A 72,089-nucleotide genomic window follows, 5' to 3' on the forward strand; every position below is an offset into this window, starting at 1 on the left:
TTCAAACTAACCTCTACAGTTCACATCCAGTCAGGTGCTTTGATTCACGGTAGGTAATCTGACTGTGTGTTTGTGCAGAGCAAGCTCACACAGTTAGTGTTATGGTGAACATGTGTTTACTTATGTTCTTGTGATGTTGCCGAAGGATAGGTATTGATGCTGTGGAGAGCTCCCCGGCCCTATTCCCTCCAGTAGTGACTGTGAATCTTCTACACCCAGCTGAACGTGCTGATACAACTTCCATTTAATGTCTCATCTGCAAGCACCTTACCCTAACTGTGTCACAGTTGGAATCTTACTTCAAGTACCAGTCCTGGGACAGTTCAATGCTCCTTTGGTACTGACCCTCCGACAGTGCGGCACTCCCTCAGCATTGACCCTCCGAGAGTGCGGTGCTCCCTCAGTACTGACCCTCCGACAGTGCGGCGCTCCCTCAGTACTGACCCTCTGACAGTGTGGCACTCCCTCAGTACTGACCCTCCGACAGTGCGGCACTCCCTCAGTACTGACCCTCCGACAGTGCGGCACTCCCTCAGTACTGACCCTCCGACAGTGCGGCACTCCCTCAGTACTGACCCTCTGACAGTGCGGCACTCCCTCAGTACTGACCCTCCGACAGTGCGGCACTTCCTCAGTACTGACCCTCCGACAGTGCGGCACCCCCTCAGCACTGACCCTCCCGACAGTGCGGGACTCCCTCAGCACTGACCCTCTGACAGTGCGGCACCCCCTCAGCACTGACCCTCCGACAGTGCGGAGCTCCCTCAGTACTGACCCTCCGACAGTGCGGCACTCCCTCAGTACTGACCCTCTGACAGTGCGGCACTCCCTCAGTACTGACCCTCTGACCGTGCTGCACTCCCTCAGTACTGACCCTCTGACTGTGCGGCACCCCCTCAGCACTGACCCTCCGACAGTGCGGCACCCCCTCAGCACTGACCCTCCGACAGTGCAGCACTCCCTCAGTACTGACCCTCTGACAGTGTAGTGCTATCTCGTCTCCAAGTCTCTGAGCTGTGACCTGACTCCGAGATGAGAGGGATATAAGTGCACAGTCATGTCTGAGCAGTGCTGAGACTTGCAGTTGACCAGCTGAGCGAGAAAGAAAGGGGTGGTGTGTATTGCTCCAGAAACATGAGAACTGAATATCTCCAAGTGGTAAATGTAAGGGGTGTGTTGGACATGTTTCAGGCTGGGGAGGCGGGTGACATTTGATCGACTTTATATTCCAGAGAAAAGAGAGAGCAGTGGGGGGAGTGCCTGCTGGGGTTAATTGTCGGGCTCTGATGTGGAACAATCTGCGTGCACGTTGCCCATTCAAAAACTGCGTGCAGACCACAGCACGTGAGATCTGCTTGGTGTGGTGGAGTTTCAGTCACATCGCCACGGTGTTTGGTCTTGTCCCAGGATTCCCCAGTGTCAGGTTTCAAATGCCGTCAGGGTTTGTGATGCATACTGTGAACACCAGCACAGGAGAGACAAATGAAATAGGAGCTGGTTTACCTGGCCTCTCAATCCTGCTCTGCCCCCTACTTAACCCGCCCGCTCTCCCTAATCCTTAACCCCTTCACTGTTCCGCAATCCATCTTTGTCGTAAAAGAAAATCCGAGGTAGCCTCAACTGGACCTTCCACCGATTCCTGACCCTCTAGCTGAAAAAGTTCCTCCTCAGCCCACTCTGAAATCTCCTCCTCTTCATGACTATAGCTTCATGGCTACATCCCCTACTTCTGGTATCACCCGCGACTGGAATCTGCTTCTTCCTTAGCTTTTTCCCTTCCAAATTTTACGTGTTCCCATAAAAATTCCCCAGTGCCACTCCTCTGGATTCCAAATGAGTACAATCCCAGTCTACTCAGTCTTTCCTCATAAACCAACCCCCTCAACTCCCGAACCAACCTGGTGCACCTCCCCTGCACCCCCTCTCAAGTGCCAGTACATCCTTTCTCAAGTAAGGAGACCAAAGCTGCACACAGTACTCCATAGAACATAGAAAAACACAGCGCAGTACAGGCCCTTCGGCCCTCGATGTTGAGCCGACCGAAGCCTACACTAGCCCAATAACCTCCATATGCTTATCCAATGCCCGCTTGAATGACCAGACCAGTTCCACCACAGAACACACCAGATGGCCTCCTTCTTTAGAGACCGCAATTTCCCTTACCATGTGGTTAAAGATGCCCTCCAACGCATCTCGTCCACATCCCGCACCTCCGCCCTCAGACCCCACCCCTCCAACCGTAACAAGGACAGAACGCCCCTGATGCTCACCTTCCACCCTACCAACCTTCGCATCAACCAAATCATCCGCCGACATTTCCGCCACCTCCAAAAAGACCCCACCACCAGGGATATATTTCCCTCCCCACCCCTTTCTGCCTTCCGCAAAGACCGTTCCCTCTGTGACTACCTGGTCAGGTCCACACCCCCCTACGACCCACCCTCCCATTCTGACACCTTCCCCTGCCACCGCAGGAACTGTAAAACCTGTGCCCACACCTCCTCCCTCACCTCTATCCAAGGCCCTAAAGGAGCCTTCCACATCCATCAAAGTTTCACCTGCACATCCACTAATATCATTTATTGTATCCGTTGCTCCCGATGTGGTCTCCTCTACACTGGGGAGACTGGGCGCCTCCTAGTAGAGCGCTTTAGGGAACATCTCCGAGACACCCGCACCAATCAACCAAACCGCCCCGTGGCCCAACATTTTAACTCCCCCTCCCACTCTGCTGAGGACATGGAGGTCCTGGGCCTCCTTCACCGCCGCTCCCTCGCCACCAGACGCCTGGAGGAAGAACGCTTCATCTTCCGCCTCGGAACACTTCAACCCCAGGGCATCAATGTGGACTTCAACAGCTTCCTCATTTCCCCTTCCCCCACCTCATCCTAGTTTCACACTTCCAGCTCAGCACTGTCCCCATGACTTGTCTGCACTTGTCCGACCTGCCTATCTTCTTTTCCACCTATCCACTCCACCCTCTCCTCCTTGACCTATCACCTTCATCCCCTCCCCCACTCACCCATTGTACTCTATGCTACTCTCTCCCCACCCCCACCCTCCTCTAGCTTATCTCTCCACGCTTCAGGCTCACTGCCTTTATTCCTGATGAAGGGCTTTTGCCCGAAACATCGATTTCGCTGCTCGTTGGATGCTGCCTGAACTGCTGTGCTCTTCCAGCACCTCTAATCCAGAATAAAGAGGGAGAGTCCACCACTGATACTGGCAGGGTATTCCATGAACTCACAACCTGCTGAGTAAAGACAGGGGTGCCCTCACCAGCACGCTTTCCAGCTGCAACAGAACCTCCCTGCTTTTAAACTCAGTCCCTCTCACTATGAAGGACAATACTCCATTTGACGCCTTACTTACCTGCTGCACCTGCAAACCAACTTTTTCGGTCTTGAGCTGTCCCAGGGTCAGGTGTCGTGTCTCACCTTTCTCCCAAACCCACCCCGATTTGAAAAGGCTTCTATCTAAGGCAACATGTTAATCGGGGGGGGACTTTAATCTGGACTTCGATTGCAAAACACAGCGAGTGCATTCGGGACAGTTTCCTCGAACAACCAGGGGTGAGGCTGTTTTGGATCGAATGCTGCATAAAGAGGCAGATGGAGTAAACTACCTCAGAAAGGATCATCTGGAAAACCAGAAGGGAAAAGCCAAAATAGAAGCAGGCCCCTTCGAAACGAGGCTGGGGAAACAGAGCATGGCCAAGGTGTTGAATAAATACTTTACCTCAGTATCGTGATCAGTGTCGGGTATTCCTCTCGGAGGATGGGTGGTCTGGAAAAGGGAGCATTTTCAGTTTCTGCGACCTGAACCAAGTGGAGGGCTGGGGCCCTTCTTATTTACACTAGTTATTGATGACACGGAGGAAGAAAATGAATGCGCTATAGCCAGGTTTGTGGGTGACACATATAATCGGGAAGGCAAGTGCTGAGGAGGACCCAGTCACCAGAATCGGTTAATGAGTGGGTAAAAACACAAGCCAGCTGGAATATAATGTGGGAACTGACTGTATCTGTACTGATGTTAATCCAGCTCCCTCACACTGTCCCTCAGTAACCCCTCTCCCCCCCCCAGAGCCCTGTGTTACTGACTGTATCTGTACTGATGTTAATCCAGCTCCCTCACACTGTCCCTCAGTAACCCCTCTCCCCCCCCCCAGAGCCCTGTGTTACTGACTGTATCTGTACTGATGTTAATCCAGCTCCCTCACACTGTCCCTCAGTAACCCCTCTCCCCCCCCCCCAGAGCCCTGTGTTACTGACTGTATCTGTACTGATGTTAATCCAGCTCCCTCACACTGTCACTCAGTAACCCCTCTCCCCCCCAGGGCCCTGTGTTACTGACTGTATCCCTACTGATGTTAATCCAGCTCCCTCACACTGTCCCTCAGTAACCCCTCTTCCTCCCAGAGCCCTGTGTTACTGACTGTATCCCGACTGATGTTAATCCAGCTCCCTCACACTGTCCCTCAGTAACCCCTCTCCCCCCCCCAGGGCCCTGTGTTACTGACTGTATCCCTACTGATGTTAATCCCCCTCCCTCACACTGTCCCTCAGTAACCCCTCTCCCCCCCAGGGCCCTGTGTTACTGACTGTATCTGTACTGATGTTAATCCAGCTCCCTCACACTGTCCCTCAGTAACCCCTCTCCCTCCCCCCCAGGGCCCTGTGTTACTGACTGTATCTGTACTGATGTTAAACCAGCTCCCTCACACTTTCTCTCAGTACAATTGTGAAGGTTTCTCGTGAGGAGAGAGAAGGAATTCATGTTCCAGCCAAGTTTGCATGCTGTCTGTTTAATTGTGACAAGAAAGTAAGTATCACCTATCTACAAAATAAATGGGAGGTGCACACAGAGAGTACACTCCCGTCGCCATGAAATTTAAACTCAGGTCATCAAGTCCTAGAATACACGGACACATTGCATTCAAACATTCAACAGTAAAATAGTGCAAGTCCAGGTCGGAGCCATCAACAGCACAGTGGCAGTGGCCACTCAGCCCATCACCTCTGGTGCTGGCCCTTGCACAGGGGTAGTGGTCCTTAAACTTTCTGTGGTTTAAGAAGTCCCTTCTTGAAACAGATTAGAATCGACTTGCCCTCCCACCCCCTACAAATCCACATAAATCTTGATCATTTGAAAGTGCTGAATGCAAAGGGATGGTCTGAAACAGAGGAAGTATTCTGTTCCAGGTAACTTGACACTTCAGACTGGTTTTCCGTAACGGGAGTTCTCGGATGAACGCTTTGCCAATGGCAGTGAAGCCCCTTGACCTGGATTAAGATCCGTGGCTGCACAAACATTTGTCGCTGTGGGAATCCTGAAGCGAATTTACAAGGCGCTGCTGCAGAAACATTCCTGGCCCTTGTGCGCTGCAGTAGTGTCGGGTAACTCCAGTGCGTGGCTGTAGTGCATTATCAGGAGAGGGCCACTGAACACTGGGCAATGTCTCTGTGACATCCCCCTTCACTAAACAGCTCTGGGACTGAAGCTCACTGCTGTGTGATCACATACATTCAATTATGAAGGGAGCTTTACTCTGTATCTAACCCCCCGTGCTGTCCCTGTCCTGGGGAGTGTTTGATGGGGGACAGTGTAGAGGGAGCTTTACTCTGTATCTAACCCCCCGTGCTGTCCCTGTCCTGGGGAGGGTTTGATGGGGGACAGTGTAGAGGGAGCTTTACTCTGTATCTAACCCCCCGTGCTGTCCCTGTCCTGGGGAGTGTTTGATGGGGGACAGTGTAGAGGGAGCTTTACTCTGTATCTAACCCCCCGTGCTGTCCCTGTCCTAGGGAGTGTTTGATGGGGGGACAGTGTAGAGGGAGCTTTACTCTGTATCTAACCCCCCGTGCTGTCCCTGTCCTGGGGAGTGTTTGATGGGGGACAGTGTAGAGGGAGCTTTACTCTGTATCTAACCCAGTGCTGTCCCTGTCCTGGGGAGTGTTTGACGGGGGACGGTGTAGAGGGAGCTTTACTCTGTATCTAACCCCGTACTGTCCCTGTCCTGGGGAGTGTTTGATGGGGGACAGTGTAGAGGGAGCTTTACTCTGTATCTAACCCCCCGTGCTGTCTCTGTCCTGGGGAGTGTTTGACGGGGGACGGTGTAGAGGAAGCTTTACTCTGTATCTAACCCCGTGCTGTCCCTGTCCTGGGGAGTGTTTGATGGAGGACAGTGTAGAGGGAGCTTTACTCTGTATCTAACCCCGTGCTGTCCCTGTCCTGGGGAGTGTTTGACGGGGGACAGTGTACAGGGAGCTTTACTCTGTATCTAACCCCGTGCTGTCCCTGTCCTGGGGAGTGTTTGATGGGGGGACAGTGTAGAGGGAGCTTTACTCTGTATCTAACCCCGTGCTGTCCCTGTCCTGGGGAGGGTTTGATGGGGGACATTGCTGTCCCTGTCCTGGGGGGGGGGGGGGTGGGGGGGGGTGTTTGATGTAGGGGGAGGGGAGATGGGGTACAGAGCGTGTTGTAATCAGTGTGCGGATGAAGGGGTTAACCCATGTGTACAATGTGACAACGACGGCACGTCAGGGAGAGGGTTATCATGCAATCAGGGGAACGGGGTATCTAAGCGGTGAGCCCCCCCCAGGACGAGGGGCAGAGGTCCAAGCCCGAGATGTGGATTCAGGGTCCCCCTCATCACCCCGACCGGACAATGAGCCAGTCGCGACCAAACTAGTCACCTCCACCCGTGGTATTCCCTCCCTCCCCAATCCCCTACCGGTGAACAGGTGGCCTCTCGGAGACCTCGCCACTTGGTTCGGCCGCGTTCTCTTGCTGGGCCAAGGTGGCAGAGAAGATGCCCAGGAGGTTGTCCAGCCCCAGGAGGTAACCATCCTCGCGGTTCCCCTCCGCCCAGGGCCGGTTGTGCTGCAGGGTGTGGCCCTCAGGCAGGGTGGTCGTCTTGCCAAAGTCGATCATCCAGACGTTGACCCTCCCCTTCTCGTGGATGAACAGCAGGGAGCTCCCGATGAACTGCCAGAGGAAGGGAACAACAGGTCAGGGAGAGGCTCTGAAGACGGGAGCAGGAGAGGGCGGGCGAGTGGTTTAAAAGGAGACGGCCGCCCGGGGAAAGTGTCCGGAATTTCTGTCTCTTGCTGAACCGTCATAGAGATGGACAGCACGGAAACAGACCCTTCGGCCCAACTCCTCCATACTGACCATAGAGTCATAGAGATGGACAGCACGGAAACAGACCCTTCGGCCCAACTCCTCCGTACTGACCATAGAGTCAGAGATGGACAGCACGGAAACAGACCCTTCGGCCCAACTCCACCGTACTGACCATAGAGTCATAGAGATGTACAGCATGGAAACAGACCCTTTGGCCCAACTTATCCATGCCGACTTGATATCCCAACCCAATCTAGTCCCACCTACCAGCACCGGGCCCACATCCCTCCAAACCCTTCCTATTCATATACCCATCCAGATGCCTTTTAAATGTTGTCATTGTACTAGCCTCCACCACTTCCTCTGGCAGCTCATTCCACACACGCACCACCCTCTGGGTGAAAAAGTTGCCCCTTCGGTCTCTTTTACATCTTTCCCCTCTCACCCTAAACCTATGCCCCTCTAGTTCTGGACTCTCCCACCCCAGGGAAAAGTCTTTGTCTATTCACCCTATCCATGCCCCTCATAATTTTATAAACTTCTATAAGGTCACCCCTCAGCCTCCGACGCTCCAGGGAAAACAGCCCCAGCCTGTTCAGCCTCTCCCTGTAGCTCAAACCCTCCAACCCTGACAACATCCTTGTAAGTCTTTTCTGAACCCTTTCAAGTTTCACAACATCTTTCTGATAGGAAGGAGACCAGAATTGCACACAATATTCCAACAGTGGGCCTGACCAATGTCCTGTACAACCACAACATGACCTCCCAACTCCTGTACTCAATACTCTGACCAATAAGGGAAAGCATACCAAACACCTTCTTCACTATCCTATCTACCTGTGACTCCACTTTCAAGGAGCTATGAACCTGCACTCCAAGGTCTCTTTGTGCAGCAACACACCCTAGGACTTGACCATTAAGTGGATAAGTCCTCAAAATCCATGAAGGATCGATCTGCACATGGACACTCTAAAGATTCAGTCAGACCTTATCGGATCACCAACTTTCAGGAGGATTGTTTGTACTGGCTGAAGGCAACAAGTTAGGTTCATAACCACGGGGGAGCATCGTCCGATTTGGCAAGGGCTGGAGCGAAAATTTGGCTATTTCCTTCCCTCCATGATATCTGGTCTTTCTGCAGCATCGCAGCCAGTGATGGTGCAGTCAGTGTGGGAATACTGGCGTTTGATAAGGTTCCCCACGGTAAACTAATGGAGAAAGTGAAGTCACATGGTGTGCAGGGTGTTCTAGCGAGGTGGATAAAGAACTGGTTGAGCAACAGGAGACAGAGGGTGGTAGTTGAAGGGAGTTTCTCGAAATGGAGAAAGGTGACCAGTGGTGTTCCACAGGAGTCCGTGTTGGGGCTACTGTTTGTGCTGTACATAAACGATCTGGAAGAGGGCGTCGCTGGTCTGATCAGGAAGTTTGCAGATGACATGAAGTTGGTGGAGTAGCAGAAAAGCATAAGGGACTGTCAAAGAATACAGGAGAATATAGATAGACTGGAGAGTTGGGCGGAGATGTGGCAGATGGAGTTCAATCCAGGCAAATGTGAGGTGATGCATTTTGGGAAGTCTAATTCTAGAGCGAAGTATACTGTAAACAGAAGAGATTTGGGAAAAGTTAATGAGCAGAGAGATCTGGGAGTGCAGGTCCATTGTACCCTGAAGGTCGCTGCACAGGTGGATAGAGTGGTCAAGAAGGCATATGGTATGCTTGTCTTCACTGGACGGGGTATTAAGTATAAGAGCTGGCAGGTCATGTTAAAATTGTACAAGACTTTGGTTCGGCCGCATTTAGAATACTGTGTACAGTTCTGGGCACCACATTCCCAAAAGGATGTGGACGCTTTGGAGAGGGTGCAGAGAAGGTTTACGAGGATGGTGCCTGGTATGGAAGGGGCTAGCTATGAAGAGAGGTTGAGTAGGTTAAGATTGTTTTCATTAGAAAAAAGGAGATTGAGGGGGGGACACGATTGCGGTCTACAAAATCATGAAGGATATAGACCGGGTGGATAGAGATAAGCTTTTTCCCAGGGTGAGGGATTCAATAACGAGAGGTCATGGTTTCAGGGTGAGGGGTGAAAAGTTTAAGGGGGATACACACGGCAAGTACCTTCACACAGAGGGTGGTAGGCATTTGGAACGCATTGCCAGTAGAGGTGGGAGAGGCTGGCACGGGAGATTCATGAGTAGATAGATGCATGAGGTAGGTGGGGAACAGAGGGATACAGATCCTTGGGAATTGGGGGATGGGCTTAGACAGTGGATTTGGATTGGCACAAGCTTGGAGGGCCGAAGGGCCTGTCCCCTGGCTGTAGACACTGCAGCCGATTTGTACAGAGCAAACCTTCAGAAACGGTACTGAGAGTTTAGCTCAGTTGGTCAGACGGCTGACTTGCGATGCAGGGTGAGTGTGGGACCAGTTGCTAAAGACTCTCCTTCTCAACCTCTCCCCTCAAGGGAGACCCTCAGGTTAAACCCACCACGAGTCGTTCATCTCTCTCTCTCTCTCTCTCTGTCTGTCTCCAGTGACGGAGTAGCACAATGGTATGGTAAGACTGTGGTGACTTTACCTGTTCCCTGTCATGGATCAGGAGGGTGACACCCCTTTCCCGTTCCCTCCCATTGGACACAATCCCAATGGACCCAAACCCCTTCCCATTCACTCCCATTGTACACAATCCCAATGGACCCAAACCCCTTCCCACTCACTCCCATTGTACACAATCCCAATGGATCCAAACCACTTCCCATTCACTCCCATTGTACACAATCCCAGTGGACCCAAACCCCTTCCCGTTCACTCCCATTGTACACAATCCCAGTGGACCCAAACCCCTTCCCATTCACTCCCATTGTACACAATCCCAATGGACCCAAACCCCTTCCCACTCACTCCCATTGTACACAATCCCAATGGATCCAAACCACTTCCCATTCACTGCCATTGCACACAATCCCAATGGACCCAAACCTCTTCCCACTCCCTCCTGTTGGATTGAAGTGTATACAGTTTGCGATATTGTTTCGGGGAGCTTGCTATGTGTCAACGGCTCCTTGCATGTCACCCGGGACACTCGGATTGCTCAGTTTTATTCGCTAATCAAGGGGTAACTTTGGGAAAACAGCAGGGTGTGGGAAGCCAGGAAACAGGAGCTGACAAACACAGAGAGAGTTCACACATAGAATCCCACCCTAACTCCTCCTGGCGGGACTGAGCCCCGTGCCTTGGACTGACCTCACAGCAAACGTGGAACCTACCTCATGACATCTGAAAAACGGAGACTGTAGTAATGCCTCCTTGATGGCATTTAATCGATTTTCATAGGCTTTCTGGAAAACCAAGAGACATTGTTGAGAATGTGGTACACACCTTCCTAGGTGTGAGGGTATTGGCTTAATTTTCAGACAGGAAAATTGCCCACAGCTCTCACTTAACCTCACAGACAGCAGACTTATAAAGGATAGGACAGGACTGGAGAGTTTGATGGGGACAGTGTAGAGGGAGCTTTACTCTATATCTAACCCCATGCTGTCCCTGTCCTGGGGAGTGTTTGATGGGGCCAGTGTAGAGGGAGCTTTACTCTGTATCTAACCCCGTGCTGTCCCTATCCTGGGGAGTGTTTGATGGGGGACAGTGTAGAGAGAGCTTTACTCTGTATCTAACCCCGTCCTGTCCCTGTCCTGGGGAGTGTTTGATGGGGGGGGACAGTGTAGAGGGAGCTTTACTCTGTATCTAACCCCATGCTGTCCCTGTCCTGGGGAGTGTTTGATGGGGGACAGTGTAGAGGGAGCTTTACTCTGTACCTAATCCCGTGCTGTCCCTGTCCCGGGGAGTGTTTGATGGGGGACAGTGTAGAGGGAGCTTTACTCTGTACCTAATCCCGTGCTGTCCCTGTCCTGGGGAGTGTTTGATGGGGGACAGGGTAGAGGGAGATTTACTCTGTACCTAACCCCGTGCTGTCCCTGTCCTGGGGGGGTGTTTGATGGGGGGGGGGGGACAGTGTACCTGGTCATAACATTGATTCTGTCCTGTTTGTTGTGTTGTGAGAGTTGAAAATCTGGCACACAGCTTCTGTTAACCAGAGCTGGCATTCCATCAGCGGTTAGGGTTCCAGAATACCTCAAATTACAGCAGGGAACACAACAGGGACAAACCCAGAGGGGAATTACAATTCTGTGTTTTGTTGAGGCAAGGATTACCCGAGCTGTTTACAATACTTGAGGCAGGTCTCTGCAGGCTCATTGCCAACGTGTCAAACTCTTCACAACAGAACGCCACACCCACACATTATCGATGCAAAGTTCTGGCATGGAAATGAGTAAAGGAATCAAATTCCACATCAAATGTCCTTTTCATCAGTCTTGGATACAGAGTAAAGCTCCCTCTACACTGTCCCCCCATCAAACACTCCCCAGGACAGGGACAGCACGGGGTTAGATACAGAGTAACGCTCCCTCTACACTGTCCCCCCATCAAACACTCCCCAGGACAGGGACAGCACAGGGTTAGATACAGAGTACAGCTCCCTCCACACTACCCCACCACCGTCAGATGGTCATGCGCCAATTCTGAACTGGAAGGGTGTGGACAACCAAAGCAGTGAGTAGTGTTCCCTGAGGCTGCCTCCCATCCCCTCGCGTTGTGACCCCGTGGCTGCTGAGCCTCTTCTGCCCCAGTGAACAGAAATCCCGGCCTATCCAGCCTCTCAAACCCTCCATTCCCGGTAACATCCCGGTAAATCTCTTCTGAACCCTCTCCAGTTTAATAACATCCTTCCTGTAACAGGGCGGCCAGAACTGGACACAGTGATCCAGACGAGGCCTCACCAATTTCCTGTACAACCCCAACACGAACGTCCCAACTCCTACACTCAAAAGGTCTGAGCAATGGAGGCAAACGTGTTAAACACCTTCCAAACCAGTCTGTCTATATGTGAAGTAAACTTCAAAGATTTATAATGTGGAGTGGACTGTGTTGGACTATAACACCAGGTTGTAGTCCGACAGGTTTATTTGGAAGCACTAGCTTTCGGAGCGACGCCTCTTCGTCAGGTGGTTGTGAGCTATGTTCTACACCCCCACATCTCTCTGTTCTACAGCACTCCCCGAGGCCCGACTGCTAATTGTGAAAGTCTCACATTTACCCAAACTGCACTCCATCTGCCACTTCCTCAGTCCATTGGCCCAATCGATCAAGATAACCCGAGATAACCAACTTACCAGGATAAGGGGGCAACCATCGGTGAAACGGATCAGCGTGGCGATGATCTGCTCCTTGGTCCTGGTCTGCTTGAAGTCTTTGAGGACCACCCCGTTGTCCATCTGCAAAACAGGAGGCCGCTTGCGTCAGACCCCCGAGGTCAGGCAGACTGGAGTCCGATCGGCCTATCAGCTTCCGTGCCAGCACGTCCTGGGGTGGAGGGCGGGCCCAGGGCTGGTACTATCTGCCTGCACAGAGGATACAAGAGCCCCTCGCCTCGTTGGGGGGGGGGGGGGCAAGGAACATCTAGGTGTGACGGTTCCCCCCCCCCCAACCTGGGCCTGGCCCCAACAACCGAGTTCGCGTTTCTCGGGGTTAACGTGGGACTGAAGGGCCACTTGGCCCATCACGCCTCCTGCCCCTACTCTCCCCAGCCCCCTAAGATAACGTCAGAGCCCTCAGGCTCACCTCGCTGTCAATCAAACCCTGTGCCTTTTGCTTTTGGCAGTTAAGGGGCCGAATGGCTCAGAGCAGGGGCTTCCGCACAGCAGGCTCTCCTGAACAGCGTCAAATTAATTGAACGACCCAAAGGTTTCTGGGGAAGGTTCCAAGAGAGGAGGTTGCCCTTTCGTTTGTGCACTTAAAGGGTGTATGTTTATTCGCAATCCGTGTCCCCCTTCCTTCCTGCTCTCCTCCCGTCTGGTCTGTCAGGATCTCACTGTTCCGATAGCACCTCCGGGTGCTAAACCCCCCTGACCTTGCCCCTCTCACCCCAGCAATCTTTTCCTGAGATCTAACACGTTAGGTTATGTTCTTCCTTTCAAAGTAACTCAGCATATTGCGCACCAAGAGTGGGCCCACCCAGGTCCAGTGGGAAAACTACACCCCCCCACCCCTCCTTTTTTTAAAAATCATCGAGTAAGTGTGTGCTGCAGGAACTGATTAGATTAGACTAGCTTCCCTACAGTGCGGAAACAGGCCCTTCGGCCCAACAGGTCCACACCGACCCTCCGAAGAGTAAACCCGCCCAGTAGCCTCAGCCGAGCATCAGGAACGGGATTGACGTTTCCGGGGAGCCCTCTTCAGAAGAGTCGCACTCAGCTCGAAACGTTAAACCTGGCGTTTCTCTCTCTCTCTCGACGGGAGATAGCAGACCCTGCTGGGATCCCCCCCCCCCCACCCCAGCCCTTTTGGGTCTTAGTTCCAGCCTCCAGCTCACTCTGTCACCAGAGTTTCTTTATTCACGCTCCCCCTCCACCCCAAACAGGATCCATTTGCTGCCTATACTACCCGCTGCATCTGCAGACTAACTTCCTGAAGTCAATGGATGGCAAAAGCCGATGGGATCCATTCTGAGGGGGTGAGTATTCCTTGCTTTTTCTCACAGCTGTGTGAGGAGGGGCAGAGTTCGTGTGGATATTTATCAGAGATTCCCTACAGTGTGGAAACAGGCCCTTCGGCCCAACAAGTCCACACCGACCCTCCGAAGTCTAACCCACACAGAACCATTTCCCCACCCATACGTTTGCCCCGAACAATCCACCCTAACCTGCACATCCCTGGGCACTATGGGACAATTTAGCACGGCCCAATCCACCCTAACCTGCACATCTTTGAACTGAGGGAGGGAACTGGAGCACCCGGAGGAATCCCCACCCAGACACGGGGGGGGGGGGGGGGGGGGGGGGGGAAAGTGCAAACTCCACCCAGACAGTGACCCGAGGGTGGGATCGAACCCGGGTTGCTGGTGCCGTGAGGCAGCAGTGCTAACCCACTGAGCCACCGTGCTGCCTTCAGGCTGAGATAGTGTTATTTCCTCAACTGATCAAGAATCTAACAGGGAACATAAGAATTCAGAGGAGGAGGCCATCTGTCCCATCTAGTCCCACCTGCCAGCACCCGGCCCATATCCCTCCAAACCCTTCCTATTCATGTCCCCATCCAAATGCCTTTTAAATGTTGTCATTGTACCAGCCTCCACCACTTCCTCTGGCAGCTCATTCCATACACGTACCACCCTCTGTGTGAAAAAGTTGCCCCTTAGGTCTCTTTTATATCTTTCCCCTCTCACCCTAAACCTATGCCCCTCTATTTCTGGACTCCCCGACCCCAGGGAAAAGACTTTGTCTATTTACCCTATCCATGTCCCCTCACGATTTTGTAAACCTCTATAAGGTCACCCCTCAGCCTCTGACGCTCCAGGGAAAACAGCCCCAGCTTGTTCCGCCTCTCCCTCCAACCCTGGCAACATCGTTGTAAGTTGTTTTCTGAAGGGAAAGAATAAAAGGGAACCCGAGGGGCAACATTTTTACCCAGAGGATGGTACCCAGATGGAATGAGCTGCCAGAGGAAGTGGTTGAGGCGGGTACATTAACAACATTGAAAAGGCATTTGGACAAATCCATGGATAGGAAAGGGTTAGAAGGATAGGGGCCAAGTGCAGGGAAATGGGATTAGAGTGGACGGCCATTTTGGTCAGCATGGACCAGTTTGGGCTGAAGGGCCTGTTGGACTCTGTAAGACTTTCCGTATTCTGTTCCATCCCAAAGTGTGCAGCTTTAACCTCGCTGCCTTGTGTTTGAGGGAGGTTAATGAGCGAGTGGAAAGGGAGGAGAGGTGAATTGTCCCGGTGTACCGTTATTCCTTCAATCCGGAAGCCCAGGGTGGCGGTGGAGCTGATCATCTCCCTCCACTGCATGTAGCGTACTTTTGTCACCCCCGCCTGCCTGTGCTCCTGCTCGGTCGGAGCCTCTGGGTCAACTTTGTTCATCTTCTGGTAGAGGTCTTTACGGTAGGAACATCTCTGAAGGTCCCTCACCATCTCCTCTTCCAGGTAGGTCCTGAGGACAGGCACAGGCACACACACAGACACACACACACAGACACAGACACAGACAGAGACAGACACACACACACAGACACAGACACAGACAGAGACAGAGACACACACACAGACAGAGACAGAGACAGAGACACAGACACAGACACAGACACAGACAGACACACAGACACAGACACAGACACAGACAGAGACACAGACACAGACACAGACAGAGACAGAGACACAGACAGAGACAGAGACACAGACACAGACAGACACACAGACACAGACACAGACACACAGACACAGACAGAGACACAGACAGACACAGACAGACACACAGACACAGACACAGACACACAGACAGAGACAGAGACACAGACACAGACACAGACACAGACAGAGACACAGACACACAGAGACACAGACAGAGACAGAGACAGAGACACAGACACACACAGGCACACACACAGACACAGACACAGACACACACAGAGACACAGACAGAGACACACAGACACACACACAGACAGACACAGACAGACACACAGACACAGACACACACACAGACAGAGACACAGACAGAGACACAGACACAGACACACAGACAGAGACAGAGACAGAGACACAGACACAGACAGAGACACAGACACACAGACACAGACACACACACAGACACAGACAGAGACAGAGACAGAGACACAGACAGACACAGACACAGACAGAGACACAGACAGACACAGACACACAGACACACAGACACAGACACACACACAGACACACACACAGACACACACACAGACAGAGACACAGACACAGACACACAGACACAGACAGAGACAGAGACAGAGACACAGACACACACACAGACACAGACAGAGACACAGACACAGACACAGACACAGACACACAGACACAGACACACACACAGACACACACACAGACAGAGACACAGACAGAGACAGAGACAGAGACACACACACAGACACAGACAGAGACAGAGACAGAGACAGAGACACACACACAGACACAGACAGAGACACACACAGACAGACACAGACAGAGACACAGACACAGACAGAGACAGAGACATACACACACACACAGACAGAGACACAGGCACAGGCACACACACAGACAGACAGACACACAGACACACAGACACAGACACAGACAGAGACAGAGACACACACACACACACACAGACACAGACAGAGACACAGACACAGGCACACACACAGACAGACAGACACACAGACACAGACACACACACACACACACAGACACAGACAGAGACACAGGCACACACACAGACAGAGACAGAGACAGAGACAGAGACACAGAAACACAGACACAGACAGAGACAGAGAGACACACACACACAGACACAGACAGAGACACAGACACAGACACACACACAGACACAGACAGAGACACACACACACAGGCACACACACAGACACAGACAGAGACACAGACACAGACACAGACAGAGACAGAGACACACACACACACACAGACACACACAGAGACACAGACACAGACACACACACAGACACAGACAGAAACACACACACACAGGCACACACACACACACAGACACAGACACAGACACACACACAGACACACACAGACACAGACAGAGACACACACACACAGACACACGCACACACACAGACACAGACAGAGACACACACACACAGACAGAGACACAGACACAGACACAGACAGAGACACACATACAGACACAGACAGAGACACAGACACACACACATAGACAGAGACACAGACAGAGACACACACACACAGACACACGCACACACACAGACAGAGACACAGACACAGACACAGACAGAGACACACAGAGACACACACCCAGAGACACCCACAGACAGAGACGCACACACACAGACACACGCACGCACACAGAGACACACACACAGACACAGGCACACACAGACACAGGCACAGGCACACACAGAGACACAGGCACACACAGACACACACACAGAGACACACACAGAGACACAGACAGAGACATACACACAGACACACACACAGAGACACCCACAGACAGAGACACACACACACAGACACACGCACACACACACAGACAGAGACACAGACAGACACACACAGACACATACAGAGAGACACCCACAGACACAGACACACACACACAGACACACGCACGCACACACACAGAGACACACACACAGACACACACACACACAGACACAGGCACACGCAGACACAGGCACAGGCACACATAGAGACACAGGCACACACAGACACACACAGAGACACACACACAGAGACACACACACAGACACACACACACACACAGACACAGGCACACGCAGACACACACACAGACAGACACACACAGAGACACAAAGACACACACAGAGACGTAGATACGCACAGACACACAAGCACACACACACATAGACGCAGACACACACAGACACACAGACATACACAGACACAGAGACACACAGACATAGAGACACACACAGAGACAGGCACAAACACAGACAGACATGCAGACAGACAGACACACACAGAGACACACACACACAAAGACACACAAAAACGTAGATACGCACAGACACACAAGCACACACACACAGACGCAGACACGCACAGACACAGAGACACAGATGCACACACACACACACAGACACACGTATACAGATAGACAGACAGACACACACACACACACGCACACAGACACAGATTCACACATACACAGACACGCAGACACACATACAGATGCACACACAAACAGTGAGAGAAAGAATCGAAGAACTGTTACATCCTCAGCATCCCTCCCCTCCGATCGCAAAGCGCGGATGCTGTGGTCAACGGTCAACAAGATCTCCCGGGACAACGCCCCAAACTGTAAAATTTAAGTCAAGTTCATTCATCGAGGCATGAAATACCAGACCCTTACACACCGCTCTCCCCACCCTCAGTTCCAACATCAGTTCCGGAACATTCCGCAACCGTCTGAGAGGGAAACATTTGGTCATGGTGAGGCCCAGCGTTTATTGTCCTGACCCTAATTGCCCAGAGGGCAGTTAAGAATCAACCACATTGCCCAGACACGTGTAGGCCCAGACCAGGTAACGATGGTAGTTTCCTTCCCTGAAGGACATTTGTCTACCCCTGAAAAAAAAACAATGATGGATTCATCATCCTTGGGCACTTCCTAATCCCAGATTCCTATTGGATTCGAGTGCCACCATCTGGTATAGTGGGATTCGTACCTGGGTCTCCAGAACATTCCCTAGATCTCCCCTAGGCCATTGCCTCCCTGTATTGTCAGAATCTACGAAAGCCTGAGGCCTATATAGGGGTAGCCCACAATGCTCCGATTCCTGGGATTTTAAGGCCTGCACTTGGCACCCAGCCTCCCTCACCTTGGGAGGGATATTGGGGGGGTAGCCTTCCATCTGATGAAAACACAGAGACCCTCAAGCGGCTTAAAGTTCAAAATCCCTCGTGAGGGGACAGGGCTTGAGCAACGTACAGAATAGAGGGATGGGCTGAAAGGCCTCAGGTGAGCACTTTCTGAAGGGTCGCCATGGGAGACGGGGCAGCCATCTTGCATCCAGAGAGCTCCCCACCAACAACAGTGTGATCGTGACACGTGTCAGGTCAGATGTAGCTATGGAGAGCTCCTGCTCTCTCTCCCCCCAGCACTGGACTGAGCTAGGCCGAGGCCTGGGGATTAACCTTCCCTCTGATATGTCGGGGGGCCATCTCTGACCAAACTAGGCGTCCCAGCCCCGGGGGCTTCATGCTGCACTTGGGGGCAAAGTCGCGGGGCTGGGGGGTTGTGAGGCAAAGATATTGGGGGAGGGCCGGGGGTGGGGGGGCGAGCTCAGAGCAAGGGGGTAAATTGAACTGCCCCTTCCTGAGACAGACATCACACACGTGACCTGTGGAACAAGCTGGAGGGCGGATGGATAGGCCCTCAGTGGCTATTCCACTTCAGGCTCCACTCCAACAGGCTGGAGAAGGGGCGGAACGGCCTCCTCCTGTTCCTGCGGGACAGGCTGGAGTAGGGGCTGAACGGCCTCCTCCTGTTCCTATGAGACAGGCTGGAGAAGGGGCTGAACGGCCTCCAAATGTTCCTGCGGGACAGGCTGGAGAAGGGGCTGAACGGCCTCCTCCTGTTCCCAGTGGGACAGGCTGGAGAAGGGGCTGAACGGCCTCCTCCTGTTCCTGCGGGACAGGCTGGAGAAGGGGCTGAACGGCCTCCTCCTGTTCCTATGAGACAGGCTGGAGAAGGGGCTGAACGGCCTCCTCCTGTTCCTGCGGGACAGGCTGGAGAAGGGGCTGAACGGCCTCCTCCTGTTCCCAGTGGGACAGGCTGGAGAAGGGGCTGAACGGCCTCCTCCTGTTCCTGCGGGACAGGCTGGAGAAGGGACTGAACGGCCTCCTCCTGTTCCTGCGGGACAGCTGGAGAAGGGGCTGAACGGCCTCCTCCTGTTCCTGCGGGACAGGCTGGAGTAGGGGCTGAACGGCCTCCTCCTGTTCCTGCGGGACAGCTGGAGAAGGGGCTGAATGGCCTCCTCCTGTTCCTGCGGGACAGGCTGGAGAAGGGGCTGAACGGCCTCCTCCTGTTCCTGTGGGACAGGCTGGAGTAGGGGCTGAACGGCCTCCTCCTGTTCCTGCGGGACAGGCTGGAGTAGGGGCTGAACGGTCTCCTCCTGTTCCTGCGGGACAGGCTGGAGAAGGGGCTGAATGGCCTCCTCCTGTTCCCAGTGGGACAGGCTGGAGAAGGGGCTGAGCGGCCTTCTCCTGTTCCCAGTGGGACAGGCTGGAGAAGGGGCTGAATGGCCTCCTCCTGTTCCTGCAGGACAGGCTGGAGTAGGGGCTGAGCGGCCTCCTCCTGTTCCTGCGGGACAGGCTGGAGAAGGGGCTGAACGGCCTCCTCCGGTTCCCGCGGGACAGGCTGGAGAAGGGGCTGAGCGGCCTCCTCCTGTTCCTATGAGACAGGCTGGAGAAGGGACTGAGCGGCCTCCTCCTGTTCCCAGTGGGACAGGCTGGAGAAGGGGCTGAGCGGCCTCCTCCTGTTCCCAGTGGGACAGGCTGGAGGAGGGGCTGAGCGGCCTCCTCCTGTTCCCAGTGGGACAGGCTGGAGAAGGGGCTGAACGGCCTCCTCCTGTTCCTATGAGACGGGCTGGAGAAGGGGCTGAACGGCCTCCTCCTGTTCCCAGTGGGACAGGCTGGAGAAGGGACTGAGCAGCCTCCTCCTGTTCCTATGAGACGGGCTGGAGAAGAGGCTGAGCGGCCTCCTCCTGTTCCTGCGGGACAGACTGGAGAAGGGGCTGAACGGCCTCCTCCTGTTTCTGCGGGACAGGCTGGAGTAGGGGCTGAGCGGCCTCCTCCTGTTTCTGCGGGACAGGCTGGAGTAGGGGCTGAGCGGCCTCCTCCTGTTCCTGCGGGACAGCTGGAGAAGGGGCTGAACGGCCTCCAAATGTTCCTGCGGGACAGGCTGGAGTAGGGGCTGAACGGCCTCCTCCTGTTCCTGCGGGACAGGCTGGAGAAGGGGCTGAACGGCCTCCTCCTGTTCCTGCGGGACAGGCTGGAGAAGGGGCTGAACGGCCTCCTCCTGTTTCTGCGGGACAGGCTGGAGTAGGGGCTGAGCGGCCTCCTCCTGTTCCCAGTGGGACAGGCTGGAGTTGGGGCTGAGCGGCCTCCTCCTGTTCCTGCGGGACAGCTGGAGAAGGGGCTGAACGGCCTCCTCCTGTTCCTGCGGGACAGGCTGGAGAAGGGGCTGAACGGCCTCCTCCTGTTCCTGCGGGACAGGCTGGAGTAGGGGCTGAACGGCCTCCAAATGTTCCTGCGGGACAGGCTGGAGAAGGGGCTGAACGGCCTCATCCTGTTCCTGCGGGACAGGCTGGAGAAGGGGCTGAACGGCCTCATCCTGTTCCTGCGGGACATGCTGGAGTAGGGGCTGAACGGCCTCCTCCTGTTCCTATGAGACAGGCTGGAGTAGGGGCTCTGCGCGCTCTCCTGTTTCTGCGGGACAGGCTGGAGAAGGGGCTGAGTGGCCTCCTCCTGTTCCCAGTGGGACAGGCTGGAGAAGGGGCTGAACGGGTTCCTCCTGTTCCCAGTGGGACAGGCTGGAGAAGGGGCTGAGCGGCCTCCTCCTGTTCCTGCGGGACAGGCTGGAGTAGGGGCTGAGCGGTCTCCTCCTGTTCCTGCGGGACAGCTGGAGAAGGGGCTGAACGGCCTCCTCCTGTTCCTGCGGTACAGGCTGGAGTAGGGGCTGAACGGCCTCCTCCTGTTTCTGCGGGACAGGCTGGAGAAGGGGCTGAACGGCCTCATCCTGTTCCTGCGGGACAGGCTGGAGTAGGGGCTGAACGGCCTCCTCCTGTTCCTATGAGACAGGCTGGAGTAGGGGCTGAACGGCCTCCTCCTGTTCCTATGAGACAGGCTGGAGTAGGGGCTGAGCGGCCTCCTCCTGTTCCCAGTGGGACAGGCTGGAGTAGGGGCTGAATGGCCTCCTCCGGTTCCCGCGGGACAGGCTGGAGAAGGGGCTGAACGGCCTCCTCCTGTTCCTGCGGGACAGGCTGGAGAAGGGGCTGAACGGCCTCCTCCTGTTCCTGCGGGACAGGCTGGAGAAGGGGCTGAACGGCCTCCTCCTGTTCCCAGTGGGACAGGCTGGAGAAGGAGCTGAGCGGCCTCCTCCTGTTCCCAGTGGGACAGGCTGGAGAAGGGGCTGAACGGCCTCCTCCTGTTCCCAGTGGGACAGGCTGGAGAAGGGGCTGAACGGCCTCCTCCTGTTCCCGTTGGGACAGGCTGGAGAAGGAGCTGAGCGGCCTCCTCCTGTTCCCAGTGGGACAGGCTGGAGAAGGAGCTGAGCGGCCTCCTCCTGTTCCCAGTGGGACAGGCTGGAGAAGGGGCTGAACGGCCTCCTCCTGTTCCCGTTGGGACAGGCTGGAGAAGGAGCTGAGCGGCCTCCTCCTGTTCCCGTTGGGACAGGCTGGAGAAGGAGCTGAGCGGCCTCCTCCTGTTCCCAGTGGGACAGGCTGGAGAAGGGGCTGAACGGCCTCCTCCTGTTCCCAGTGGGACAGGCTGGAGAAGGAGCTGAGCGGCCTCCTCCTGTTCCCAGTGGGACAGGCTGGAGAAGGGGCTGAACGGCCTCCTCCTGTTCCCAGTGGGACAGGCTGGAGAAGGGGCTGAACGGCCTCCTCCTGTTCCCGTTGGGACAGGCTGGAGAAGGAGCTGAGCGGCCTCCTCCTGTTCCCAGTGGGACAGGCTGGAGAAGGAGCTGAGCGGCCTCCTCCTGTTCCCAGTGGGACAGGCTGGAGAAGGGGCTGAACGGCCTCCTCCTGTTCCCGTTGGGACAGGCTGGAGAAGGAGCTGAGCGGCCTCCTCCTGTTCCCGTTGGGACAGGCTGGAGAAGGAGCTGAGCGGCCTCCTCCTGTTCCCAGTGGGACAGGCTGGAGAAGGGGCTGAACGGCCTCCTCCTGTTCCCGTTGGGACAGGCTGGAGAAGGAGCTGAGCGGCCTCCTCCTGTTCCCAGTGGGAATGCCTGTGTTGTGTGCACTGTAACCTGTGCCAGTCATTCACAGCCCAGGCCCGGGTGCCCGGGTGCCCGTGTGCGCACACTCACCGGATGCCCATTTTGCAGTCCATGATGCAGGGTGAGTGTAGACCCGTGAGTAGGTCTTCCATCTGGATGAAGCGCTCGCTGTCCTTCTCCACCACCCCGTAATAGGCTGGCACGTAAGGCTTGAGGACATCACCCATCAGCTTCTGCAGGCACTGACTCTCATTTACACTGAATTTCTTCAGGATGAACCCGGCCTCACTCAGACGGAAATTGCCTGGAGCAGGAATCCAGGAACGGGGAGGGTGGGGGGTGGGATGCAAAACACAGCCTTCAGGAAGCAGCAGCAATAACGCAGCCCGCACTGTCGGAGGGTCAGTGCTGAGGGAGTGCCGCACTGTCGGAGCATCAGTCCTGAGGGAGAGGGGTACTGTCGGAGGGTCAGTGCGGAGGGAGAGGGGTACTGTCGGAGGGTCAGTGCTGAGGGGGTGCCGCACTGTCGGAGGGTCAGTTCTGAGGGAGTGCTGCACTGTCTGAGGGTCAGTACTGAGGCAGTGCCGCACTGTCAGAGGGTCAGTACTGAGGCAGTGCCGCACTGTCAGAGGGTCAGTACTGAGGCAGTGCCGCACTGTCGGAGGGTCAGTACTGAGGGAGTGCCGCACTGTGGGAGGGTCAGTACTGAGGGAGTGCCACACTGTCGGAGGGTCAGTACTGAGGGAGTGCCGCACTGTCGGAGGGTCAGTACTGAGGGAGTGCCGCACTGTCGGAGGGTCAGTACTGAGGGAGTGCCGCACTGTCGGAGGGTCAGTACTGAGGGAGTGCCACACTGTCGGAGAGTCAGTACTGTGGGAGTGCCGCACTGTCGGAGGGTCAGTACTGAGGCAGTGCCGCACTGTCGGAGGGTCAGTACTGAGGGAGTGCCGCACTGTGGGAGGGTCAGTGCTGAGGGAGTGCCGCACTGTGGGAGGGTCAGTGCTGAGGGAGTGCCGCACTGTCAGAGGGTCAGTACTGAGGGAGTGCCGCACTGTCGGAGGGTCAGTACTGAGGCAGTGCCGCACTGTCGGAGGGTCAGTACTGAGGGAGTGCAGCACTGTCGGAGGGTCAGTACTGAGGCAGTGCCGCACTGTGGGAGGGTCAGTGCTGAGGGAGTGCCGCACTGTCGGAGGGTCAGTACTGAGGGAGTGCAGCACTGTCGGAGGGTCAGTACTGAGGGAGTGCCGCACTGTCGGAGGGTCAGTACTGAGGGAGTGCCGCACTGTCGGAGGGTCAGTACTGAGGGAGTGCCGCACTGTCGGAGGGTCAGTACTGAGGGAGTGCCGCACTGTCGGAGAGTCAGTACTGTGGGAGTGCCGCACTGTCGGAGGGTCAGTACTGAGGCAGTGCCGCACTGTCGGAGGGTCAGTACTGAGGGAGTGCCGCACTGTCGGAGGGTCAGTGCTGAGGGAGTGCCGCACTGTCAGAGGGTCAGTACTGAGGGAGTGCCGCACTGTCGGAGGGTCAGTACTGAGGCAGTGCCGCACTGTCGGAGGGTCAGTACTGAGGGAGTGCAGCACTGTCGGAGGGTCAGTACTGAGGCAGTGCCGCACTGTGGGAGGGTCAGTGCTGAGGGAGTGCCGCACTGTCAGAGGGTCAGTACTGAGGGAGTGCCGCACTGTCGGAGGGTCAGTACTGAGGCAGTGCCGCACTGTCGGAGGGTCAGTACTGAGGGAGTGCAGCACTGTCGGAGGGTCAGTACTGAGGCAGTGCCGCACTGTCAAAGGGTCAGTGCTGAGGGAGTGCCGCACTGTCAGAGGGTCAGTACTGAGGGAGTGCAGCACTGTCGGAGGGTCATTGCTGAGGGAGTGCCGCACTGTCAGAGGGTCAGTGCTGAGGGAGTGCCGCACTGTCAGAGGGTCAGTACTGAGGGAGTGTCGCACTGTCAGAGGGTCAGTACTGAGGGAGTGCCGCACTGTCAGAGGGTCAGTACTGAGGGAGTGCCGCACTGTCGGAGGGTCAGTACTGAGGGAGTGCCGCACTGTCAGAGGGTCAGTACTGAGGGAGTGCCGCACTGTCAGAGGGTCAGTGCTGAGGTAGGGCCGCACTGTCGGAGGGTCAGTACTGAGGGAGTGCCGCACTGTCAGAGGGTCAGTGCTGAGGTAGGGCCGCACTGTCAGAGGGTCAGTACTGAGGGAGTGCCGCACTGTCGGAGGGTCAGTGCTGAGGTAGGGCCGCACTGTCAGAGGGTCAGTACTGAGGGAGTGCCGCACTGTCAGAGGGTCAGTACTGAGGGAGTGCCGCACTGTCGGAGGGTCAGTACTGAGGGAGTGCCGCACTGTCAGAGGGTCAGTACTGAGGGAGTGCCGCACTGTCGGAGGGTCAGTACTGAGGGAGTGCCGCACTGTCAGAGGGTCAGTACTGAGGGAGCGCTGCACTGTCGGAGCGTCAGGACTGAGGGAGTGCCGCACTGTCGGAGGGTCAGTACTGAGGGAGTGCCGCACTGTCGGAGGGTCAGTACTGAGGGAGTGCCGCACTGTCGGAGGGTCAGTACTGAGGGAGTGCCGCACTGTCGGAGGGTCAGTACTGAGGGAGTGCCGCACTGTCGGAGGGTCAGTACTGAGGGAGCGCTGCACTGTCGGAGGGTCAGTACTGAGGGAGTGCCGCACTGTCGGAGGGTCAGTACTGAGGGAGTGCCGCACACAGAGTGCATACGTCCAACATGGGAACACAACACTTCATCCATTGTCGAGACACCGTCCCCCAAACCTTTTCCATGTGGGAAGATACAACATGCAATTCCCCCCTCCCCTTTCCCGGATCAACCCCCTTCCCCAAAGCAGTCCCAGATTCCTACCTTCGTGACCCGCAAGCTGGATCCAGGAATTGGATCTTCGGCAGGTCCAGTGGACCATAGTGAAAAACGCCTTCCACGATTTCATCTGAAGGAGGGGGGAGGGGGGAGCCGAGGAGAGGGGGACACGGTGGTGGGAGAGGGTCAGTGGGGGGTGGGGAGGCGAGGGTGCAGAAAAAGAGACAGTCAATCACTCTGAGGGTCGGACACGCCACTCGCTCTCCCACCCCCACCAGCCTACCCCTGCGGGTCAAAATAGCCCCTTCATGTCTGACGGGTTACAAAGGGAGCTGTCGGTGCAGGGGGGTGGGTGAGGGTTAGGGATAAACCAGCTCCCCCTGCCATGCCAGCAGCAGGCACTGTGTGGGTTTGAGGGCGAGGGGGTGTCACGACATCAGAGCAAGACACATCCGACAGAGACCCAATGTCCCCTTAGGGTGGGTGAGGGTGTACAGGGAGTGGGACTGGGGGGGTAGGTGAGGGTGTATGGGGAGTGGGACTGGGGGGGTGGGTGAGGGTGTTCGGGGAGTGGGACCGGGGGGTGGGTGTAAACCAGGCCTCACATACACCCCCGGTCCCACTCCCCGTACACCCTCACACCCCTCAGGTCCCTTTTATAAACCTCTATAAGGTCACCGCTCAGCCTCCAACGTTCCAGGGAAAAGCTGTAGATAGGATAGTGAAGGAGGTGTTTGGTATGCTTCCCTTTATCGGTCAGAGTATTGAGTACAGGAGTTGGGAGATCATGTTGTGGCTGTACAGGACATTGGTTAGGTCACTGTTGGAATATTGAGTGCAATTTTGGTCTCCTTCCTATCGGAAAGATGTTGTGAAACTTGAAAGGGTTCAGAAAAGATTTACAAGGATGTTGCCGGGGTTGGAGGATCTGAGCTACAGGGAGAGGCTGAACAGGCTGGGGCTGTTTTCCCTGGAGCGTCGGAGGCTGAGGGGTGACCTTATAGAGGTTTACAAAATTATGAGGGGCATGGATAGGATAAATAGACAAAGTCTTTTCCCTGGGGTCAGGGGGGTGGATATTGTAAGTAGGCAAGGTCTTTTCTCCAGGGCAGGGGAGTCCAGAACTAGAGGGCATAGGTTAAAGGCAAGAGGGGAAAGATTTAAAAGGGACTTGAGGCAAAACTGCAACCCCAAGGTCTCCTTTGTTCGGCAACGCACCCCAGGACCCCAACATTTGAAAGGAACCGAGTTCCCTGTGGGAGTGGGGTTGGGGAACGATCCCCTGCCCAATACGTCTGGGCCATCCCTAGCTGCCCCTCAAACGGAGTTGGTCAGGGTACAGGCCCGGTTATGAGCCAGGCCCGGTTGCCGTGGGTCTGGAGTCACATGCAGAAGGAGGCCAAGGGAAGGGATCTCCGTCAACGAGACGCCGGACTTTCTTCTTTCAGTTGACCACCGCCGACAGGTCACTGTCCCAACCAGAGTCAAGCTCAAATTCCACACTTCGGAAAGTGAATTTAAATCCCGACAGTGGGGGATGGAGGGGGTGGGGGGTGGGGGGGGTTTGGATTCGGACTGGGGCTCCTCGGCGTTGCTCATCCAGTCATAGCACCGCTGTCGGAACATTCAACCGGGGTTGGAGACCACGAGGAGCCTTTTAACGTCAAGAAGCGAGCACGTTTTATGTGCCATCCCTTGGGGGTCTTGGGTCTGATCCAATCCAACCTCATTCCAGACTATTTTAATCACAAGTACTTTTGGCGTAGCTCAGTCTTTATTTACATCAAATGAGGAAGTTTAAAGTCACAGCGAGAAAGAAAGGTAGATAAACAAGGTAGATATGTGCGTCTCAATTGGGTTGGTATCGGCGCTTCTGGAATATCGCATGCAAATTCAGCCTTCCCGTTGGAAGAAGGATGTTGTGAAAAAGGATGTTGTTGCCAGGGTTGGAGGGTTTGAGCTACAGGGAGAGGCTGAACAGGCTGGGGCTGTTTTCCCTGGAGCGTCGGAGGCTGAGGGGTGACCTTATAGAGGTTTATAAAATCATGAGGGGACATGGATAGGGTAAATAGACAAAGTCTTTTCCCTGGGGTGGGGGAGTCCAGAACTAGAGGGGCATAGGTTTAGGGTGAGAGGGGGAAAGGTATAAAAGAGACCTAAGGGGCAACTTTTTCACACAGAGGGTGGTACGTGTATGGAATGAGCTGCCAGAGGATGTGGTGGAGGCTGGTACAATGACAACATTTAAAAGGCATCTGGATGGGGACATGAATAGGAAGGGTTTGGAGGGATATGGGCCAAGTGCTGGCGAATGGGACTAGATTAATTTAGGATATCTGGTCGGCATGGACAAGTTGGGCCGAAGGGTCTGTTTCCAGCTGTTCATCTCTATGACTTTGAATGGGACTGGATTAATTGAGATATTGGGTCGGCATGGACAGGTTGGGCCAAAGGGTCTGTTTCCGTGCTGGATGATCTCGATGGCTCCAACACCTTGAGTTTGGGCGGAGTGAGTGATACACAGGAAGAGTCCGCGACTGACCCAATTGGAGCACAGGCAGCTCTCTGGCCTTGTCTTTCGATCAGAGCATTCCTGGAGTGACCGGGAAGGAGTTCGGGGCAGAACTGTGGGGGGGTGGGGGGAAGTCAGTCAATGTTCTCGAACAGTTCAGGCTGACGAGAGAGGAGTGAGTTCCTAGGGTTGGGGAATCTAGGAGGTGGATCCACAATTCAATGGGGGCAGTGGGCAGTTGACTCACAGAGTGGAAACATGTCAGGAGTGGGATTGGCAAATACTCCGAGACATAAGGCCACATAGAAAACAAGAGCGGGAGGAGGCCATTCGGCCCCTGCTCCGCCATCCAATGGGATCATGGCTGACCATCTGACTCAGTCCCCCCCTGTCTCCCTTCAGTTCCGAGAACTCGATCCAACTCCTTCCTCAAACCATTCGATGTTTCGGCCCCAACCCCTCTCTGTGACAGAGAATCCCACAGGCTCCCCCCGCACTCTTTGGGGGAAGACATTTCACCCCATCTCAGTCTGAAATGACCCCCACCCCCGTAATCCTTAGACTATGACGCCTCCCAACCCCCCCGGTTCTGGGCTCCCCGAGTCATCGGGAACATCCTCGATCCTGTCTGGTCCTGTTGGGATTTTATCACTTTCTCCGAGATGCCCCTCCTCGTTCTTCTCAAACCCCCTCCCGGTGAGTACAGACCGAACCGATCCAGTCTCTCCTCATACTATCCCAGACATCTCTGGAGTGTTTGAAGGGGCTCCTGTTTTGCAGTGGTAGTGTCCTTGCCTTTAGGTCAGAAGGTGCCTGGGTTCAATGCCCACTGGGCAACAGGCCACTCAGCCCACCGAAACCACACTGATTCACCGATAAGCACTCACAACCCAATCCCTGAAACCCTGCATTTCCCACGGCCAATCCACCCTAACCTGCACATCCCTGGGCACTATGGGACAATTTAGCATGGCCAATCCACCCTAACCTGCACATCCCTGAACACTATGGAACAATTCAGCACGGCCAATCCACCCTAACCTGCACATCCCTGGGCACTATGGGACAATTTAGCACGGCCAATCCACCCTAACCTGCACATCCCTGGACACTATGGGACAATTTAGCACGGCCAATCCACCCTAACCTGCACATCCCTGGGCACTATGGGACAATTTAGCACGGCCAATCCACCCTAACCTGCACATCCCTGGGCACTATGGGACAATTTAGCACGGCCAATCCACCCTAACCTGCACATCCCTGGACACTATGGGACAATTTAGCACGGCCAATCCACCCTAACCTGCACATCCCGAAACACTATGGGACAATTTAGCACGGCCAATCCACCCTAACCTGCACATCCCTGGGCACTATGGGACAATTTAGCATGGCCAATCCACCCTAACCTGCACATCCCTGGGCACCATGGGACAATTTAGCACGGCCAATCCACCCTAACCTGCACATCCCTGGGCACTATGGGACAATTTAGCACGGCCAATCCACCCTAACCTGTACATCCCTGGGCACTATGGGACAATTTACCACGGCCAATCCACCCTAACCTGCACATCCCTGGGCACTATGGGACAATTTCGCACGGCCAATCCATCCTAACCTGCACATCCCTGGGCACTATGGGACAATTTAGCACGGCCAATCCACCCTAACCTGCACATCCCTGTGCACTATGGGACAATTTAGCACGGCCAATCCACCCTAACCTGCACATCCCTGGGCACTATGGGACAATTTAGCACGGCCAATCCACCCTAACCTGCACATCCCTGGGCACTATGGGACAATTTAGCACGGCCAATCCACCCTAACCTACACATCCCTGGACACTATGGGACAATTTAGCACGGCCAATCCACCCTAACCTGCACATCCCTGGGCACTATGGGACAATTTAGCACGGCCAATCCACCCTAACCTGCACACCCCTGGGCACTATGGGACAATTTAGCACGGCCAATCCATCCTAACCTGCACATCTTTGGACTGTGGGAGGAAACCGGAGCACCCAGAGGAAACCCCACACAGAGAGTCACCCGAGGATGGGATTGAACCTGGGAACCTGCCGCTGTGAGGCAGCAGTGCTAACCACTGATGAGTTCAAACAAGATCCAACTGTACATTTACGTGAGTCACAGGGCATGCCTTGTGAGGGGGGGACCAGCCTTTATTGTCCCCTCTGTCCCTAAGTGCCCCCTTGAGAAGGTGGGGGGTGGGGTGAGCTGCCATCTTGAACTGCTGCAGGATTCTGACCCAAGGAACGGCCGATATATTCCCAAGTCGGGACGGGGAGCGGTGGGAATGTGCGGGAGCGGGGAGTGTTCCCCTCGTGGGTTTGGAAGGTGCTGCCTGAGGATCTGTGATGAATCTCTTCCGAATATGACAATCCTCGGTCAGTCAGCCGTGGATGCCAAATCGGAGACCGGTGTCGCCTGGTGTCGGGGGTATGATGGGAGCTGGGTCAACAAAAGGGGGTCAATGATCGCCTGTCAATACACTGACTGGGCCCGAACAGTCAATAGGCCTCGTCCAGTATCTGCTCATTAACTCTTAAATGATGTGCATTTCTGTAGCGACAGGTCAAGCTGTCCCACACTGCACCGTCATTAATGGAGTGAAGGGTGGTCCCAGATGCAATGACAGGACGCCAGCAGCTGGTTCGTCCACAGCTATCTCCCACCGTGATTATTCCCCAGATGGTCTGGCCATCCCACTGGGCCCCCAGGACACGGACATGGATCAATTCCAGAAAACAGACATTCTCTGCTGAATGAGTACAGAGAGGCACAGAGCTCAAAATGTCTGGTTCACAGAAAAGCTGTCAATACATTTGATAGAGGGAGCTGGGCAAAGGATAAGGGGAGAGTGTAGAAGGAGCTTTACCCTGTATCTAACCCCGTGCTGTCCCTGTCCTGGGGAGTGTTTGATGGGGGACAGTACAGAGGGAGCTTTACTCTGTATCTAACCCCGTGCTGTCCCTGTCCTGGGGAGTGTTTGATGGGGGGACAGTGTAGAGGGAGCTTTACTCTGTATCTAACCCCGTGCTGTCCCTGTCCTGGGGAGTGTTTGATGGGGGACAGTGTAGAGGAAGCTTTACTCTGTACCTAACCCCGTGCTATCTCTGTTGATCTGTAAATAGAGTGGAAGTTGTTTCTGGAGCGTGTTCCCTGTCAAAGCAGTGAATCTCAGTGGAACCTCCCCCACTGTAATCTCTATGGAGCTGAGCATCTCTACTGGATTGTGTGTGCGTCTGAGAGAGTCTGTCTGTATGGATGAGAGGGAGAGTGAGGGGTGAGAGAGAGAGAGAGAGAGACAGAGACTGTCTGTGTGTGTGTGACAGAGAATGTGAGCATTAGATAGTGTGTGTGTGTGAGAGAGAGAGAGAGAGAGAATGTGACCATTAGAGTGAGTGCGTGTGTGTGTGACAGTGTGTGTGTGTAACTGAGAGTGAGTGCGTGTGTGTGTGTGACTAAGAGTGAGTACATGTTTATGTGTGCATCAGTGTGAGACTGTGTATCTGTGTGTTTGTATATGAGAGAGTGTCAGTGTGAGACTGTGTGTGTGAGAGAGTGTCAGTGTGAGACTGTGTATCTGTGTGTGTTTGAGAGTGTCAGTGTGAGACTGTGTATCTGTGTGTGTTTGAGAGTGTCAGTGTGAGACTGTATATCTGTGTGTGTTTGAGAGTGTCAGTGTGAGACTGTGTATCTGTGTGTGTTTGAGAGTGTCAGTGTTAGACGGTGTATCTGTGTGTGTGTCAGTGTGAGACGGTGTATCTGTGTGTGTTTGAGAGTGTCAGTGTGAGACTGTGTATCTGTGTGTGTGTCAGTGTGAGATTCTGTATGTATGTTTGAGAGTGTCAGTGTGAGACTATATCTGTGTGTGTTTGACAGTGTCAGTGTAAGACTGTATATCTGTATGTGCATCTGTGAGTGTCAGTATGAGACTGTGTATCTGTGTGTGTTTGAGAGTGTCAGTGTGAGACGGTGTATCTGTGTGTGTGTCAGTGTGAGACGGTGTATCTGTGTGTGTGTCAGTGTGAGACGGTGTATCTGTGTGTGTTTGAGAGTGTCAGTGTGAGACTGTGTATCTGTGTTTGTGTCAGTGTGAGATTCTGTATATATGTTTGAAAGTGTCAGTGTGAGACTGTATCTGTGTGTGTTTGAGAGTGTCAGTGTGAGACTGTATATCTGTATGTGCATCTGTGAGTGTCAGTGTGAGGCTGTGTGTCTGTGTGTGGGAGTGTCAGTATGAGACTGTGTATCTGTGTGTGTTTGAGAGTGTCAGTGTGAGACTGTGTATCTGTGTGTGTTTGAGAGTGTCAGTGTGAGACGGTGTATCTGTGTGTGTTTGAGAGTGTCAGTGTGAGACTGTGTATCTGTGTGTGTGTCAGTGTGAGATTCTGTATGTATGTTTGAGAGTGTCAGTGTGAGACTGTATCTGTGTGTGTTTGACAGTGTCAGTGTGAGATTGTGTATCTGTGTGTGTGAGAATGTCAGTGTGAGACTGTGTATCTGTGTGTGAGAGTGTCAGTGTTAGACTGTATATCTGTGTGTGTTTGAGAGTGTCAGTGAGACACTGTATCTGTGTGTGTGTGTGTCAGTGTGAGACTGTGTATCTGTGTGTGTGTGTCAGTGTGAGACTGTGTATCTGTGTGTGAGAGTGTCAGTGTGAGAGACGGTATATCTGTGTGTGTGAGTGACAGTGTGAGACTGAGAGTGTCTGTGTGTGTGTGTGTGTATCTGGGTGGTGGGGGGAGGGGTGGGGTGTTCCACAGTGTGACGTTAACTTGGAAACAGGGACAGCCACGGTACAGGAAACCTGAGAGCAGTTCATTATCAAACTCGCTTTGTTTCCCTGAACCTGCCCGACATCCTCCCAGCTAGTTTTATCCGGCCTCCTGGCCAGCAGAGACCGACAGAGGCACATTCATTTATGTAGCGCCGCTCATTATCCCACCCAAATGGGGCGACGTTTCGGTTTGTGAAGCAGGCGCCGTGGGTGGGGATGGCTACACAGCAGGATCCCATGGAAAGTGCTAATGGGATGACTCCCTGCCCCTCCTGGGATCTTGCTGTGCATGGTACGGCATGCCAGCCAGCCTCCAAGTGTCCCACGTTGGGGAGAGGCATGGAGTACGGATTGCCAGGGGAAGGGGCACACCCACACCCACACACACTAACACAGACACACACACACACACACACACATACGGACTAATGCGTGTCGGGGACAGACACTTCACTGTACAACCTCACTGTGTTCAAATATCACTCCGGTAACCCCCTCCAGCCCCTACACCCCCTCCCTATCTCTGTAACCCCCTCCATCCCCTACACCCCCTCCCTATCTCTGTAACTCCCTCCGGCCCCCACTCCCCCTCCCCCTCCCTATCTCTGCAACCCCTCCATCCCCTATACCCCCTCCCAATCCCTGTAACCCCCCCTCCAGCCCCTACACCCCCTCCATATCTCTGTAACCCCCTCCAGCCTCTACACCCCCTCCCTATCCCCGTCATCCCCTACACCCCCTCCCTATCTCTGTAACCCCCTCCATCCCCTACACCCCCTCCCTTTCTCTGTAACTCCCTCTGGCCCCCACTCCCCCTCCTTATCTCTGTAACCCCCTCCATCCCCTAAACCCCCCCCCATCTCTGTAACTCCCTCCGGCCCATACACCCCCTCCCAATCTCTAACTCCCTCCATCCCCTACACCCCCTCCCTATCTCTGTAACCCCCTCCATCCCCTACACCCCCTCCCTATCTCTGTGACCCTTCCAGCCCCTACCCCCCCCTCCCTAATTCTGTAACCCCCTCCATCCCCTACACCCCCTCCCTATCTCTGTGACCCCTCCAGCCCCTACACCCCCTCCCTATCTCTGTAACCCCCTCCGGCCCTACACCCCCTCCCTATCTCTATAACCCCCTCCATCCCCCACACCCCCTCCCTATCTCTGTAACCCCCTCCATCCCCCACACCCCCTCCCTATCTCTGTAACCCCCTCCATCCCCCACACCCCCTCCCTATCTCTGTAACCCCCTCCGGCCCCTACACCCCCTCCCTATCTCTGTAACCCCCTCCGGCCCCTACACCCCCTCCCTATCTCTGTAACCCCCTCCGGCCCCTACACCCCCTCCCTATCTCTGTAACCCCCTCCGGCCCCTACACCCCCTCCCTATCTCTGTAACCCCCTCCGGCCCCTACACCCCCTCCCTATCTCTGTCACCCTCTCCGGCCCCTACACCCCCTCCCTATCTCTGTAACCCCCTCCGGCCCCTACACCCCCTCCGTATCTCTGTCACCCTCTCCGGCCCCTACACCCCCTCCCTATCTCTGTAACCCCCTCCGGCCCCTACACCCCCTCCCTATCTCTGTCACCCTCTCCGGCCCCTCCACCCCCTCCCTATCTCTGTCACCCCCTCCGGCCCCTACACCCCCTCCCTATCTCTGTAACCCCCTCCGGCCCCTACACCCCCTCCCTATCTCTGTCACCCTCTCCGGCCCCTCCACCCCCTCCCTATCTCTGTAACCCCCTCCGGCCCCTCCCTATCTCTGTAACCCCCTCCGGCCCCTACACCCCCTCCCTATCTCTGTAACCCCCTCCGGCCCCTACACCCCCTCCCTATCTCTGTAACCCCCTCCGGCCCCTACACCCCCTCCCTATCTCTGTAACCCCCTCTGGCCCCTACACCCCCTCCCTATCTCTATAACCCCCTCTGGCCCCCACACCCCCTCCCTCCTCCAGTGGCAGTTGTACCTTTAGCTGCGTGAGGCCTGATGTCCTGGAGATTTCCCCCACGACCCTCCATCCTCCTCCCCTCCCAGCCCCCTACTTACGCTCTCTCTCTCTCTCTCTCTCTTTTCGATACGATTCTAAAAAAAAATGGATCTCACTGACAAAACCGTTTGCCGTCATACACTTTCCCTGCGGGGCCCACTCCACACGAAGGGAGCTACCTAAAGGCGAGTTGTTGTTGTCTGGTTTGCACGCACGTGTCGCTGAGGTGGGGTGGTGTGTGTTTGTTCTGGACCCTCAATATCCCCCCAACCCCCCCTCCCTTCCCCGTCGCTGTGGTTGAGGGTTCCACATCCTTCCCTCCCCACTCGCTTTGGGTCACCCGTCGGATGAATTAGCAACAATCTCTTGTTCGATAAATCCTTCATCCCCCCCCCCCGCCCCAGACCCAGCCAAATGGAAACATCTTTCCGATGTCCAGTCTTGCGAGCGCGTGAAGATCTTTGTTAATCGCCACCACAATTCTACTTTGTAGAGAACAGCAACCACTTCCCCTTTTCGCCTAGTCCGGCCGCTGGGGCCCAGTCATTATCTCAAGTAAAAGTAGGCCGGAAGGCCCCCCCCCACCCCGAGCGATAGAAGCTTCTAGAAAAGTCCGGAAGGATGGCCCCCAAAGGCGTACTCGATGATGAGGGAAAAACATGGACAATTGGAGAACATTGGGAAGTGGTTTTGGGGTCTTCGAGACGGTTGCTAGGCCTTACTGAAGCCTAGATTCATAGGCCCGTGTTCCTCGATGCTGGTGTTAGGGGAAGTTCGATGGGACTGGAGATCCTACCCATGGACTTTTTAAAAATATTCATTTTGCTTTTAATTCACTCACGGAGGGTCTTTATTGCCCGGGGTGGGGGACAGTTAAGTGTCAACCCCATTGCTGTGGGTCAAGAGTCATGTGTAGGCCCAGACCAGGTAAGGATGGCAGATTCCTTCCCTAAATTAGTGAGACCATTTTGGGCTTTTCTGACTATCAACAATGGATTCACGATCATCTTTAGATCCTGAATTCCAGAGTTTTTATTGAATTCAAATCCCACTGCCTGGGGGATTCGAACACGAGTCCCCAAAACATTACCTGGGTCTCTGGATAAACAAATCAGGTGACTGTACCACTAGACCTCCTGGGGGCAGAGGGTGGGAGATTGGGGAGCGGGGGGGGGGGGGGGGACACTATTAACCAAAATAGGGCAGGACTCCAGCTCAGGGGGGTTAGGCCTGCGAGGGTGCCCATGGCGAACATTGAAATGAGAAGCCTGACCAGGCCATTCGGCCCATCCTGTCTGCTCTCCCATTCGATACAATCGTGACTGATCTTATCTCAGCCTCAAATGTTGTCATTGTACCAGCCTCCACCACTTCCTCTGGCAGCCTCTGGGTGAAAAAGTTGTCCTGTAGATCTCGTTTATACCTTTCCCCCTCTCACCCTAAACCTATGCCCCTCTTGTTCCGGACTCCCCCACCCCAGGGAAAAGACCTTGTCTATTTACCCTATCCATGCCCCTCACAAGTTTATAAACCTCTATAAGGTCACCCCTCAGCCTCCGACGCTCCAGGGAAAACAGCCCCAGCCTGTTCAGCCTCTCCCTGTAGCTCAAACCCTCCAACCCTCGCAACATCCTTGTAATTTTTTTATGCACCCTGTCCAGGGACTCAGTGGTTAGTCGGGTTCGATCCCTCCCTTGGGCAACTGTCTATGTGGAGTTTGCACATTCTCCCCATGACTGCGTGGGTTCCCTCCCACAGTCCAAAGGTGAGCAGGTGAACGTGGATTGGACATGCTAAACTGTCCCATAGTGCCCAGGGATGCGCAGGTTAGGGTGGATTGGCCGTGCTAAATTGTCCCATAGTGTCCAGGGATGTGCAGGTTAGGGTGGATTGGCCGTGCTAAATTGTCCCATAGTGCCCAGGGATGTGCAGGTTAGGGTGGATTGGCCGTGCTAAATTGTCCCATAGTGTCCAGGGATGTGCAGGTTAGATGTATTAGTCAGGGGTAAATGTTGAGTAATGGGGTAGAGGAGTGGATCTGGAAGGGTTACTCCTTGGAGGGTCAGTGTGGGCTTGCTGGGCCAAATGGCCTGTTCCGACACTGCAGGGATTCTATGATTCTCCAGTCAGGTGACCAGAACTGCATCAGAAAGTCTGCTTCGGGGTGCAGGAAGTGATTGATGTGTCTCATTGTGTGTGTGTGAGAGAGAGAGGGAGACAGGCAGAGAGAGAGAGAGAGAGAGAGAGACTGACAGGCAGGAGGCAGAGAGGGAGAGGGAGGGCAGGTACGAACAGGTAAAAGTGGTTTCCTGGCTGGTTTGCAGTCAGTGAAGGGTTAAACCAGACTGCATCAAACTGAAAGCAGAGACACAAAGGCACCCTTTGTCAAATGTTGACGCAAATGGGAGTTCGGCTGCAGAAACCGCAGTGGAAACTCTGAGAGCACTTGGTTCAGAGCCAGAGACATGGGGTTTCCTCTGAGCGACAGGTCCCCATGTCAGCACGCTCTCCCCTCCCCTCCCCTCCCCACCCCTCCCCCCCATTAACATCTTTCTCACACGAGTTCACAGCCTCGCAATTACTCATCGCCTCTGATCAGCAGCAGGAAACGATTCACAGTGCACCGTCTGCTACAGCACACCAAACACGCACAGGAGGTTATCCTCAAAGGCTTCCACTCAGAGGCAGTGGCTCCCTCAGTACTGACCCTCCGACAGTGCGGCACTCCCTCAGTACTGACCCTCTGACAGTGTGGCACTCCCTCAGAACTGACCCTCCGACAGTGCGGCACTCCCTCAGTACTGACCCTCCGACAGTGCGGCACTTCCTCAGTACTGACCCTCCGACAGTGCGGCACTCCCTCAGTACTGACCCTCCGACAGTGCGGCACTCCCTCAGTACTGACCCTCCGACAGTGCGGCGCTCCCTCAGCACTGACCCTCCGACAGTGCGGCACTCCCTCAGTACTGACCCTCCGACAGTGCGGCGCTCCCTCAGCACTGACCCTCCGACAGTGCGGCGCTCCCTCAGTACTGACCCTCCGACAGTGTGGCACTCCCTCAGTACTGACCTTCCAACAGTGCGGCACTCCCTCAGTACTGACCCTCTGAGAGTGCGGCACTCCCTCAGTACTGACCCTCTGAGAGTGCGGCACTCCCTCAGTACTGACCCTCTGAGAGTGCGGCACTCCCTCAGTACTGACCCTCTGAGAGTGCGGCACTCCCTCAGTACTGACCCTCCGACAGTGCGGCACTCCCTAAGTACTGACCCTCCGACATAGCAGCACCTCCTCAGTACTGACCCTCTGACAGTGCGGCACTCCCTAAGTACGGACCCTCCGACATAGCAGCACCTCCTCAGTACTGACCCTCCGACAGTGCGGCACTTCCTCAGTACTGACCCTCCGACAGTGCGGCACTCCCTCAGCACTGACCCTCCGACAGTGTGGCACTCCCTCAGTACTGACCTTCCAACAGTGCGGCACTCCCTCAGTACTGACCCTCTGAGAGTGCGGCACTCCCTCAGTACTGACCCTCTGAGAGTGCGGCACTCCCTCAGTACTGACCCTCTGAGAGTGCGGCACTCCCTCAGTACTGACCCTCCGAGAGTGCGGCACTCCCTCAGTACTGACCCTCCGACAGTGCGGCACTCCCTCAGTACTGACCCTCCGACATAGCAGCACCTCCTCAGTACTGACCCTCTGACAGTGCGGCACTCCCTAAGTACGGACCCTCCGACATAGCAGCACCTCCTCAGTACTGACCCTCCGACAGTGCGGCACTTCCTCAGTACTGACCCTCCGACAGTGCGGCACTCCCTCAGCACTGACCCTCCGACAGTGCGGCACTCCCTCAGCACTGACCCTCCGACAGTGCGGCGCTCCCTCAGCACTGACCCTCCGACAGTGCGGCGCTCCCTCAGCACTGACCCTCCGACAGTGCGGCACTCCCTCAGTACTGACCCTCCGACAGTGTGGCACTCCCTCAGTACTGACCTTCCAACAGTGCGGCACTCCCTCAGTACTGACCTTCCGACAGTGCGGCACTCCCTCAGCACTGACCCTCCGACATTGCAGCAGTCCCTCAGCACTGACCCTCCGACAGTGCGGCACTCCCTAAGTACTGACCCTCCGACATAGCAGCACCTCCTCAGTACTGACCCTCTGACAGTGCGGCACTCCCTCAGAACTGACCCTCCGACAGTGCGGCACTCCCTCAGTACTGACCCTCCGACAGTGCGGCACTTCCTCAGTACTGACCCTCCGACAGTGCGGCACTCCCTCAGTACTGACCCTCCGACAGTGCGGCACTCCCTCAGGACTGATCCTCCGACAGTGCGGCGCTCCCTCAGCACTGACCCTCCGACAGTGCGGCGCTCCCTCAGCACTGACCCTCCGACAGTGCGGCACTCCCTCAGTACTGACCCTCCGACAGTGTGGCACTCCCTCAGTACTGACCTTCCAAAAGTGCGGCACTCCCTCAGTACTGACCTTCCGACAGTGCGGCACTCCCTCAGCACTGACCCTCCGACATTGCAGCAGTCCCTCAGCACTGACCATCCGACATTGCAGCAGTCCCTCAGCACTGATGCTCCGACAGTGCGGCACTCCCTCAGCACTGACCTTCCAACAGTGCGGCACTCCCTCAGTACTGACCCTCCGACAGAGCGGCACTCCCTCAGCACTCACCCTCCGACAGTGCGGCACTCCCTCAGCACTGACCCTCCGACAGTGCAGCACTCCCTCAGTACTGACCTTCCGACAGTGCAGCACTCCCTCAGCACTGACCCTCTGATAGTGCGGCACTCCCTGAGCACTGACCCTCCGACAGTGCGGCACTCCCTCAGCACTGACCCTCCGACAGTGCGGCACTCCCTCAGTACTGACCTTCCAACAGTGCGGCACTCCCTCAGCACTGACCCTCCGACAGTGCGGCACTCCCTCAGCACTGACCCTCCGACAGTGCGGCACTCCCTCAGCACTGACCCTCCGACAGTGCGGCACTCCCTCAGCACTGACCCTCCGACAGTGCGGCACTCCCTCAGCACTGACCCTCCGACAGTGCGGCACTCCCTCAGCACTGACCCTCCGACAGTGCGGCACTCCCTCAGCACTGACCCTCCGACAGTGCGGCACTCCCTCAGCACTGACCCTCCGACAGTGCGGCACTCCCTCAGCACTGACCCTCCGACAGTGCGGCCCTCCCTCAGCACTGACCCTCCGACAGTGCGGCCCTCCCTCAGCACTGACCCTCCGACAGTGCGGCACTCCCTCAGCACTGACCCTCCGACAGTGCGGCACTCCCTCAGCACTGACCCTCCGACAGTGCGGCACCTCCTCAGTACTGACCCTCCGACAGTGCGGCACTTCCTCAGTACTGACCCTCCGACAGTGCGGCACTCCCTCAGTACTGACCCTCCGACAGTGCGGCACTCCCTCAGCACTGACCCTCCGACATAGCAGCACCTCCTCAGTACTGACCCTCTGACAGTGCGGCACTCCCTCAGTACTGACCCTCCGACAGTGCGGCACTCCCTCAGTAATGACCCTCCGACAGTGCGGCACTTCCTCAGCACTGACCCTCTGATGCGGCACTCCCTCAGCACTGACCCTCCGACAGTGCGGCACTCCCTCAGCACTGACCCTCCACAGTGTGGCATTCCCTCAGTAGTGACCCTCCGTCAGCGCGGCACTCCCTCAGTAATGACCCTCCGACAGTGCGGCACTCACTCAGTACTGGCCCTCCGACAGTGCGGCACTCCCTCAGTACTGACCCTCTGACAGTGCAGTACTCCCTCAGCACTGACCCTCTGACTGTGCGGCACTCCCTCAGCACTGACCCTCCGACAGTGCGGCACTCCCTCAGCACTGACCCTCCGACAGTGCGGCACTCCCTCAGTACTGACCCTCGACAATGCGGCACTCCCTCAGTACTGACCCTCCGACAGTGCGGCACTCCCTCAGTCCTGACCCTCCGACAGAGCGGCACTCCCTCAGTACTGACCCTCCGACATTGCAGCACTCCCTCAGTACTGACCCTATGACATTGCAGCACTTCCTCAGTACTGACCTTGTGATAGTGCTGCACTCCCTCAGTACTGACCCTCCGACAATGCTGCACTCCCTCAGTACTGACCCTCCGACAGTGCGGCACTCCCTCAGTACTGACCCTCCGACAGTGCGGCACTCCCTCAGTCTTGACCCTCCGACAGTGCGGCACTCCCTCAGGACTGATGCTCCGACAGTGCGGCACTCCCTAAGTACTGACCCTCCGACATAGCAGCACCTCCTCAGTACTGACCCTCTGACAGTGCGGCACTCCCTCAGAACTGACCCTCCGACAGTGCGGCACTCCCTCAGTACTGACCCTCCGACAGTGCGGCACTTCCTCAGTACTGACCCTCCGACAGTGCGGCACTCCCTCAGTACTGACCCTCCGACAGTGCGGCACTCCCTCAGTACTGACCCTCCGACAGTGCGGCGCTCCCTCAGCACTGACCCTCCGACAGTGCGGCGCTCCCTCAGCACTGACCCTCCGACAGTGCGGCACTCCCTCAGTACTGACCCTCCGACAGTGCGGCACTCCCTCAGTACTGACCTTCCAACAGTGCGGCACTCCCTCAGTACTGACCTTCCGACAGTGCGGCACTCCCTCAGCACTGACCCTCCGACATTGCAGCAGTCCCTCAGCACTGACCCTCCGACATTGCAGCAGTCCCTCAGTACTGATGCTCCGACAGTGCGGCACTCCCTCAGCACTGACCTTCCAACAGTGCGGCACTCCCTCAGTACTGACCCTCCGACAGAGCGGCACTCCCTCAGCACTCACCCTCCGACAGTGCGGCACTCCCTCAGCACTGACCCTCCGACAGTGCGGCACTCCCTCAGTACTGACCTTCCGACAGTGCAGCACTCCCTCAGCACTGACCCTCTGATAGTGCGGCACTCCCTCAGCACTGACCCTCCGACAGTGCGGCACTCCCTCAGCACTGATGCTCCGACAGTGCGGCACTCCCTCAGCCCTGACCCTCCGACAGTGCGGCACTTCCTCAGTACTGACCCTCCGACAGCGCGGCACTTCCTTAGTACTGACCCTCCGACAGTGCGGCACTCCCTCAGCACTGACCCTCCGACAGTCCGGCACTCCCTAAGTACTGACCCTCCGACATAGCAGCACCTCCTCAGTACTGACCCTCTGACAGTGCGGCACTTCCTCAGTACTGACCCTCCGACAGTGCGTCACTTCCTCAGTACTGACCCCCGACAGTGCGGCACTCCCTCAGTACTGACCCTCCGACAGTGCGGCACTCCCTCAGTACTGACCCTCCGACAGTGCGGCGCTCCCTCAGCACTGACCCTCCGACAGTGCGGCGCTCCCTCAGTACTGACCCTCCGACAGTGCGGCACTCCCTCAGTACTGACCTTCCAACAGTGCGGCACTCCCTCAGTACTGACCCTCCGACAGTGCGGCACTCCCTCAGTACTGACCCTCCGACATTGCAGCAGTCCCTCAGCACTGACCCTCCGACATTGCAGCAGTCCCTCAGCACTGACCCTCCGACAGTGCGGCACTCCCTCAGTACTGACCCTCCGACAATGCGGCACTCCCTCAGTACTGACCCTCCGACAGTGCGGCACTCCCTCAGTCCTGACCCTCCGACAGTGCGACACTCCCTCAGTACTGACCCTCCGACATTGCAGCACTCCCTCAGTACTGACCCTATGACATTGCAGCACTTCCTCAGTACTGACCTTGTGATAGTGCTGCACTCCCTCAGTACTGACCCTCCGACAATGCTGCACTCCCTCAGTACTGACCCTCCGACAGTGCGGCACTCCCTCAGTACTGACCCTCCGACAGTGCGGTACTCCCTCAGCACTGACCCTCCGACAGTGCGGCACTCCCTCAGCACTGACCCTCCGACAGTGCGGCACTCCCTCAACACTGACCCTCCGACAATGCTGCACTCCCTCAGTACTGACCCTCCGACAATGCTGCACTCCCTCAGTACTGACCCACTGACAGTGCGGTACTCCCTCAGCACTGACCGTCAGACAGTGCCGCACTCCCTCAGCACTGACCCTCCGACAGTGCGGCACTTCCTCAGTACTGACCCTCCGACAGTGCAGCACTCCCTCTGTACTGACCCTCTGACAGTGCAGCACTCCCTCAGCACTGACCCTCCGACAGTGAGGCACTCCCTCAGTACTGACCCTCTGACAGTGCGGCACTCCCTCAGTACTGACCCTCCCGACAGTGCAGCACTCCCTCAGTACTGACCCTCTGACAGTGCGGCACTCCCTCAGTACTGACCCTCTGACAGTGCTGCACTCCCTCAGTACTGACCCTCCGACAGTGCGGCACTCCCTCAGTACTGACCCTCCGACAGTGCGGCACTCCCTCAGTCCTGACCCTCCGACAGTGCGGCACTCCCTCAGTCCTGACCCTCCGACAGTGCGGTGCTCCCTCAGTGCTGACCCTCCGGACAGTGCGGCACTCCCTCAGTAATGACCCTCCGACAGTGCGGCGCTCCCTCAGTAATGACCCTCCGACAGTGCAGCCATTCCTTAGCACACTAACCCTCCTACAGTGCAGGAGGAGGGTTAGTTAGTGACAGTGTGAGGGAGCTGGACCAACATCAATAGACCACCCACGACACCGAAATGTTGAATGTGTCCATTTTTCCACTGTGCACTGACCCTGTGCACATTCAGTCAGCCAGTTTGCTATTTGCCTCTGGAAGGCTTCACAATCGAGCTGTTGAAAGCTCAGGTCGTGAGTTGCTGGTCCTCTCCTTCCCTGTGCTAACGGCTGGGTGAGGGTTATCGATGTTACAGAGATGCCCCTATGTTACTGTGTGAGGACTGCCCGGGTAGACTGACGGGAGCACTGGAAAACCTGCTTTTCCCACTTTCTCAGCTGGAACCCAGAACTGTCCCCAGATTCTGGCCGTGACCTCCACAAACTACCTGTCGGCACCGTGAGCACTGAACTCAGAGAGAGAGAGATGGGGGCGAGGATGTTGGGGTGAGGGGGAGAGAGAGAGAGAGAGAGAGAGAGAGAGAGAGAGAGTGGGACAGAGAGAGTGAGAGAGAGTGGGACAGAGAGAGAGAGAGAGAGAGAGGGACAGAGAGATAGAGTGGGACAGAGAGAGAGAGAGAGAGTGAGAGAGAGAGTGGGACAGAGAGAGAGAGAGAGAGAGAGAGAGAGTGGGACAGAGAGAGAGAGAGAGAGAGTGGGACAGAGAGAGAGAGAGAGAGAGAGAGTGGGACAGAGAGAGAGAGAGAGAGAGAGAGAGGGACAGAGAGAGAGGGACAGAGAGAGAGAGAGAGAGGGACAGAGAGAGAGAGAGAGAGTGGAGACAGAGAGAGAGAGAGAGTGGGACAGAGAGAGAGAGAGAGAGGGACAGAGAGAGAGACGAGAGTGGGACACAGAGAGAGAGAGAGAGAGAGAGTGGGACAGAGAGAGAAGGACAGAGAGAGAGAGGGACAGAGAGAGAGAGAGAGAGAGAGGGGACAGGACAGAGAGAGAGAGAGAGAGAGTGGGACAGAGAGAGAGAGAGAGAGGGGGGACAGAGAGAGAGAGAGAGAGAGGGGGGGACAGAGAGAGAGAGAGATGAGAGAGAGGGGGACAGAGAGAGAGAGAGAGAGAGAGGGGGGACAGAGAGAGAAGGACAGAGAGAGAGAGGGGACAGAGAGAGAGAGAGAGAGAGAGGGGGGGACAGAGAGAGAGAGAGAGAGAGAGAATGGGACAGAGAGGGAGAGTGAGAGAGAGAGAGTGGAGAGAGAGAGAGTGGGACAGAGAGAGAGGGAGAGAGAGAGGGGAGAGAGAGAGGGGGGACAGAGAGAGAGAGAGAGAGAGAGGGGGAGAGGAAGAGAGAGAGAGAGAGAGAGAGAGAGAGAGTGGGACAGAAGAGAGAGAGAGAGAGTGGGACAGAGAGAGAGTGGGAGAAGAGAGAGAGTGGGAGAGAGAGAGAGAGAGAGGGACAGAGAGAGAGAGAGAGAGAGACAGAGAGAGGGACAGAGAGAGAGAGAGAGGGGACAGAGAGGAGGGGAGAGACAGAGAGAGAAGAGAGGGACAGAGAGAGGGAGAGACAGAGAGAGAGAGTGGGACAGAGAGAGGAGAGAGAGAGAGAGAGAGTGGGACAGAGAGAGAGAGAGAGACAGAGAGAGGGACAGAGAGAGAGAGAGACAGAGAGAGGGACAGAGAGAGAGAGGGACAGAGAGAGAGTGGGACAGAGAGAGAGAGTGGGACAGAGAGAGAGAGTGGGACAGAGAGAGAGAGAGAGAGAGAGAGTGGGACAGAGAGAGAGAGAGAGAGAGAGAGAGAGGGACAGAGAGAGAGAGAGACAGAGAGAGGGACAGAGAGAGAGAGTGGGACAGAGAGAGAGAGAGAGAGAGGGGGACAGAGAGAGAGAGAGAGAGAGAGAGGGGGACAGAGAGAGATAGCGTGCAGATGATATGTCTTACATTTCCATCTGTGGAAATGTTTCTTATGATGGCCAAGTTAGAACCTGCTTTTCTTGATTGCTGAGTCAAATCAGATGCCCTGCAGCATTTGAAACTTGCCGATTCTGGACATCAAACCCCCAGAGATACCATGGTAACCAAGCAAATAAATTCAAATCCCAGAGTGATGAAAAGTGCTTCAGAGACTCTGCTTAGAACCCATCGACTTTAGTGTAATCACCCAAACCATCACGGATTAGAGCGAACCCATCAAACACTCCCCAGGAGAGGGACAGGACAGGGTTAGATACAGAGTACAGCTCCCTCTACACTGTCCCCCATCAAACACTCCCCAGGACAGGGACAGCACGGGGTTAAATACAGAGTAAAGCTCCCTCTACACTGTCCCCCCCATCAAACACTCCCCAGGACAGGGACAGCATGGGGTTAAATACAGAGTAAAGCTCCCTCTACACCGTCCCCCATCAAACACTCCCCAGGACAGGGACAGGACAGGGTTAGATACAGAGTACAGCTCCCTCTACACTGTCCCCCCATCAAACACTCCCCAGGACAGGGACAGCACGGGGTTAAATACAGAGTAAAGCTCCCTCTACACCGTCCCCCATCAAACACTCCCCAGGACAGGGACAGGACAGGGTTAGATACAGAGTACAGCTCCCTCTACACTGTCCCCCCATCAAACACTCCCCAGGACAGGGACAGCACGGGGTTAGATACAGAGTAAAGCTCCCTCTACACTATCCCCCATCAAACACTCCCCAGGACAGGGACAGCACGGGGTTAGATACAGAGTAAAGCTCCCTCTACACTGTCCCCCCATCAAACACTCCCCAGGACAGGGACAGCACGGGGTTAGATACAGAGTAAAGCTCCCTCTACACTGTCCCCCATCAAACCCTCCCCAGGACAGGGACAGCACGGGGTTAGATACAGAGTAAAGCTCCCTCTACACTGTCCCCCATCAAACACTCCCCAGGAGAGGGACATGACAGGGTTAGATACAGAGTAAAGCTCCCTCTACACTGTCCCCCATCAAACACTCCCCAGGAGAGGGACATGACAGGGTTAGATACAGAGTAAAGCTCCCTCTACACTGTCCCCCATCAAACACTCCCCAGGAGAGGGACATGACAGGGTTAGATACAGAGTAAAGCTCCCTCTACACTGTCCCCCATCAAACACTCCCCAGGACAGGGACAGCACGGGGTTAGATACAGAGTAAAGCTTTCTCTACACTGTCCCCCCATCAAACACTCCCCAGGACAGGGACAGCACGGGGTTAGATACAGAGTAAAGCTCCCTCTACACTGTCCCCTGTCAATCCCTCCCCAGGACAGGGACAGCACGGGGTTAGATACAGAGTAAAGCTCCCTCTACACTGTTCCCCATCAAACACTCCCCAGGACAGGGACAGCACGGGGTTAGATACAGAGTAAAGCTCCCTCTACACTGTCCCCTGTCAATCCCTCCCCAGGACAGGGACAGCACGGGGTTAGATACAGAGTAAAGCTCCCTCTACACTGTCCCCCATCAAACACTCCCCAGGACAGGGACAGCACGGGGTTAGATACAGAGTAAAGCTCTCTCTACACTGTCCCCCCATCAAACACTCCCAGGACGGGGACAGCACGGGGTTAGATACAGAGTAAAGCATCCTCTACACTGTCCCCCATCAAACACTCCCCAGGACAGGGTCAGCACGGGGTTAGATACAGAGTAAAGCATCCTCTACACTGTCCCCCATCAAACACTCCCCAGGACAGGGACATCACGGGGTTAGATACAGAATAAATCTCTCTCTACACTGTCCCCCCATCAAACACTCCCCAGGACAGGGACAGGACAGGGTTAGATACAGAGTAAAGCTCCCTCTACACTGTCCCCCATCAAACACTCCCCAGGACAGGGACAGGACAGGGTAAGATACAGAGTAAAGCTCCCTCTACACTGTCCCCCATCAAACACTCCCCAGGACAGGGACAGCACGGGTTAGATACAGAGTAAAGCTCCCTCTACACTGTCCCCCATCAAACACTCCCCAGGACAGGGACAGCACGGGGTTAGATACAGAGTAAAGCTCCCTCTACCCTGTCCCCCATCAAACACTCCCCAGGACAGGGACAGCACGGGGTTAGATACAGAGTAAAGCTCCCTCTACACTGTCCCCCATCAAACACTCCCCAGGACAGGGACAGCACGGGGTTAGATACAGAGTAAAGCTCCCTCTACACTGTCCCCAATCAAACACTCCCCAGGACAGGGACAGCACGGGGTTAGATACAGAGTAAAGCTCCCTCTACACTGTCCCCCATCAAACACTCCCCAGGACAGAGACAGGACAGGGTTAGATACAGAGTAAAGCTCCCTCTACACTGTCCCCCATCAAACACTCCCCAGGACAGGGACAGCGCGGGGTTAGATACAGAGTAAAGCTCTCTCTACACTGTCCCCCACATTAAACACTCCCCAGGACAGGGACAGCACGGGGTTAGATACAGAGTAAAGCTTTCTCTACACTGTCCCCCATCAAACACTCCCCAGGACAGGGACAGCACGGGGTTAGATACAGAGTAAAGCTCCCTCTACACTGTCCCCCATGAAACACTCCCCAGGACAGAGACAGGACAGGGTTAGATACAGAGTAAAGCTCCCTCTACACTGTCCCCCATCAAACACTCCCCAGGACAGAGACAGGACAGGGTTAGATACAGAGTAAAGCTCTCTCTACACTGTCCCCCATCAAACACTCCCCAGGACAGGGTCAGCACGGGGTTAGATACAGAGTAAAGCTCCCTCTACACTGTCCCCCATCAAACACTCCCCAGGACAGGGACAGCACGGGGTTAGATACAGAGTAAAGTTCCCTCTACACTGTCCCCCATCAAACACTCCCCAGGACAGGGTCAGCACGGGGTTAGATACAGAGTAAAGCTTCCTCTACACTGTCCCCCCCATCAAACACTCCCCAGGACAGGGACAGCACGGGGTTAGATACAGAGTAAAGCTCCCTCTACACTGTCTCCCATCAAACACTCCCCAGGACAGGGACAGCATGGGGTTAGATACAGAGTAAAGCTCCCTCTACACTGTCCCCCCCATCAAACACTCCCCAGGACAGGGACAGCACGGGGTTAGATACAGAGTAAAGCTCCCTCTACACTGTCTCCCATCAAACACCCCCCAGGACAGGGACAGCACGGGGTTAGATACAGAGTAAAGTTCCCTCTGCACTGTCCCCCCCATCAAACACTCCCCAGGACAGGGACAGGACAGGGTTAGATACAGAGTAAAGCTTCCTCTACACTGTCCCCCATCAAACACTCCCCAGGACAGGGACAGGACAGGGTTAGATACAGAGTAAAGCTCTCTCTACACTGTCCCCCCATCAAACACTCCCCAGGACAGGGACAGCACGGGGTTAGATACAGAGTAAAGCTCCCTCTACACTGTCCCCAATCAAACACTCCCCAGGACAGGGACAGGACAGGGTTAGATACAGAGTAAAGCTCTCTCTACACTGTCCCCCCATCAAACACTCCCCAGGACAGGGACAGCACGGGGTTATATAACATCAGTCGAGATACAGTCAGTAACACAGGGCTCTGGGCGGGTGGGTTAGAGTACTTGGGTGAGACCACCCTCCTGGGGTATTGTGAGCAGTTTGGGGGTCTCCGTATCTGAGGAAGATGTCCTGGCGACAGAGGGAGTGCAGCGATTGCCAGCCTGATTCCCGGGATGGTGGGACTGATGTCTGAGGAGAGACTGGATCGGTTCGGACTGTACTCACTGGGGGTGGGGGGTGTTGGGGGGGGGGGGGGGGGGGGTGTTGGGGGGGGGGGGGGTGGGGTGGGGGGGGAGCAGTTTGGGGAGAATGAGGAGGGGGATCTCAGAGAAACCGATAAAATCCCAACAGGACCAGACAGGGCCAAGGATGTTGACCCAGGGAGCCCAGAACTGGGGGGTGGGGGGGGGGGTTGGTTACAGTTTAAGGATTAAGGAGTGGGGGCGTTTCGGACTGAGACAGGGAGAAATGTCTTCCCCCAGAGAGTTGGGAGGGGGGGGGTGGTGGGGCGAGCTGTCACAGAAAGCAGTTGAGTGCAAAACAAAGTTTGGTGGAGTTGTGGATGGTGTAGAAGGTTGTCAAAGGATACAGCAGGATAGGGATCAGTTGTAGATATGGATGGAGAAATGGCAGGTGGAGTTTAATCTGGCTAAGTGTGAGGTGCTGAACTTGGGGAGATCAAATATTAAGGAAAAGTATACAGTTAATGACAAGACCCTGAACAGCATTGATGTACAGAGGGATCTTGGGGTTCAAGTCCATAGCTCCCTGAAAGTGGCCCCGTGAGTCGATAGGGTGGTAACGAAGGCGTATGGCAAGCTTTCCTTTATTGGTCGGGGAATTGAGAATAAAAGTCAGGATATCACTTTGCAGCTTTCACAGGTTTCGGTGTGAGGCCGCACTTGCGTTCAGTTCTGGTCGCCACATTAGGGGAAGGACGTGGGGGCTTTGGAGGGGGTGCAGGTGAAGTTTCCCAGGATGCTGCCTGGATTAGAGGGTTTGAACCTGTCAGGAGAGGCTGGAAAAACTCTGGGTGTTTTCTCTCAAGGCTGAGGGGAGACTCGATAGCAGTCTCTAAAATTATGAGATGCATAGGTAGGGTTGACTGTCTTTTCCCAGAGTGATTATTCCTGATGAAGGGCTTTTGCCCGAAACGTCGATTTCGAAGCTACTTGGATGCTGCCTGAACTGCTGTGCTCTTCCAGCACCACTAATCCAGAAAATGTCTTTTCCCAGAGTTGAAATGTCTAATACCAGGGGGCATGTATTTAAGGTGAGGGGGGGGAAAGTTCAAAGGAGATGTGAGGGGTTAGTTTTTTTTTTACAGAGAGTGATAGGAGTGTGGGACGTACTGCCAAGGGGTTGGCGTTGAAGGCAGATACCAAAGGGGCGTTTAAGGGGCTTTTCGATAAACACATACAAATGCAAGGGCTGGACGGGGGCAGACCAAGGGCAGGCGGAAGGGATTGGCATCATGTTTGGCACAACATCGTGGGGCTTACCGGAGGAAGTGGGGACAGAATTGGATGATCAGTCACATTCCTATTGAATGGATGCTATAGGTGGAGAAGGCTCGAGGGGCCGAATGGCCTACTCCTGCTCCTGGATTCTCTGTTTTCCATGTTTCACTAAAGGGGGCAGCGATGGGGTGGGGTTATGTTAGAATGTGGGAAGGGGGGAGAATGGGGGGAATGTGGGGGCTGGGAGAGGAACGAGTGGGTGGTAGGGGAGGAAGGGTAACTACGAGGAGGAGGGGATAGGATGCAGGGATGGGAGTAGCGATATAGGGGTAGGTTTGGGAGTCAGGATGGGTCTTTGGGATGGTGTGTGTGGACGGGAGTAGGGACGGGTGACGGGATGGGGGACAGGATGGGGATCAGGATGGAAGGTGCATTCCTCTTGGGGAGATGGAAGTTGTGGAGATTCCCGAGTAGGGGACTATCAGGAACAGAATCGTGAAGGGGGCAGGAGTTGAGAAACACATGGGAAAGCTGCAATGGAATGGTGAGACAGACTCAGATGGGCTGAGTGGCCTGATTCTGACGGGATCTGTCAACTTGGGGACTGCTCGATTTCAGGACGGGGCGCGGGTTCAGGCATACACAGGTACTGCCCAGCCCCAGAGCCTGGGTCAGAGACACAGAGAGAGATGGGGAGAGAAAGAGACATACACAGAGACAGAGACACAGAGAGAGGGAGAACGACGAGGCAGAGAGAGAGACACACATGCACACACAGGCACCCAGAGAGAGAAAGCCATACACACAGAGACAGAGAGAGAGGGAGAGAGAGAGAGAGAGACAGAGAGAGAGACACACAGAGAGAGACACACACAGTGACAGAGAGAGGGAGAGACACAGAGAGACATAGAGAGATGCAAAGACACGCAGACAGAGAGAGACACACACAGACACAGAGAGAGAGAGAGAGAGAGAGACACACACAGAGACAGACACACACACACAGAGACACACACACAGACACACAGAGACAGAGACACACACACACACAGAGACAGAGACACGCACACACAGACACACACACACAGACACAGACAGAGACACACACAGACACACACACAGATACAGACAGAGACAGACACACACAGAGACAGAGACACACACACAGACACAGAGACAGAGACACAGAGACACACACACACAGACAGACAGAGAGAGAGAGAGAGAGAGAGACACACACACAGTGAGAGGGAGGGAGGGAGTGAGCCCTGACCTTTCTGAGTAGCTGCCTCCTGTTGCGGCTGCTCGGAGCCCCATCGCTGAACACCTCATCCTCAGACTCGGCCGAGGAGCAGTTGAAGGAAGAGACGGACGAGCTGGAAGTCCTCAGACAGCACTTGGCTTCGAGCTGAGGCGGCAGGCTCTCCCAGTCCCCGGGAAGTTGCAGAGGGGTCCCCTCGGAGTCTCTGCTCTCACCCCCGCCGCTGTCCATCGCAAACTTGAGCAGCTCAGGGAGCTGGAGCACTGAAACACTGGGGGGTTGGTCTTTCAAACCCGGTGTCCTGAATGCAGTCAGGTTTCCCTGTCTGAGGGGGCTTTTAAATCCCCCCTCCTGTCAGCAGGCAGGGAAAGGGAACCACTGTCTGTCTGTCAGTGCTGCACCTTCACTCTCCTACAAACTTTAAATTCTGAGCTCCACACTTTGCATGTTCTCTCCCTTGATCAGGTCTCCGAGCGCCCTCAACCCTCCCTCACAACACACTGCAGCTTTTGAGCTCTTCTCTCTCTCTCTCTCTCCTGCTCCTGGGATGCTGCCTGGCCTCTCGACTCTGATCTGCAGCTTCTGCAGTCCCCAATTTCTCCTCCTTGCTGAGGAGGAACCAGCGTTGCACTGGGCTGCACGAAATCCAAAGTCACCAGGTTATAGCCCAACAAACTCAGAAGTTCTGGGACTTACATATTAATAAATGTAGGTAAAAACAATGACTGCAGATGCTGAAAACCAAATACTGGATTAGTGGTGCTGGAAGAGCACAGCAGTTCTGCAGCCTGAACTATTGATAAATGTAGCCCATTCTAAAAGATGAAATTCTGAACAGCAACCCAGGTTGATTCAATGTATAATTTCAGTTACATCACACTGTAATCTTTTGCTATAAATTCTGTGTCTTATGGTCTTCTTCCCCACAACCACCTGATGAAGGAGCAGCGCTCCAAAAGCTAGTGCTTCCAAATAAACCTGTCGGACTGTAACCTGGTGTTGCATGATTCTTTAAAACTTTCTCCTGGGAGAAATATTCCTGATGAAGGGCCCACAGAGTCTTAGAGATGTACAGCACGGAAACAGACCCTTCGGTCCAACCCATCCATGCCGACCAGATATAGAGTCATAGAGATGTACAGCACGGAAACAGACCCTTCGGCCCAACCCGTCCATGCCGACCAGATATCCCAACCCAGGCTAGTCCCACCTGCCAGCACCCGGCCCATATCCCTCCAAACCCTTCCTATTCATATACCCATCCAGATGTCTCTTAAATGTTGTCATTGTACCAGCCTCCACCACTTCCTCTGGCAGCTCATTCCATACACGTACCACCCTCTGGGTGAAAAGGTTGCCCCTTCGGTCTTGTTGACTCTCTGGCTCCTCAGACATTTCCTGATCTGCTGTGCTTTTTTAGCGTCACACTCTCGACTCTCTCTCTCTCTCTCCCCTCTTTCACCTGTTTTTCACAGTTAAAAAAAAATCACACATTATCCCTGGAGCGTCGGAGGCTGAGGGGTGACCTTATAGAGGTTTATAAAATCATGAGGGGCATGGATAGGGTGAATAGACAAAGTCTTTTCCCTGGGGTGGGGGACTCCAGAACTAGAGGGGCATAGGTTTAGGGTGAGAGGGGAAAGATATAAAAGGGACCTAAGGGGCAACTTTTTCACACAGAGGGTGGTGTGTGTATGGAATGAGCTGCCAGAGGAAGTGGTGGAGGCTGGTACAATGACAATATTTAAGAGGCATCTGGATGGGGACATGAATAGGAAGGGTTTGGGGGGATATGGGCCGGGTGCTGGCAGATGGGACTAGATTGGGTTGGGATATCTGGTCAGCATGGACGGGTTGGACCGAAGAGTCTGTTTCCGTGCTGTACATCTCTATGAGCAGGTGATAGTCCAACAGGTTTGTTTGGAAGTGCAAGCTTTTGGAGAACGACTCCCTCATCAGTGAGCTAGAGAGGCAGAATCATAGGCTGATCCTACCTCCCTCGCTCCCTGATGAAGGAGCAGCACTCTGAAAGCTAGTGCTTTCGAATCAACCTGATGGACTATAACCTGGTGTTTGGTGAATTCTAACTTTGTCCACCCCAGTCCAACACTCCACCTTGCGGAACTTTTCATAATCACAGCTTTTAGTCACTTATATACACGACGTGGATGTGTGTGCAGGAGGTATGGTTAGTAAGTCTACAGATGACACCAAAATTGGTGCTGGTGTGACCAGCAAAGAAGGTCACCTTGGAGGTGTCGATCAGCTGGCTGAGATGTGGCAGATGGAGTTTAATTCAGATAAATGTGAGGTGCTGCACTTTGGGAAAGCAAATCTTAGCAGGACTTATACACTTAATGGTAAGGTCCTAGGGAGTGTTGCTGAACAAAGAGACCTTGGAGTGAAGGGTCACAGCTCCTTGAGAGTGGAGTCGCGAGTAGATAGGATAGTGAAGAAGGTGGTTCTGATGAAGGGTCACTGGACCCAAAACATTAACTCGGGTTTCTCTTGGGTGGCACGGTGGGCTCAGTGGTTAGCACTGCTACCTCACTGCGCCAAAGACCCGGGTTCAATTCCTGCCTCTAACGACTGTCTGCGTGGAGTTTGCACATTCTCCCTGTGTCTGCGGTTTCCTCCCACAGTCCAAAAATGTGCAGCTTAGGGTGAATTGGCCGCGCTAAATTGCCCGTAGTGTTAGGTGAAGGGGTAAATGTAGGGGAATGGGTCTGGGTGGGTTGCACTTCAGTGGGTCAGTGTGGACTTGTTGGGCCGAAGGGCCTGTTTCCACACTGTAAAGTAATCGAAAGATGCTGCAAGACCTGTTGAGCTTTTCCAGCAATTCTTGTCTTTATGAGTGAAGGAAGCCCTTTTTGTGAGTACAGGAGTTGGGAGGTCATGTTGCGGCTGCAGGACATTGGGTTAGGCCACTGTTGGAATATTGCGTGCAATTCTGGTCTCCCTCCTATAGGAAGGATGCTGTGAAACCTGAAAGGGTTCAGAAAAGGATGTTGCCAGGGTTGGAGGGTTTGAGCTACAGGGAGAGGCTGAACAGGCTGGGGCTGTTTTCCCTGGAGCGTCGGAGGCTGAGGGGTGACCTTATAGAGGTTTATAAAATCACGAGGGGCATGGGATAGGATAAGGACTTTTCCCTGGGATCGGGGAGTCCAGAACTAGAGGGCATAGGTTTAGGATGAGAGGGGAAAGATATAAAAGAGACCTAAGGGGCAACTTTTTCACCCAGAGGGTGGTACGTGTACGGAATGAGCTGCCAGAGGAAGTGGTGGAGGCTGGTACAATGACAACATTTAAGAGGCATTTGGATGGGTATATGAATAGGAAGGGTTTGGAGGGATATGGGCCGTGTGCTGGCAGGTGGGACTAGACTGGGTTGGGATATCTGGTCGGCACGGACGGGTTGGACCGAAGGGTCTGTTTCCATGCTGTACGTCTCTATGACTCTATGACCTCTAGAGTAGGTGGAACACTGAAGACAGGTCTCCCAGTGCAGGGGCATGGATGCTTACCACTGAGCTACACTGGGGACCTTGCTGGTGCTGTTATATTACACATCCCCCAAAGCACAATGACACTTGAGCCCAGCCCCTCCTGGCTCAGAGGTGGGGAAATGTGGATGATTTCGACAAGCAAAGGAAGGAGCTAAGAACCGAAATGGCTGGAGAAACACAACGGGTCTGGCAGCATCCGTGGAGAGAGAGAGAACCAGAGTCTTCACTCACAGGACTACAGCTGGATGGCCGGGCCCAGTAGATATGTGCAGAAGCTGTTTACATGAGGCATGAGAAAATTCAGTGACAAGGGGAGAGTGGAGGAGTGTGTAGACTGTCCTCCCTTGGAGAGGAGAGGGCTGAGAGAGACAGATTAAATTAGATTAGATTCCTGCAGTGTGGAAACAGGCCCTTCGGCCCAACAAGTCCACACTGACCCTCTGAAGAGCAACCCACCATTTCCCTCTGACAAATCCATCTAACACTACGGGGCAATTTAGCACGGCCAATCCACTCTAACCTGCACATCCCTGGACACTATGGGGCAATTTAGCACGGCCAATCCACTCTAACCTGCACATCCCTGGGCACTATGGGACAATGTAGCACGGCCAATCCACTCTAACCTGCACATCCCTGGGCACTATGGGACAATGTAGCACGGCCAATCCACTCTAACCTGCACATCCCTGGACACTATGGGGCAATTTAGCACGGCCAATCCACTCTAACCTGCACATCCCTGGGCACTATGGGGCAATTTAGCACGGCCAATCCACTCCAACCTGCACATCCCTGGACACTATGGGGCAATTTAGCACGGCCAATCCACCCTAACCTGCACATCCCTGGGCACTATAGGACAATTTAGCACGGCCAATCCACTCTAACCTGCACATCCCTGGACACTATGGGGCAATTTAGCACGGCCAATCCACCCTAACCTGCACATCCCTGGGCACTATGGGACAATTTAGCACGGCCAATCCACCCTAACCTGCACATCCCTGGGCACTATAGGACAATTTAGCACGGCCAATCCACCCTAACCTGCACATCCCTGGGCACTATGGGACAATTTAGCACGGCCAATCCACCCTAACCTGCACATCCCTGGACACTATGGGACAATTTAGCATGGCCAATCCACCCTAACCTGTACATCCCTGGACACTATGGGACAATTTAGCATGGCCAATCCACCCTAACCTGTACATCCCTTGACACTATGAGACAATTTAGCACGGCCAATCCACCCTAACCTGCACATCCCTAGACACTATGGGACAATTTAGCACGGCCAATCCACCCTAACCTGCACATCCCTGGACACTATGGGACAATTTAGCACGGCTAATCCACCCTAACCTGTACATCCCTGGACACTATGGGACAATTTAGCATGGCCAATCCACCCTAACCTGTACATCCCTTGACACTATGAGACAATTTAGCACGGCCAATCCACCCTAACCTGTACATCCCTGGACACTATGGGACAATTTAGCATGGCCAATCCACCCTAACCTGTACATCCCTTGACACTATGAGACAATTTAGCATGGCTAATCCACCCTAACCTGCACATCCCTGGGCACTGTGGGACAATTTAGCACGGCCAATCCAGCCTAACCTGCACATTCCTGGGCACAATGGGACAATTTAGCACGGCCAATCCACCCTAACCTGTACATCCCTGGGCACTATGGGACAATTTAGCACGGCCAATCCACCCTAACCTGCACATCCCTGGACACGATGGGACAATTTAGCATGACCAATCCACCCTAACCTGCACATCCCTGGGCACTGTGGGACAATTTAGCACGGCCATTCCACCCTAACCTGCATATCCCTGGGCAATATGGGACAATTTAGCACGGCCAATCCACCCCTAACCTGCACATCCCTTGGCACTATGGGGCAATTTAGCATGGCCAATCCACCCTAACCTGCACATCCCTGGGCACTATAAGACAATTTAGCATGGCCAATCCACCCTAACCTGCACATCCCTGGACACTATGGGACAATTTAGCACGGCCAATCCACCCTAACCTACACATCCCTGGGCACTATGGGACAATTTAGCACGGCCAATCCACCCTAATCTGCACATCCCTGGACACTGTGAGACAATTTAGCACGGCCAATCCACCCTAACCTGCACATCCCTGGACACTATAAGACAATTTAGCACGGCTAATCCACCCTAACCTGCACATCCCTGGACACTATGAGACAATTTAGCACGGCCAATCCACCCTAACCTGCACATCCCTGGACACTATGAGACAATTTAGCACGGCTAATCCACCCTAACCTGCACATCCCTGGACACTATGAGACAATTTAGCATGGCTAATCCATCTTGACTGGCACATCTTTGGACTATGGGAAGAAACCGGAGCACCTGGAAGAAACCCACGCAGACACGGGGAAAATGTACAAACTCCACACAGCCCGAGGGTGGAATCGAACATGGGTCCCTGGTCCTGGGAGGCATTAATGCTAACCACTGAGCCACCATGCCTTCTTCACCATCCTGTCTGCCTGCACTTCCGCTTTCAAGGAACTATGCACCTGACATTACAGTTCCTGGGCTCAGGGAAACCTGAGGAAGGAATACCCTGAGCCAGGATGTGACCACTAGGCCAGTCTACTGAAATACTGGGTGGGCAGCCTCCTCTCTGAAGACCACCATGCCAGGCTGAGACCGCCACAACCAGGCCGAGGAAGCCAACTCATCGCTAAGCCGTAGAAATCTCCTGTACCCCATCCAAACCTTCCCCAGGCACTGCTGCTGACCCACCGTCCGTCCCTTTAGCTAATGCATCTGCTCCTTCAGGCGCCCCGGGCCTAGCTGCAGACCTGGAGCCTCAACCTTGCCTGAGTAGGCCCCAGGGGCCTGCTCCTCAATCAGCGGCCCATCCTGGGCTGAGGTGGAGCTGTGCCTGGCTCGTCCTGACGCTGTTGAACTGCGTCGCACGAGGAAACGTCCTTTCCACATCCACCTTGTCCACGCCTTGTTCAGGTTCTTATCTACTTCAATCAAGTCACCCCCCACCCCCCCCCCACACCCCCACGGACAGGAGAGCTTATTGTCCTGTTGGGCCTGGGAGTGCGGGACCGCTAGTGTTGGATCGCTGCTGGGAAATGTGGGAGAAAGCTTTTCACCCAGAGACCGGTGGGGGAGAATGAGGAACACCCTCCTGCAAGGAATGATGGGTAAGTTGGATGGTTTGGAGAGAAACGCTGGAGAGACACATGAGGGAGAACGGAATAGGTTCGGAAGTTTCTTTCTCATGGAACGTGGGCACCAATAACCATTGGCATCAATTTCCCAGACGGCAGTTAAGACTCAACCGTATTGTAGTGGGGTCTGGAGTCACATGTAGGCCAGACCAGCTAAGAATAGCAGATTGCCCCTTCTGAAAGTGTCCAGGGTGTGCTTTTAACAATAATTGGTGGTGGGCGCCACAATTACTCCTGAATTCAAATTTCGCCCCCTGATCTGTTGGGTTTCAAAGCCTCGCTTGCAGAACATGCCTTCCTCCCTTCTCACCATCCAAAGGCTCCAAACACACCTTCCAGGTGAAGCAGGACTTTACCTGCATTTCCCACAATCTTAAAAATCACACAACACCAGGTTATAGTCCAACGTAAGGCCATAGGACCATAAGAAATAGGAGTGGAAGTAAGGCCATTCGGCCCATCGTGACCACTCTGTCCTTCAATCATGGCTGATGGACATTTCAAACGCCACTTACCCGCACTCTCCCCGTGTCCCCTTAATTCCTTGCGAGATCAAGAATTTATCAATCTCTGCCTTCAAGACATTTAACGTCCCGGCCTCCACTGCGCTCTGCGGTAATGAATCCCACTGGCCCACCGCTCTCTGGCTGAAGAAATGTCTCCTCATTTCCGTTCTCAATTGACCCCCTCGAATTCTAAGGCTGTGCCCACGAGTCCTAGTCTAACGGAAACAAATCCACCCTTTCTAAGCCATGCATTATCTTGTAAGTTTCTGTTGGATCTCCCCTCAACCTTCTAAACTCTAGTGAATACAATCCCAGGATCCTCAGCCGTCCATTGTATGTTAGGCAAACAGGTTTATTTGGAAGCACTACCTTTTTAGAGCGCAACTCCTTCATCAGCGAGTTGTGGGGAATAAGACCATAAGACACAGAATTTATGGCAAAAGTTTAGGTTAGATTCCCTATAGTATGGAAACAGGCCCTTCAGCCCAACAAGTCCACACCGACCCTCCGAAGAGTAACCCACCCAGATCCATTCCTCTCCCTACATTTACCCCTGACTAATGCACCTAACACTAGCACGGCCAATCCACCCTAACCTGCACATTTTTTGGACAGTGGGAGGAAACCAGAGCACCCAGAGGAAACCCCACACAGACACAGGGAGAACGTGCAAACTCCACACAGACAGTCGCCTGAGGCGGGAATTGAACTCAGGTCTCTGGCGCTGTGAGGCAGCAGTGCTAACCACTGTGCCACCATGCGGCCTTTAGCTTGCATGGGTGATTTATTTGAGGGAGATGTAATGATGTCCTTCGATCAGTTAGTACGGAAGGACGAGTTACCTAATAGAGACCTCATTTGAATTTTCAAGTTAGGGGTTTTATTCAAAAAAAGGACCACACTTTTGACTGATCCCTACAAATCTGACATAGAAAGAGGGGTACTAAGGGCTAAGAGTACACTCTCTGTCAGTACTCTATATCACCAATTGGGGGGTGCCACCTCAGATGAGTCTGATTGACTCTGCAAGATGTGGGAAAGAGAGCTGGGTGTTGACGTTTCTTCAGGGGCATGGGAGGATATTTGGGAGAATGCAAGGAAGATATCAATTTGCAATAGGACCCATGCTTTATAGTTGAAGATTCTCCACAGAGTCCACTTAGCCCCAGACCGTTTGTCAAAAGTTAAACCAGGGGTATCTTCAGCATGCCCCAAGTGCAAGGTCTGTATGGGTACTCTTACCCATTGTCTTTGGTCTTGTGACAGGCTTCAAACATATTGGAGCGCTGTGGTGGGTGCAATGGAGAGGATTTTAGGTGTAGGGGTGGAGAAGGACCCTATTTCGTTCCTTTTGGGCCTACCCATTGTATTTCCTGCAGACTCGTATAAGGCAAAACTTTTCAATATTCTTACATTCTGTGCAAGGAAGAATATCTTGCGAGGTTGGATACCCAAAACCCCCCCAGGCCTGTCGGGTTGGCGGAAGATTGTTATGGAGCATATTCCCATGGATTTTCTCACAAATATGGTACACCACAAAACTTGAGAATTTTTACAAGACATGACAAGCCTTTTTGAAATACCTGGACGCAGATTTATCTGCCACACTAACAAGGGCTTTTATATAGCTGTAACGGTTGTGTTTCACGAGTCCAATATCCAGGGAGGAGGAACTGTGAATATATGAGTGTTTTGTTTGGCTGGGCTGAGTTATTATTGTTTGTCGTTAGGTATTTATTTAGTTAGTTAAATAGCTAGTTTAGGTTTTTTTAAAATTTTATATTTCTCTATATATGTTTATACATTCGTATAGGAGGGTGGGCTGGGGAATTCTTTTATTATTTGGGTTTAGTTTTGTATTATTTTTGTACTGTTTTGAATTGCATTGTTTTGTATTTGTTGCAATATTTAAAAATCTATTTTGTCTTAATAAAAGTATATTATTAATAAAAAAGAAAAGATTTACAAGGATGTTGCCAGGGTTGGAGGGTCTGAGCTACAGGGAGAGGCTGAACAGGCTGGGGCTGTTTTCCCTGGAGCGTCAGAGGCTGAGGGGTGACCTTATAGAGGTTTACAAAATCGTGAGGGGCATGGATAGGGTAAATAGACAAAGTCTTTTCCCTGGGGTGGGGGAGTGCAGAACTAGAGGGGCATAGGTTTAGGGTGAGAGGGGAAAGATATAAAAGGGACCTAAGGGGCAACTTTTTCACACAGAGGGTGGTGCGTGTATGGAATGAGCTGCCAGAGGAAGTGGTGGAGGCTGGTACAATGACAACATTTAAAAGGCATCTGGATGGGGACAGGAATAGGAAGGGTTTGGGGGGATATGGGCCAAGTGCTGGCAGGTGGGACTAGACATGGACGGGTTGGACCGAAGGGTCTGTTTCCATGCTGTACATCTCTATGACTCTATAACTCTATAATTGGGTTTACCGCATTCTCTGCTCTCAAATGTCATCTCCCTCCACATTGGAGAAACGAAGAGTTGAATGGGTGACCGTTTCGCAGTAAACTGACGTTCTGCCTGCCTGGACACTATGGGACAATTTAGCACGGCCAAATAAATTTATGGGTGGCACGGTGGCACAGTGGTTAGCACTGCTGCCTCACGGCGCCTGAGACCCGGGTTCAATTCCCGCCTCAGGCGACTGACTGTGTGGAGTTTGCACGTTCTCCCTGTGTCTGCGTGGGTTTCCTCCGGGTGCTCCGGTTTCCTCCCACAGTCTAAAGATGTGCAGGTCAAAGGAATTGGCCATGCTAAATTGCCTGTAGTATTAGGAAAGGGGTAAATTTAGGGGTATGGGTGGGTTGCGCTTCGGCGTGTCGGTGTGGACTTGTTGGGCCGAAGGGCCTGTTTCCACACTGTAATATAATCTAATCTAATCTAACCTGCACACCCCTGCGCACTATGGGTAATTTAACACGGCCAATCCACCCTAACCTGCACATCCCTGGGCACTATGGGACAATTTAGCACGGCCAATCCACCCTAACCTGCACATCCCTGGGCACTATGGGACAATTTAGCACGGCCAATCCACCCTAACCTGCACATCCCTGGGCACTATGGGACAATTTAGCACGGCCAATCCACCCTAACCTGCACATCCCTGGGCACTATGGGACAATTTAGCATGGCCAATCCACCCTAACCTGCACACCCCTGCGCACTATGGGTAATTTAACACGGCCAATCCACCCTAACCTGCACATCCCTGGGAACTATGGGTAATTTAACACGGCCAATCCACCCTAACCTGCACATCCCTGGGCACTATGGGTAATTTAACACGGCCAATCCACCCTAACCTGCACATCCCTGTGCACTATGGGACAATTTAGCACGGCCAATCCACCCTAACCTGCACATCCCTGGGCACTATGGGACAATTTAGCACGGCCAATCCACCCTAACCTGCATATCCCTGGGCACTATGGGACAATTTAGCACGGCCAATCCACCCTAACCTGCACCTCCCTGGGCACTATGGGACAATTTAGCACGGCCAATCCACCCTAACCTGCACATCCCTGGGCACTATGGGACAATTTAGCATGGCCAATCCACCCTAACCTGCACATCCCTGGGCACTATGGGTAATTTAACACGGCCAATCTACCCTAACCTGCATAATCCATTAGGAGGTAGTGACCACAATACAATAAGCTTTAATCTGCAGTTTGAAAGAGAGAGGGTAGAATTGGAAGTGACAATATTTCAGTTGAATAACTATGGAGCTATGAGGGAGGAGCTGGCCAAAGTTCAATGGTGCAATACCTTAGCAGGGATGACCGTGGAGGAACAATGGCAGGGATTTCTGGGTATAATGCAGAAGACGCAGGATCAGTTCATTCCAAAAAGGAAGAAAGATCCTAAGGGGAGGTAGGGGGTGGCCGTGGCTGACGAGGCAAGTTAAGGACCATATAAAGACAAAAGGGAAAAAGTATAACATAGCAAAGAAAAGTGGAAATCGGAGGACTGGGAAGCTTTTAAGTAACAACAGAGGATTACTAAGAAGGAAATACGGAAAGAAAAAATAAGGTGCCAAGGTAAACTGGCCAAAAATATAAAGGCTTTTTTAGGTATGTGAAAAGAAAAGAATTGGTTAAGACTAAAATTGGGCCCTTGAAGACAGAAACAGGTGAATTTATTGCAGGGAACAAAGAAATGTTAGAAGAGCTGAATTGGTACTTCAGATCTGTGTTCACTGGGGAAGACACAAGCAATCTCCCTGAGGTAACAGTGGCTGAAGGACCTGAACTTAAGGGAATTTCTATTTGCCAGGAATTGGTGTTGGAGAGACTGTTAGGTCTGAAGGTTGATAAGTCCCCAGGGTCTGATGGTCTACATCCCAGGGTACTGAAGGAGGTGGCTCGGGAAATCGTGGATGTGTTGGTGATTATTTTCCAGAGTTTGATAGATTCAGGGTCAGTTCCTGAGGATTGGAGGGTGGCTAATGTTATACCACTTTTCAAGAAAGGTGGGAGAGAGAACACAGGAAATTATAGACCAGTTAGTCTGACCTCAGTGGTGGGAAAGATGCTGGAGTCTATTATAAAGGATGAAATTACGACACATCTGGATAGTAGTAACAGGATAGGTCAGAGTCAGCATGGATTTATGAAGGGGAAATCATGCTTGACTAATCCTCTGGAATTTTTTGAGGATGTAACTCTGAAGATGGACGAGGGAGATCCAGTAGATGTAGTGTACCCTGGACTTTCAGAAAGCCTTTGATAAAGTCCCACATCGGAGGTTAGTGAGTAAAATTAGGGTGCATGGTATTGGGGGCAAAGTACTAAGTTGGATTGAAAGTTGGTTGGCTGATAGGAAACAAAGAGTAGTGATAAACTGCTCCCTTTCAGAATGGCAGGCAGTGACCAATGGGGTACCGCAGGGATCAGTGCTGGGGTCGCAGCTTTTTACGATGTACATTAATGATATAGATGATGGTATTAAAAGTAACATTAGCAAATTTGCTGATGACGCAAAGCTGGGTGGCAGGGTGAAATGTGAGGAGGATGTTAGGAGATTACAGGGTGACCTGGACAGGTTAGGTGAGTGGTCAGATGCAGTTTAATGTGGATAAATGTATGGTTATCCACTTTGGTGGCAAGAACAGGAAGGCAGACTACTACCTAAATGGAATCAATTTAGGTAAAGGGGCAGTACAGAGAGATCTGGGTGTTCTTGTACACCAGTCAATGAAGGCAAGCATGCAGGTACAGCAGGTAGTGAAGAAGGCTAATAGCATGCTGGCCTTCATAACAAGAGGGATTGAGTATAGAAGCAAAGAGGTGCTTCTGCAGCTGTACAGGCCCCTGGTGAGACCACACCTGGAGTACTGTGTACAGTTCTGGTCTCCAAATTTGAGGAAAGACATTCTGGCTATTGAGGGAGTGCAGCGTAGGTTCACGAGGTCAATTCCTGGAATGGCAGGATTACCTTACACTGAAAGATTGGAGCGACTGGCCGCCATTGAGTATGCTTGAAAGGAATTGTGGAGACAGGCCGCCTACTTGCGGAACGTTTCAGAGAACACCTCTGGGACACCCGCACCAACCAACCCAACCACCCCGTGGCTCAACACTTCAACTCCCCCTCCCACTCCACCAAGGACATGCAGGTCCTTGGACTCCTCCATCGCCAGACCATAGCAACACGACGGTTGGAGGAAGAGCGCCTCATCTTCCGCCTGGGAACCCTCCAACCACAAGGGATGAACTCAGATTTCTCCAGTTTCCTCATTTCCCTCCCCCCACCTTGTCTCAGTCAAATCCCTCGAACTCAGCACCACCTTCCTAACCTGCAATCTTCTTCCTGACCTCTCCGCCCCCACCCCCACTCCGGCCTATCACCCTCACCTTGACCTCCCTCCACCTATCGCATTTCCAACGCCCCTCCCCAAAGTCCCTCCTCCCTACCTTTTATCTTAGCCTGCTGGACACACTTTCCTCATTCCTGAAGAAGGGCTGATGCCCGAAACGTCGATTCTCCTGCTCCTTGGATGCTGCCTGACCTGCTGCGCTTTTCCAGCAACACATTTTCAGCTTGTATATCCTTGAGTTTAGAAGACTGAGAGGGGATCTGATTGAGACGTATAAGATTATTAAAGGATTGGACACTCTGGAGGCAGGAAACATGTTTCTGCTGATGGGTGAGTCCCGAACCAGAGGACACTGTTTAAAAATAAGGGGTAGGCCACTGAGAACAGAGTTAAGGAGAGACTTCTTCACCCAGAGAGTGGTGGGTGTGTGGAATGCTCTGCCCCAGAGGGCAGTGGAGGCCCAGTCTCTGGATTCATTTAAGAAAGAGTTGGATCGAGCTCTTAAGGATTGTGGAATCAAGGGTTATGCAGATAAGGCAGGAACAGGACACTGATTGAGGATGATCAGCCACGATCATAATGAATGGTGGTGCTGGCTCGAAGGGAAGAATGGCCTACTCCTGCACCTATTATATATTGTCTATCCCTGGACACTATGGGACAATTTAGCACGGCCAATCCACCCTAACCTGCACATCCCTGGGCACTATGGGACAATTTAGCACGGCCAATCCACCCTAACCTGCACATCCCTGGACACTATGGGACAATTTAGCACGGCCAATCCACCCTAACCTGCACATCCCTGGACACTATGGGACAATTTAGCACGGCCAATCCACCCTAACCTGCACATCCATGGGCACTATGGGACAATTTAGCACGGCCAATCCACCCTAACCTGCACATCCCTGTACACTATGGGACAATTTAGCACGGCCAATCCACCCTAACCTGCACATCCATGGGCACTATGGGACAATTTAGCACGGCCAATCCACCCTAACCTGCACATCCATGGGCACTATGGGACAATTTAGCACGGCCAATCCACCCTAACCTGCACATCCATGGGCACTATGGGACAATTTAGCACGGCCAATCCACCCTAACCTGCACATCCCTGGGCACTGTGGGACAATTTAGCACGGCCAATCCACCCTAACCTGCACATCCCTGGGCACTATGGGACAATTTAGCATGGCCAATCCACCCTAACCTGCACATCCCTGGGCACTATGGGACAATTTAGCACGGCCAATCCACCCTACCCCAGCACATCCCTGGACACTATGGGACAATTTAGCACGGCCAATCCACCCTAACCTGCACATCCCTGGGCACTATGGGACAATTTAGCACGGCCAATCCACACTAACCTGCACATCCCTGGACACTATGGGACAATTTAGCACGGCCAATCCACCCTAACCTGCACATCCCTGGACACTATGGGACAATTTAGCACGGCCAATCCACACTAACCTGCACATCCCTGGACACTATGGGACAATTTAGCACGGCCAATCCACCCTAACCTGCACATCCCTGGGCACTATGGGACAATTTAGCACGGCCAATCCACCCTAACCTGCACATCCCTGGACACTATGGGACAATTTAGCACGGCCAATCCACCCTAACCTGCACATCCCTGGGCACTATGGGACAATTTAGCACGGCCAATCCACCCTAACCTGCACATCCCTGGACACTATGGGACAATTTAGCACGGCCAATCCACCCTAACCTGCACATCCCTGGGCACTATGGGATAATTTAGCACGGCCAATCCACCCTAACCTGCACATCCCTGGGCACTATGGGATAATTTAGCACACAAAAACACTGGCACACACAGACAGAAACACAGGCACATGCATACACACACACACACAGAAAAACAAGCACACATACACATGCACAGGCACATGCACACAGAAGCAAAAGCACATGCACACAGAAACACAGGCACACACACACACACAAACACTGGCACATGCACATAGAAACACAGGCACACACACAAAAAAACACTGGCACATGCACACAGAAACACAGGCACACACACACACACAAACACTGGCACATGCACACACAAAACACAGGCACAAGCACAAGGAAACACAGGCACAAGCATACAGAAACACAGGCACACACACAAAAACACTATCACATGCACACAGAAACACAGGCACACACACACACAAAAACACTGGCACATGCACACAGAAACACAGGCACACACACACAAAAACACTGGCACATACACACAGAAATACTGGCACACACACAAAAAAACACTGGCACATGCACACAGAAACACAGGCACACACACAAAAAAACACTGGCACATGCACACAGAAACACAGGCACACACACACACAAAAACACTGGCACATACACACAGAAATACAGGCACACACACACAAAAACACAGGCACAAGCACAAGGAAACACAGGCACAAGCATACAGAAACACAGGCACACACACAAAAATACTATCACATGCACACAGAAACACAGACACACAGAGACAAAAACACAGGCACAAACTCACAGAAACACAGGAAGTCACACACAAAAACACAGGGACAAGCAGACAGAAACACAGGCACACCCACACAGAAACACAGGCACACCCACACAGAAACACAGGCACACACACACAAAAACACAGGCACAACCACACAGAAACACAGGCACACACACACACACAAACAGCCACATGCACATCAAAACACAGGCATATGCACACAAAAACACATACACATGCACACAGAAACACAGGCGCACACACACAAAAACACAGGCGCATAAACACAGAATCACACCACAAGCACACAGAAACACAGGCACACATACAAAAACGCAGGCACATAAACACAGAATCACACCACAAGCACACAGAAACACAGGCACACACACAAAAACGCAGGCACAAGCATACAGAAACACAAGCACATGCACACAGAAACATAAGCACACGCACACACACAAAAACACAGGCACACAAACACAGAAACACAGGCCCCAATATAAAAACAGGCACATTCACACAAAAACACAGGCACTAGCACACAAACACTGGCACATGCACACAGAAACACAGGCACACACACAGAATCACAGGCACATGCACACAGGAACACAGGCACATGCACACAGAAACACAGGCACAAACACACAAAACACAGGCACATGCACACAGGAACACAGGCACATGCACACAGAAACACAGGCACATGCACACAGAAACACAGACACACACAGAAGCACATGCACGTGCACACAAAAACACTGGCACATGCACACAGAAACACAGGCACAAACACACAAAAACACAGGCACAAGCACACAGAATACATAGGCACAAGCACACAGAAACACAGGCACACACAGAGAAACACAGGCACACACACACATAAATACAGGCACGAGCACACAGAAACACAGGCACACACAATAGAACACTGGCACATGCACACAAGAACACAGGCCCACACACAAAATAACAGACACATGCATACAGAAACACAGGCACAAGCACATGCACACAGAAACACAAGCACATGCACACAAACACAGGCATTTGCACACAGAAATACAGGCACACACAAAAGCACAGACACAAGCACACAGAAACACAGGCACACTCCAAAACACTGGCACATGCACACAGAAACACAGGCACGTGCACACACACACACACACGCACAAGCACAAAGAAACTCAAGCACACACATGCAAAAACACTGGCACATGCACACAGAAACACAGGCACACACACACACACAAAAACACAGGGTCATCCACACAGAAACGCAGCACACACATGCAGAAACACAGGCACATGCACATAACAACATAGGCACATGCACACAGGAACACAGGCACATTCACACAAAAATACAGGCACATGCACACAAAACACAGGCACATGCACACAGGAACACAGGCACACACAGAAACACAGGCACATGCACACAAAAACACAGGGTCATCCACACAGAAATACAGGCACATTCACACAAAAATACAGGCACATGCACACAAAACACAGGCACATGCACACAGGAACACAGGCACACACAGAAACACAGGCACATGCACACAAAAACACTGGGACATGCACACAGAAACACAGGCACAAACACACAAAAACACAGACACAAGCACACAGAATGCACAGGCACAAGCACACAGAAACACAGGCACACACACAGAAACACAGGCACACACACACAAAAATACAGGCACGAGCACACAGAAACATAGGCACACACACTATAACACTGGCACATTCACACAAGAACACAGGCACATGCACACAAAACACAGGCACATGCACACAGGAACACAGGCACAAGCACATGCACACAGAAACACAGGCACACACACACACAAAAGCACAGGCACAAGCACACACAAACACAGGCACACACCAAAACACTGTCACATGCACACAGAAACACAGGCGCGTGCACACACACACACACAAACACAGGCACAAGCACAAAGAAACACAAGCACACACATGCAAAAACACTGTCACATGCACAGAGAAACACAGGCACACACACAAACAAACACAAGCACATGGACACAAAAACACAGGCATTTGCACACAGAAACACAGGCACATGAACACAAAAACACAGGGACATGCACACAAAAACACAGGGACATGCACACAAAAACACAGGCACACACTCACACAAAAACACTGGCACATGCACACAGAAACACAGGCACATGCACACAAAAATACTGGCACATGCACACAGAAACACAGGCGCACACACACAAACACAGGCACCTGCACCCAGAAACACAGACAAACAAACAGAAACACAGGCACATACACACAGAAACACAGGCACACATACAGAAACACAGTCACACACATGCAGAAATACAGGCACGAGCACACAGAAACACAGACACACACACTATAACACTGGCACATGCACTCAAGAACACAGGCCCACACACAAAATAACAGGCACATGCACACAGAAACAGAGGCACACACACACAAACACAGGCACATGCACACAGAAACACAGACACACACACAGAAACACAGGCACATGCACACACAAATGAAGGCACAAGCACACGGAAACACAAGCACGTGCACACAAAAACACAGGCACAAACACAGAAACACAGACACATGCACACAAAAACACAGGCACATGCACACAGAAACAGAGGCACACACACACAAACACAGGCACATGCACACAGAAACACAGACACACACACAGAAACACAGGCACATGCACACACAAATGAAGGCACAAGCACACGGAAACACAAGCACGTGCACACAAAAACACAGGCACAAACACAGAAACACAGACACATGCACACAAAAACACAGGCACATGCACACAGAAACACAGGCACATGCACACAGAAACACAGGCACACACACAGAAACACAGGCACACACACTATAACAGTGGCACATGCACACAGAAACACAGGCACAAGTGCACAGAAACACAGGCACATGCACACACAAACATAGGCACAAGCACACAGAAACACAGGCACAAGCACACAGAAACACAGGCACACATACAAAAACACAGGCACAAGCACACAGAAACACAGGCACACACACAGAAACACAGGAAGACACACACACAGAAATACAGGCACACACACTATAACACTGGCACATGCACACACAAACACAAGCACAAGCACACGGAAACACTGGCACATGCACACAGAAACACAGGCACACACTCTCACGAAAACACTGGCACATGCACACAGAAACACAGGCACACACACACAAACACAGGCACATGCACACAGAAACACAGACACACACACAGAAACACAGGCACATGCACATACAAATGCAGGCACAAGCACACAGAAACACAAGCATGTACACACAAAAACACAGGCACAAACACAGAAACACAGACACATGCACACAAAAACACGGGCACACACACAAACACAGGCACATACACACAAAAACACAGGCACATGCACACAGAAACACAGGCACACACACAGAAACACAGGCATAAACAGACAAAAACACAGGCACAAGCACACAGAATACACAGGCACAAGCACACAGAAACACAGGCACATGCACACAAAAGCACAGACACATGCACACAAAATAACAGACACAAGCACACAGAAACACAGGCACACACCAAAACACTGCCACATGCACACACAAACACAGGCACAAGCACACGGAAACACAGGCGCATGCACATGCACACAGAAACATAGGCAGACACACAAAAACACTGGCACATGCACAAAGAAACACAAGCACACACACCCAAAAACACAGGCACTTGCACACACAAACACAGGCACAAGCACACGGAAACACAAGCACATGCACACAGAAACACAGGCACAAACACCAAAACACAGGCACATGCATACAGAAACACAGGCACTCACAAAAACACAGGCACATGCACACAGAAACACAGGCACATGCACACAGAAACACAGGCACAGACACAGAAACACAAGCACAAACACACAAAAACACAGGCACAAGCATGCAGAATACACAGGCACAAGCACACAGAAACACAGGCACACACACACAGAAACAAAGGCACACACACGCAGAAATACAGGCCCGGGCACGCAGAAGCATAGGCACACACACAATAACACTGGCACATGCACACAAGAACACAGGCCCACGCACAAAATAACAGGCACATGCACACAGAAACACAGGCACAAGCACATGCACACAGAAACACAGGCACACACCAAAACACTGGCACATGCACACAGAAACACAGGCATGCACACACACACACAAACACAGGCACAAGCACAATGAAACACAAGCACACACATGCAAAAACACTCACATAGAACATAGAACATAGAACATAGAACAGTACAGCACAGAACAGGCCCTTCGGCCCACGATGTTGTGCCGAACTTCTATCCTAGATTAAGCACCCATCCATGTACCTATCCAAATGCCGCTTAAAGGTCGCCAATGAATCTGACTCTACCACTCCCTCGGGCAGCGCATTCCATGCCCCCACCACTCTCTGGGTAAAGAACCCACCCCTGACATCTCCCCTATACCTTCCACCCTTCACCTTAAATTTATGTCCCCTTGTAACACTCTGTTGTACCCGGGGAAAAAGTTTCTGACTGTCTACTCTATCTATTCCTCTGATCATCTTATAAACCTCTATCAAGTCACCCCTCATCCTTCGCCGTTCCAATGAGAAAAGGCCTAGCACTCTCAACCCATCCTCGTACAACCTATTCTCCATTCCAGGCAACATCCTGGTAAATCTTCTCTGCACCCTCTCCAAAGCTTCCACATCTTTCCTAAAGTGAGGCGACCAGAAACATGCACACAGAAACACAGGCACACACACAAAAC

The 72,089-nt window shown here is 53.6% G+C and overlaps 1 protein-coding gene across 1 annotated transcript; it reads right to left on the bottom strand.

Annotated features, from left to right (window-relative positions):
• Positions 1–4,791: 4,791 nt before the first annotated feature.
• On the bottom strand, positions 4,792–52,135 carry LOC140457023 (inositol-trisphosphate 3-kinase B-like). Its single transcript, XM_072550929.1, has 7 exons — positions 51,587–52,135; positions 25,555–25,639; positions 22,788–23,001; positions 14,966–15,170; positions 12,351–12,452; positions 10,389–10,460; positions 4,792–6,987 (listed from the first exon to the last, which is right to left on the bottom strand). Exons 1-7 carry the CDS (start codon positions 51,803–51,805, stop codon positions 6,730–6,732), a joined length of 1,155 nt encoding a protein of 384 aa, XP_072407030.1. The 5' UTR covers positions 51,806–52,135; the 3' UTR covers positions 4,792–6,729.
• Positions 52,136–72,089: the final 19,954 nt, after the last annotated feature.

This window comes from Chiloscyllium punctatum, chromosome 31 (genome assembly GCF_047496795.1).
Source record: "Chiloscyllium punctatum isolate Juve2018m chromosome 31, sChiPun1.3, whole genome shotgun sequence".
NCBI lineage: Eukaryota > Metazoa > Chordata > Chondrichthyes > Orectolobiformes > Hemiscylliidae > Chiloscyllium > Chiloscyllium punctatum.

Excerpts from the sequence above, each read along its gene's own strand:
- LOC140457023 (XM_072550929.1), bottom strand. The coding sequence starts at position 51,805 with ATGGACAGCGGCGGGGGTGAGAGCAGAGACTCCGAGGGGACCCCTCTG. Across the intron at positions 23,002-25,554 it reads CCAGCTTGCGGGTCACGAAG|GCAATTTCCGTCTGAGTGAG; the intron begins GTAGGAATCTGG and ends TTCCTGCTCCAG. Across the intron at positions 15,171-22,787 it reads GACTGCAAAATGGGCATCCG|GACCTACCTGGAAGAGGAGA; the intron begins GTGAGTGTGCGC and ends GCCTGTCCTCAG.